The sequence below is a fragment of the Dipteris shenzhenensis genome, chromosome 28 (genome assembly GCF_047967505.1).
Source record: "Dipteris shenzhenensis isolate YYH24624 ecotype China chromosome 28, Dip_SZ_1.0, whole genome shotgun sequence".
Taxonomy (NCBI): Eukaryota; Viridiplantae; Streptophyta; class Polypodiopsida; order Gleicheniales; family Dipteridaceae; genus Dipteris; species Dipteris shenzhenensis.
Window position 1 is genome coordinate 14,171,593 of NC_141623.1, and position 72,089 is coordinate 14,243,681.

Sequence of the window (72,089 nt, forward strand, 5' to 3'; positions counted from 1 at the left end):
ATTTTCTACTTCAATACTTTGCATAATATTTTTGTATTTTCTTGAATTGTCTCACTTGTTGGTGCTTCATGAACTATTGAGTTGGTCCTTAATGAGCCATCATAAATTGATCTCATTAGTTGTAGGCATTCATATGAAACCTGGAGAAATGATTCTAAAGGTCTTCAGAGTGGTACTTGAACCATTGTTGGTTGATCATAATAGCGACTATTTTCATCCACAATGATATCATAAGGAATAATGAACTACCCTTTTAGATGGATTCCATAATTGATTTCATCATTGTATCCTGTAAGCACACATTTTTGTCAAATAGCCTCAAGATTTCTTGTGTGGTCAAGCATGCTGAAGGAGGCATGGGATACTTTGACAAAAATGTATAGCACAAATACACAAGCCAAGAAAATGCAACTCAAGCAAGAGTTGCATAATGTGCAAAGAGAAAATATATGCATCAATGACTACCACATGAAGGTGAAGATTGCAGATGCACTTGCTTCTATTGGGTCGCCAGTGGAAGATGATGATTTAGTTTCTGTGACCTTGAATGGTCTAGGAAAGGATTATGCACAGTTTCGAACATCCATTGCCATCCGTGAGAATTTTCTTGATTTTGGGGAGTTGATTGCTCTTCTAATTTTTGAAGAGTAGAGAAATGGTGGTGCATCTTCTTCAGGAGGAACTTCAAAAGAAACTATCTTCTACTCAAATGCTAGAAGAGGTAGAGGTAGAGGTAGAGCAAGTCGATCCGGAGGCCATGGCAAAAATCAGAATATGCAGCAAATTCAAGAAAACCAGTTCTATGGAGGAGGACGTGGTAACTTTAGAGGCAGGGGGAGCCAAGAGGTCATGGTGGATGGTAGAGAGGCCAAAATGCAAACAACAATGTTGAATGCTACTACTGTCGTAAAATGCATCATATGGTTAAAGAATATGGTTAAAGACTGCTATAAAAAGCAAAATGACATCATCACTAAAAAATTGCAGCAAGGCAATTATGCATCCTCTAGTAGACAAGGTGATGACAGAAATGAGCATTTGTTTATGGTGCAGCACATGACCAATTCTATGACAAGTGCAGAAGAAAGCAATGATGTGTGGTATGTTGACTTAGGTGCGTCAAACCACATGACAGGTCATGCAGAATGGATGCAAGATGCAAGGAAAATGGAAAGACTAGGATTTGTGGAGATTGTTGATGATACTGCACATCCTATTGTGTAGATTCGTAAAATTCCTTTGTCTATGCAAGATGGGAAAAAGAAATACCTGTTTGATGTATTTCATGTCCCAAATATCACCAAGAACCTAGTTTCTGTTCATCAAATGGTTGAGCAGGGCTTGCAGGTCAAATTTAATGCTCATGGATGCTTTGTTGAGGATATGAAAAATAAAGGTCATTTGATAGAAAAAGGGAAGAAGAAGGGCAGGATGTTTACGTTGGATGCGGACATGCCTGAATTGAGTGCAGCAATGTTTGCACATGGGACCGGTGTAGTTGCAAATATTGATAAATGGCATAAACGCATTGGTCATGTTAATGTACAATGACTTAAATTAATGCAAGCCCAAAATATTATTGCAGGATTGCCTAAGTTCAAGGTTGCAAAAATGTATAAGGTATGTGAAGCCTGTCAATTTGGAAAACAGGCAAGGAAACCATTTCCTATACATGTTCAAGAGAGTAAGAGGCCATTGGAATTAATCCATTCTGATGTGTGGACTACTAAAGCTGCATCTATTGGAGGATGTCATTATTTTGTCACTTTTATTGATGACTACAGCAGAAAAGTTTGGGTGTATTTTATGAAACAGAAAAGTGAAGTGTTTGGGCATTTCAAAGCTTTTAAAGCTATGGCTGGAAAAGAAACAGGCTTATAAATAAAATGCCTAAGGTCAGATGGAGGGGGAGAGTACCTCTCAAATGAGTTTGCAAGGTTCCTACAGGAGCATGGCATAAAGCAGCAATATTCATGCAGTCATACCCCATGGCAAAATGGACTTGCAGAAAGGAAAAACAGGCATATTGGAGAGGTATCTTGTGCCATGCTCAATGAAAAAGATCTGCCAAATTATTATTGGGCTGAAGCAGTTGCTATAGATGTCTACATAATGAACAGGACTCCCACTGCAGCAATACATGGCATGACGCTAGAGGAGAGGTATACTGGTAGGAAAACATATATTTCTCATTTAAAAGTTTTTGGTTGCATTGCCTATGCTCATGTGCCAGATGAGTTGAGATCCAAGTTGGATCCAAAAGCTAAGAAGTGCATCTTTATTGGTTATTCTCTACAGCAGAAAGGGTATAGATGCTATAACCCTTCTACTCGTAAGTTTACAATGAGCAGAGATGTTTTTTATGAGATGAGCAGCTGGTATAAACCAGTAAATGTGATTGATGATGTAGATGCACAAAATGGTAATGCTGCACAAAATTCATACCAGCAATTACAAAATATTAGTGGACCTGTAGTGTCCTCTAGCAGTGGTTTGTAAGAAAACAATACGTCTGTACTCAACAGATAACAGGATCTCGTATGCAAGAGAGAAAAGCAGATAGTATGGAGAATCAAAAATTTGATTACTGTAAAACTGATACAATAGATGGCGCTACCTCTTAGCCGTGTGCTCCTGTGTGAGAAGCTTCGATGGCATGCTGGAAACAATAGAGGACGGAGGCTGGATGCTAAGGAATTAGCATTGCTGTAGCTAGTGATGATAATGGGCTTCACGGGCTTGCTCTTATATAGCCACCAGTCATAGTCAGTTAGACCCAATTGGAAGACCGACCCAATTAGCCCAAAATGGCCGACTAGAGGTTGGTCCTAAAATAGGCCACCGACCACATGTTAGAACCGTGGCGCAGAGTAGAGCAACTATCCTATGGTCATTGTTTGGCCTAGAGCCATCCGGGATATCTGGGGCTCTAAACGGGCCTCGCAACCTGAGAGTGGGCTGCCTTGGGAAATGCTCCATCTACCCTCAGTGCGGTCAGTCATGGGATGCCTTCTTGCACTTGCATGTAGCCTAGTTGGTAGTGTGCCAACTCTATTTGAAGCCGTCCACCCATCAAGCCATACATGGCCCCCATTTGGTGTCCAAACCAGGACCTATTGGATAACCGAGCTACTCAAATGCCTTCTCCTCATATAGGGGGCTTACAAGTAGAGTTACCTGGTTCCTGCGTAGTTACATGAGAGTGGAGCATTGATATCTAACACCCCCCCTCAATGTCCACCCATAATTAAACTACTTTTTCGGCCCAATGCCAAGTCGATGAAGATGCCTCTCCAGCAAGTCTCTTCCAAGAGACTTCGTGAAGATGCCCGCAGCATTCTCTATAGTCGGACAGTACACCAAGTCGACCTCTCCATCCATGATGAGCTCGTGTACAAAGTGATATTGAATCTCCATATGTTTTGTGTGAGCGTGGTACATAGGGTTCTTGGCAATTGCCATGCAACTGTGATTGTCACATGATAACTGCGTAGGCTTGTTTCACAGTGCACCCATGTCCCCTAAAATCCTCCTCAACCACACTGCCTCACAAGAAGCAAAACATGTTGATTTTTGTACTCAGCCTCGGTAGAAGAAAGAGCAACTATACGTTGCTTCTTGCTGACCCATGACACAGCTCTAGATCGAAGTGATAAACAGTAACTTGTCACTAATCTCCTGATGTCCACGTCTCCTGGCCAATTTGAGTCACAGAATCTGATCAAGATGTTGCCCTTGGTATAGGTGATGCCATAATCAAGTGTGCCTTTGATGTATTTCAACACCCGCATCCCTGCCCTCCAATGGTTCTCCCAGGGCTTATTGGAGAACCTGCTTAGTACACCAATCACAAAACTGATGTCCGTGACCGTGTGTTGCACAAGTAAATCAAACTGCCCACAAGCCTTCTGTACTTCACTTTGTCCACTAGTGGTGATGAATCCTCATTTGAGAGCTTCACGTCAACCTCCATAGGGGTGCCAACTATATTGCACTCAGCCATGCCAAATGCCTTCAGTATCTCTCCAGCGCATACTTCAGCTATGAGATGAAGATCTATTTTGGCTCTTGCCAAACTTCAATCCCCAAACAGAAATGCATCAGTCCGAGGTCTGTCATTTCAAACTCTCTTCCTAGCAACCACTTTGTCTATGAGATCTTCTCTTCATGGTTCCCTGTTATGATAAGGTCGTCCACGTAAAGAACCATGATCATACACCTGCCTCCTTCTCTGTAAGCACTGAAAGCTGAGAGTTTGTAGATGTTGCGCCGTGTACCTTTACCAACGACCTTCCCTTGAAGATCCAAAATCTATGCACCATTCTTATCGAATTGAACTTTGAGGTCCATAATAGGATTTCGTATGCAAGAGAGGCAAATAGTATGGAGAATCAAAAATTTGATTACTGTAAAATTGATATAATAGATGGCGCTGCCTCCCAACCGTGTGCTCCTGTGTGAGAAGCTTCGATGGCATGCTGGAAACATTAGAGGACGGAGGCTGGATGCTAAGGAATCAGGGTTGCTATAGCTAGTCATGATAATGGGCTTCACGGGCTTGCTCTTATATAGCCACTAGTCGACCCAATTGGGAGACCGACCTAGTTGGCCCAAAATGGCCGACTAGAGGTTGATCCCAAAATAGGCCACTGACCACATGTTAGAACCGTGGCACAAAATAGAGCAACTAACCTACTGTCTCCATTCAGCCCAGAGCCATCCGGGATCATCTAGGGCTCCAAACAGGCCCTGCAACCCAAGAGTGGGCTGCCTCGAGAAATGCTCGGTCTACCCTCAGTGCAGTTAGTCATGGGATGCCTTCCTGCACTTGCATGTAGCTTAGTTTGCAGTGTGCCAACTCTATTTGAAGCCATCCAGCCATTAGGCCACACATGGCCCCCATCTGGTGTCCAAACCAGGACCTATCGGATAACCGAGCTACTCAAATGCCTTCTCCTCATATGGGGGGCTTACAAGTAGAGTTAGTTGGTTCCTACATAGTTACACAAGAGTGGAGCATTGATATCTAACATGGTTCACATACTTCGCCATGGATAGGCAGATTGAGATTAGGAGGATCTCCTCAAAGCAATGCAGATAGTGGTATGAAAGTATCATGAAAAGGAAAAGAGAGAGTAGATCAACCCATCGTTGATGTGAATGCAGGTCACTCTTATGTGGATGGTGAATCCAGTGGCTCAAAACAGAGCCTTGATGATGAGTTGGGTATTCCTTCTATTGTTACACCTGGAGTAAGGAAGATAAGGGATGTTTTGAGAGCACATGGTAGTGAGCCTATTTTGCGCAGGTCTACCAGAGCTAGGTATCCTATGGATAGGCCGAAATATGATGGATTTACAACCACTCACTATGCCTATATGGTCAAAGTGATACAGGATCCAAAACCCACTTCTTTTGAGCAAACTATGGGAAAAGAAAAATGGGAGAAAGCCATGGATGAAGAAATGGATGCCTTGGAAGCAAATGCTACATGGGAATTGGTGCCTTTGCCTAAAGACAAGAATACAATTGACTGCAAGTGGGTTTATAAGATGAAGCACAATGCAGATGGTTTTGTGAACAGATACAAGGCAAGATTAGTTGTCAAGGGGTATGTGCAGACATATGGCATTGATTATGAAGAAACATTCAGTCCGGTTGCAAGGATGGCAACCGTAAGAGCATTCATTGCTATGGTTGCATCAAAGGGAAGGTCTTTACATCAGATGGATGTAAAGAATGCTTTCTTGCATGGTGCAAGAAGAGGTCTATATGGAGCAACCACCAGGTTATGTTCATGCTATTCATCCTGAGTTTGTTTGTAGGTTGAAGAAAGCCTTGTATGGCTTGAAGCAAGCACCCAGAGCACTGACAACCATAAGAGCATTCATTGCTATGGTTGCATCAAAGGGAAGGTCTTTACATCAGATGGATGTAAAGAATGCTTTCTTGCATGGTGCAAGAAGAGGTCTATATGGAGCAACCACCAGGTTATGTTCATGCTATTCATCCTGAGTTTGTTTGTAGGTTGAAGAAAGCCTTGTATGGCTTGAAGCAAGCACCCAGAGCACTGACAAGATAGGATAGTATCTTGTCACTATTGGCTTTCAGATTTCCAAGGCAGATTTCTCACTTTATGTGAGGAAAACAGAGAAAGGTTTTATGCTACTTGTCATTTATGTTGATGATTTGATCATCACAGGTCATAGTGATGAAGATATCCTTCATGTGAAAATGCTATTAAAGCAGAAGTTTGAGATGAAGGATTTGGGAGAGCTGTGTTACTTCTTGGGCATTGAGGTGATTAGATCCACAAGTGGGATATGGCTCTTGCAGAGGCAGTATGGATTGGACATGCTATCCAAATATGGGATGACAGGCTGTAAGCCTATTTCAGTTCCTTTGGAGTAGAATGTGAAGCTGAGCGCAGATGCAGGTGAGCTTCTGGAAGACCCTACTATGTATAGACGCATAGCAGGAAGTTTAATTTATATGACTATTACCAGGCCAGATTTGAGCTATGATGTTGGGTTGGTAAGTCAGTTTATGCAGGCTCCAAGGAAACCGCATTTGGATGTGGCTAGATGCATACTAAGGTATGTGAAGTCCACATTGCAGTATGGACTACTTTATGAGACTGGGGTTCAGATACAGTTGCATGGATACACTGATGCTGATTGGGTTGGTAGTATTTCTGATAGACGATCTACCAATGGACATATGTTCTCTTTTGGGAGTGGTGCAGTCACTTGGAGCAGTAAGAAACAACCTACAGTTGCCTTGTCGAGCACAAGAGGCTGAGTACAAGGGTGCAGCAACTTGAACAGTCTAGATCTTGGTGGTGGGTACCCCCCTCATTGATTAGGAATGCTCATGTAGTTTTGTTGCATAATCTGAATCCTCGCCAAGGACTGTGCAATGGGATGTGGTTGATATGCAAAGAGTTTCACATGAAAGTGTTAGAAGCTAAAATCATTACTAGTACCAATGCTAGAGATAGACCATTCATTCCAACCAACCTAAAACTTTTCATTTGACATGCGGAGAAGGCAATTTCTATGTGATTGGCATTCGACATGACAATCAACAAGTCACAGGGCCAAATGTTGTCTATTTTGGGATTGTACTTGGCGACATCGGTGTTCAATCATGGGTGGCTATACATGGCATTCTCGCATGTCCAAACATCGAATGTTGTTAAGGTATTCATTCCAGACAATGTGTGTGATGACAAGGATGCAAAAATGACTTCTACCACAAATATTGTATAGAGAGAAGTTTTGCAACTGGCAACAGCAAAAGCCTAGGAGTATGCCATTGTATAGCTTTTTTAAAGTTCATTCAATATTCCATCCAAGAAGTGCCATATGTCTTGGGGAATGCCAACTATATATACAAATATTAAGTGAGATGTAATATTTCATGACCTGGTCCTTGACAATGTATGGCTTTTATGAGTTTTCTATGTACTCTGTGAAAATTTATTTTAAGTTGTGGTTTGCAATATACTACAGACTATTTTCTTTGGATATTGTGGTTTAGAAAGTCTATTGCTTTCTGCTATATGTATAGATTGACACATACATTTCTTTTTTGGAATGCGATAGGATGTCTAGAAAATTTGCTTTTCTTACTGAAACAAGAGCACAGGTGGCAGGTACGTAATTTCTTGATAGCCAAGTTCTATGTCAACCTATTTAATAGTAGAGTCATTGACTTTTAAAAATATGTAGATCCTATGGGCTGGAGGTCTCTGGAGAGCACATAGCTACTATTGGATGTGCTTGGAGAGCTACTTTGGGTAGAAAACCTATATACTATTTGTTGCTTTATTTTTGTAATTGGATTATATATGAGTAGGTAAACATGCTATTGTTTTTCTTTTAGGTCTGTTCCAAATTCAAGGTTTGTAATGAATCTTCACGTCGACCACTCTTTGGCGTGATGAGTCCACTTGGGATATTATGGTGTTGTTGCTCATTTGCTTCATGGGGATGATGGACCACAGACCGTCGCTATCTGTTGGTTGGGATACTATGCACAATGTGTGAGAACACGGATTTTCAATTGAGAGAAAAATTTAGACTATACGTACACCTTTGTTCGGATTATCTGCAGCCCTTTGCATCAAAGTAACTACTCTAACGGACTTAGTTAGGTTTTATCAACATATAGTTATAAAAGTTTTATGGCTCAGTAATTATAGTCCTTAAATTGTCTTTTTGTCTAAGCTCCAATTGTTCGTAGTCTGCGGTACATTCATTCATCGACACATATGTGGCGAACATGGAGTACATGGCCACAAGCTTTTCCCTTAGGGATGTTTGTGTGTCTATTGTAGATTTTGTATGTTTAGTTATGACTTTGTTCACGGATGTGTATTTGGACATACCACTCAATTCTTAGATGTAGATATTCCATGTTCGAACATGTGACTTCAGCTCTGTAATACTTTGAAATACTCTATTGCAGAGAATTTTTTGTTAGAGTATATTACTTGAATTTAAATGTTTGTTGTGTTTATAAAAATTGTTTTGTTATATTATTGGTATAAGAGATCAGCATACAAGCCTTGCCAACACTACTAGCTCTGACCATGACACACTTAAGAATTGGTGATGTTAGGAGTCTAATTTCAACCCTTTCCCTCAGGCATAACAAACATCCCTCTCTCCTATCAAACAATCTATCCTACTAAACTAATGGACTAGTTTCCAATGTCAAAGTAAGCCAAATGCAAACATACGCCATTTCCCTTTTTAAAAAACACCTAGTGAAAGTAGTCCGTTAATATCTAACCTCTTAATACTACATATCATACCGTTCTTTTGCAAAGTTTCAAAGTGGGGGTCAATTTTCATAATCACATTCATGTCAGTACATTGCAAAAAATACAATAATACTAATGTGACTAGTCTCCAATAGAAAGTCCAATCTTATTTATTATTACTTAGAGATAATCTGCTATAGAGTATTCCTTGAAGTTGCCAACAACATATCTTCATGCCTTAGATTTTTCAATGCAAACCTAATGGAGAGGTATGCTGACTCACCTAGCACCATCACAACCAAATGAAAGTTAAAACAATTAATTCAAGTTGTGGTAGCCAAGCTTCAATGTCGAAAAAATAGTTGTTATCCATGTCACTCTGTCTAGACTAGCATAATCAAATCTTGGCATTCTAGTATTCGAAAATAAACAGAGATTGGCATTTAGACAGTTTAATAAAATGATCATCAAATGTTAGAGCAATTCCCAAGGGAGTATATAGACTAATCAAAGGTCCCATTGTCCCTTGATCAATTTTCAACCAGTCATGATGGTGAATCATGTTAGGTCTGCAAACAAGAACCCCAAAAAAATGCATAGAAACCTGCATATAGATCAAAGGGTAAAATATGTCTTAGTTCATCTCATATCAAGGAGGGGTCCTCCTCCAACATCCTATAATTCTTGTGTGAGAAGGCCAAGCAACAAAAACTCTCCAAGAGGGTTAGACCATTTCATGCCATAATTTCATGTCCAAAGTATATTATCCATGACATATTCCAAGGTAAATAGTCAAAGGCCATCCCAAGTGTAAAGTCATGTATCCAAGATTGTAAAGGCCAATTTAGAAGTTTTAAAGAAAAGTAAGGACATCCCAAGTGAATCCCCATCAAGAATTACCCTTGACCATTGGTCCATTGGTCCACTACAACAAAATCCTCTACTTGAAAAGGATCTAGTGTAAAAAATCATTCTCAACTTTGTGCATATTAGTCATAATCATTCTCAACTTCTCATCTATGTATAATAAAATCATACTCTTCCAAAAATTCCCATATCAGTTCATGGCATTCCAATCTATCAAAAGTAATCAAAGGTTAGTAATTAAAAAGGTAAAGGAATACTTATAAAGTGTTAGACACATTCCCAATGGGATATAAGGAGACTCCAATGGTAGGGGACCTTCAATGATTCTTCGAAGAAATCCTTTTGAACTTTTCCATCAATGAAAGTAAATTTTTTTAAAAAACACTCTCTTGTTCGTAGCTTTTCCATCAATGAAAGTAAGTTCAGTAAACTATAGTAATTAACAAGGGACGCCGTCAACAGTAGAACCTTCAATGGGAGACTCCCTTGGATAAACCGTTTCCAAAAAGGAAACTCTCTCAATCCATCCCACCAAGTCTTCGTTAGACCAGTCATTTTTATTCCAACCAGAAATACATATGGATATCCCAATTAAACAGAGATAATCGTTGGTAGTGGGAGCTCGTACCTTGTCTTGAGAACCTCACTCTCATAAGTTCCTTGCAATGGGCTCTCAGAGGAGCGTAGAATACTAGTCATCACAAAGAAGAGTCGTCTAACTGGCTATTCTCTGCCTTGCCAGTTTTGGCTACCAGCCATTTCAAGTTTCGAGGAAACAAGCCTAAAAATGACAGTCATTTGTCACTACAAAGAGAATGGGCTCATCCACTCACGCTACTACTACTCGGTAGACTCCCCCAGACAGCTATGCTCTCAAAGCAATAATAGGTAATCCCTGTGATCCAAAGTTGCTAGGTCGCATGAATCAAAGAGTTCGTGAAAGAATAGTGGAAGTTCATTTCAACCTATTCCTATTCGACAGCCAGTGGAATGCTCCCAGTACCATGAAACAGAGATTTACGAGGTCTCCCACCTCATAAATCATAAAAAGGGACTGCATTTTTCCTCTTCCTTCCAAGGCTTCCTGGGTGAAGGAAAAAGCAAAGTCCTCAGGGAAAAATGAAAGCAAAACTCTAATGCAGCGTCGGTATTCTATCTCTTTATTTGGTCTCACATCAACGAGTAGGCTTACAGTAGTTGGGATGCAAGACTAATTTGAAATGATAAGGATCTCTATAGAATGGAGGTAGAGAGTGAGGATGGTCATGGTGGACCTGAAGCAATGCATAACAGGTAAGAGCTTTCCAACAAACTGTAAAGAGGCAAGTAAGAGGAAGTTTGATGGAGCTTTAATGAAGCTCCGTAGCCAAGAAGGCAAGTACGACTCAAGACTTTGAGATGAAGCATTCACAAACCCTGCCAAATATTCTGTAGATGTAGTACCATATAAAATTGTAATGAGCAATATATCCCACAAATCCGAATGCTCTCTACCCTTCTCGTAGTTACAGAAGCATAGTGGATGATCCACTCACATGCTGTGAGTCCCAAACAAAGTATACGGCCTTTTTTTTTTCCCGGATATCAAACGACTTGTGTCCCAAACACGTAAAGGAGGTATCACGTAAGGAAAATTATCACGTAAAGAAAATTATCACGGGAAGCAAACGGAGAGATCCCTTAGCTATTATAAGCTCTTGATGCGTAGTTAAAACGATGCTGGTCCCTGAGTCCATCTCCTATGCAAAATTAGATCAGCTTTTGGCAGCCAAACACACTAGAGTTTTCGAAGCTGTGATAACTCGCAAAGTAACCATGTAATAGAAAATTGACAATAGCAGTGTCAATGTGAAGAGCAACAGCTCGCACAATGAGCTTCGTGATGCTACACTAGATAAGGTCACAGCATGTTATTCACAAAGCCAGTCGGGTCTCGTAGAAAATTACAGTCGACCAAGGATTGAATCAGCAGCACATTCTTTGTTGAGGCGGATGAAGCCAGGGTGCTTGGACTGTGAAAGACAATGTTCACTAACCTTTTCAAGCGTTTGAGTTTGCGACAGTGGAATTCGATGGTAGGGAAATGAGAGAGCTGAGGTTCCTCTAGTGGGCTTCGCTTCAGCATGCCATGCATCTGCTAGTAAGGAAACAAGAGAGTCTAGGTCAGGGCTATTCGATCCCTGTGTTAATCTCTCCAATGGTGCCCTCCCTTTTGTTTTCAGATCTTGAGTTGACTATCACTAAGTGGTATAGAATAGAGACATTCACCGAGGCCTTTGTCCAAGTACAAAGTCTTTACTTGTGTGAGAGGGCAGGAGTAAATGTATCTGCCAAGTTTTTGGTACGCTTTTTATGGATACACCCAGACCATTAATGCGGTATCCTCATCCATATCTCACAAGAATAAAGTGTCAATGTTCGTATCTCGAGTCCTAAGAATGTGTCCACCCGAACTAGGGGAAGGGGAAGATGTACCGGTCAATGCACTTAGCAAGCAATTATGCTAGTGGTTGTAGTGGGATTATCACGCATGATACGAGGCAAAATCCATAGGGTCAAATCATCCCATCTCCTCCTCCATGATCTCCCATCTTCTAATACACAAACTATACTACGTTACTATATAGCAAAAGAGTGTGTGATTATATTCCCGGGGTTACATCATCATACCTAGTCATATACCCATGCTTAATTTATATCACGGTGTAACAAGAGTAATACAAGAATGTGTGTGTAGAAGTAATAGAGGGAAAAGGTGCCTTATCAATCCCAGTTAGGTGGAAAATGGAAAGACCAATCCAAGTTATGGAGATCTTCTCTAGGAAAGTGTGAATGCTCTTAGTTAGGTGGAAAATGGAAAGACCAATCCAAGTTATGGAGATCTTCTCTAGGAAAGTGTGAATGCTCTTACTTCGAGAGGAAAATGAAACAAAGCAAGTGAACAATTCTCAATGCTTCCAAATACTCTCCCCCAAGCTCTTCTCAAGTCCATGTGAAGCCATTAAAGTGTTAAAACTACATGCACACCCATTGATCACAAGCATCCCCAAGGCTCTATGTGTGTGTGTGTGTGTGTGTGTGTGTGTGTATCTGTGTGTGTATGTGTGTGTGCGTGTGCGTGCATGCGTGCGTGCATGTGTGTGTGTGTGTGTGTGCATGCGTGCATGCCTGCATGCATGCGTGCGTGCGTGCATGTGTGTGTGCATGTGTGTGTGTGTGTGCGCGTGCGCGTGTGTGTCTTCACCTTCTCCTCGACACCTCGATCAAAATTTCATGTCATAAAAAAATCCCATTAATTGAAACACAAATTGCATGCATATGTGGAAAGCGTAGCTTTTTAATTTGGAGATTTGCCATCTATGCTTCGCCTTTACTATCCTACAACCAACCTACGTGGTGCCTTTATTTGATATTCTATTTTTTAAAATTAATTACATTTTAGCACAAGCACCTTGAGACCCAACGGAGCAAGTCTCTAACCCGTCGTAGATGGTTCAAGCTACTCGTATAATGAACAATGTCTAATTATAGCCACTTACCATTAACAAGAGTGAGATGCGCCAACATCGCAGCAGCCACCCTTCAACATATCCCATAGGGGGGCAGAGTCACAAAAATGGATCCAAATTTTGTGGGTATTGGTGTGTGAAGGCCCTCTTCCATTCGTACTCCAATTACTTATGTTCAATTCAGGATCCTCTTCCCACTTATAAGCTCATGCAAACAAAGGAACATCATAGAAAGAAGATAAGTGAAGAAAAGTCCAATTACTTATGTTCAAGTCAAGATCCACTTCCCACTTATCAGCTCATGCAAACAAAGGAACATCATAGAAAGAAGACAAGTGAAGAAAACTCTCAAATTTCTAAAAGCGATAACTCTCTCTTCATAGATTGGAATGACCATATTTTTTAGAAAAATCAAAGGCAATTGAAAGCTACATGAACTTGCAAGAGAGAAATACAAATGCTTTTTAATTCAATTTTTTTGCATGGAGCACTTTTTGTTTGCACTCTAGCATAAGGGGTTATCATTAATAGTAGTCAAAGAAAAGCAATCATCCATTCTTTTTTTTCCTTTTGGTGTCATAGTAAGACACATAAAGGAAATCATAGATGAAGTGAATGCAAAGGACTAAAAGGCATATATACAAATTCCTTCACTACATAAAAATGAAGAAGAGATTGAGGATTGTAAGTTTTCTAATGTAATTTGCAAAATAAATCAATGATGCTTAAATGTTCTAGCATGAATAAATTTAAAACTTATTTGGTTGCACAAACTGCATGCTCGTTGTGAAAATTGCATGTCAGTGTCATATTTTGGTTAGACTATTATAAACTAGTTGAAGATGTTATGCACATGCTATATCAGTGTCACTATTGTATTTCGGGTAGGCTTTATATAAACTAGCTAAAGATGTTATATTAGTGTTAGTTCAGTTAATCATGAATATGGAGCTTAGCACATTCAACTCTGTGAAAGGGGATAAAAGGATGGGCCTTTTGAATGTTTGACTTGCCGATTCATTTTCAAAAAGTAGAAGGGATGGCAAAAGGAAAGAGACTTATATGTCCATTTAGCATCCAAAAGGCTATATGAAAAGTCCATTTTTTGGAAAGAGACTTATATTTAGCATCCAAAAGGCTAGATGAAAAGTTCTTTCCCTTTTTTGGATGGTCCAGTCTTGCCCTTTGTAGACCAAACTTGGCAGCAATGCAAGCTCATGGGGTTGGAAAGATTCTCCATCCCATAGGAGAGGAATTGCACCACGCTCTTCCACAAAATAATCTTGTATTAATGCTATTTCTAATTTCCAAACAAACTCAGGGAGATCTCCAATATATAGCAAGATATTATTGTCTCAGCATCTTAGTTCTTTGCTTTTCTAGTGCTTGCATTATAAAAGCACTCCTTTTTCTCTATAAGAGTGAACTCCCTTTAATTGCACCAACATCCTATATTTATGTAATTAAGAGTGGCTTTCTCAAATATGCAAGGAATAAAAAATCAATAATAATTGCGGCCTCCTAGTTCCCCTCAAAAATTTAATCCAAAGCCAGAAGTGTACAACATGTTTTTTCCTAAAGGTACCAATAAAACTTCATGAATAGGAACAAAAATAAGAATATATTTTAATGGACTTTAATGAGTCTCCACGTAAGGTTTCAATATCCAATGTTCTTAGTAGGTAAGATAAAATAATTAGGAACATAAAGAACATGATACCAACATAAAATATACTCATGTGTACCTAATCTATATTGATTATTTCATTAAAATGATCTTTTTATGATGGCCTTTCTTAATGGAAATTTTCATGATTTTTCAACTCTTAAGGTAAGCTAGATTTACTTTAATAAGAAATTATTTACACATGTAGGAATTAGAAGGGAAGATGGAAAAAAACAAAGGAAGGGTAAATTGAAAACCTTGAATGATAATGTTGTGTTCCTATGAATGCTCTTAGTGATAGTAAGCCTTGAATTCATTGTCATGCTCTTTAGGTTTGGTCTTGTTTTTGTGTGAATTTAGTAGAATATTGTGAATTAGAATAATAAAAGGATACTATGTTTGTGCGATGAGATGAGAGCTTGATTGATTTGATGTTTGAATGCACATTACCAAGGTCATAATCAAATCTAGATCATTACACGACACATGTAAATGAATAACTAGGACTATTAGACAAGAAGAAAAGGGATTGAAATGGATATGTGTGGCATCAAGTTCTATGGATTTTACCTACATCAAAACAATAATGATCAACAAATAGGCAATATGAAAATTAGCATAGAAAGAATTACACAACCTATAGAGTGATAATGAAGCATGTGAAAGCTTTGAATATAAGATTTTGAGTGAAAGAAAAGGTGTGTGTAGTTACACCCAAATGTGTACACACTAGACCTATGCAAGTTGATTCTCTGCCATTTTTAAACTGATTAGGATGGCCATTGAAAAGCATGGAAAATGATGGTGTGGAGGTTGCACATGGTAGGACTTAGGAATCCACCAAAGGTGTTCTTATTCTATTAGCATTATCTTTTAGGAGTGTCATACATACTTCAAATATTCATATAGAAATCCAAACCTCAAAATGTTAGTGTGAAGGTTTGTCTTAGGAATCCACCAAAGGTGTTCTTATTCTATTAGCATTATCTTTTAGGAGTGTCATACATACTTCAAATATTCATATAGAAATCCAAACCTCAAAATGTTGTGAGAACACTAGACATTCTAGGACATAGGAAACCACCAAAGGGGTAGACATACTAAATTTATGACGAAGGCATAAATGTTTAAAGAATAGTATGAAAAAACATTTGAAATAAATTGGGACAAATTGTTGAAAATCAAACACATATTAGCCAAAAATATTTTGACAAATAACTATATCCAAAAGTTGCTCAAGCCCAACTCTAACATGACCAATGCACAAAGGTTGAGGCTTTCTAACCAAGCCCCTACCCTTATTCTCTCTCTATCTATCACACACACACACACGCACACACACACACACACACACACACACACGCACTCATCGAGAGAGTCTCACTACATAATAGTGCATATAGTAGGTGCAAGCAAGCATATATACAAAATACCCCTCTACTCAAAAATGTTTATTAACCCCCCTTTTATAACTATACATGTTTTTAATGTTGAATTTGAATATCCTTTGTACCTTCACATAAAGTAATCATATTTGATCAGTATCTATTTGAACTTAAAACTCCTCCAGCATTAATACGACATGTACAAGTCAATTAAAATAATCATCTTCTTTGCTCAAGCATATATGTTACACATTTGAATAGTGATCTTCTTAGAGGGGGGGCTCAGGGGCACACACACACACATGCAATGAAAGAGGCAAGGATACATTAATTAACTGAAATAGAATCAGGTGCATTAACTAATTGCAATAATAAGAAAACTAAGTGCATTAATCTTATAATGTTGGTGGTGAAGAGGTGGCCCATGGGAGCTAGTTATAAAGTTAAGGCAGAGAAACGGTAGAGGGGGAGAGGGACACTTCCTTTTTGGGTTTTCATAGGGTGTAAAATTAGCAAGCGATTTGCAAGCTTTTTAATTTTTTCATGTGGTGCTTCTAGAAACTTTTCATATAAGCATTCTTTCACCTCCCTCTCTTCTTGATCTCCAATTAGTAGAATAGGCTCTACACTACCTTGTTTGTTGGCTTCTAAGAATACGAGTGTGTGCATAAGCATTCATATTGGAGTCTATGAAAGTGCACCTCAGCCTAAATCATCCTCAAAGACTCATGAATGATACTTGTTGCTCTCTCTTTCTCTCTCTCTCTCTCTTTGGAGCTTGGCCCCCTTTCTCTCACTTTCTTTTTTGGTGAAGAAAGCACCCACCCACCCATCGTTTTGAAAAAGCATTTACCTACCCTTTTCACCTTTAATGGAGTATTTTGAGCACCAACATGTGTCCAATGAGTCACCACCTTTTTGTTAAGAAAATAGGACCATAGTACAAAGCTTGCAAGCTTCATATATAAGCAATCGAATGGACTTTGACTACCTTTAAGGTGAGAAGAAAGATTCGGACACCAAAAGGGAGGAGGGGTGGGTGGGAGACTCACGACCTAATCACGGGGATGAAGGGGATGAAAGTTAAGGCAAGACCACCAAATGTAGAATAGATAAAGGGGGGACTCCAGGAATAGTAAGAAAAAGTTTGTAAAAGGAGTCGAAAATAATAATAAGGCACGAGCACAGGATTCCTAGTGATTTCGGATCACGGGGATGAAGGGGATGAAAGTTAAGGCAAGACCACCAAATGTAGAATAGATAAAGGGGGGACTCGAGGAATGGTAAGAAAAAGTTTATAAAAGGGGTCGAAAATAATAATAAGGCATGAGCACATGATTCCCACTGATTTCGGTCTCTGCTTTACACTTTTAGTGTAAATATTTCCTAACACCTCCACGCGTTTCTTGCAACTGTAAGCGCTATGCCACTCTACCATCATCTCGCATTTTAGTTATTATTATTACGAAATCTATCCCCCCACAATTTTTTTGCCTCCACCATCCCTTTCTTTGCTGGTTGCCCGCGTCCATCCTTCCATCAACCCATATACATTAGCACCCAAAACACAACAATATTTGCTTGTCATGAAGAACGCGAATAGGGAGGGCTCTAGAGAAAGATTTGCCCAATAAGTAGGAGGGAAAAGCCCACGCTTGGGCTTTTCTCGTACATCGAGGGCCCTACGGGAGGCCATGAAAGTGATAGGCGGATGTACCTCCGCAATCTTCCAAGGTGATGGAGACAGGCGAATGTACCTCCAGCAGCCAACGTACCCTGATGTTGACTGACGTTGATGTTGACGTGCGAGTGCAGGCATGGCGACTTCCTCGTAGGAAGTGCCAACAATCGGATGGCTGGAATTAAATTCCAGCCGACCGCGGACCTTGACGAAAGCAAAGAGAAGCCGAGGGCTAAAGCGAGAATGCCCCAAAAGGAAAGATCCTCCCAAAAAAATAGCTGAATAAGCCTCCGAATAAGAAGACACACATACCGCCAATTTTCTCTCTTGTGAAATGGGAATCATTCTTGGGGCAAGCCAACAAAACCATCCAAGGTTTTTTGCAGCACGAGGGAATGCTTACTCGATCACTGTTGTTGCACGGGCTGCCCTAGTGGGTTGGAAGAGAGAGAATGCGTATTGAACTCATTGCAGTGTGGTGCCCCAGCATGTCACTTTCAACTTCCAAGGTGCAAGTTAGACATATGCTACGACTCTACCACGTTGAGCAAGTATAATTCATATGGATGAGTCACATGAATGATTCTACCACACCACTTCAACATGTGAAAGGGTCCTTGATGGGACCAATTTTTTGGGTCCTTGATGGAACAATCCTGATTGCGTGCTCTAATAAACTTCTCAAGCATCTCTTAAATCATCGAAAGAGCTCACACAACCAATTGGAGAGTCAACCCAACACCCACCTTAGTCCCACCTGCACAACCCCCCCCCACACGCACATAGTGAGTGTACCTACCTCGTTCATCTACCTCATCCTCAGCTCATCCCACTTTTTACTCACACACCAAATCCGTTCCTTTCACTGCCCATTTCTAGCTTTACTCTCTCCTGGGCTCTTTTGCAAGCAACCATCTGTCCTTCCATTGATTACTTTAAGCCCCCCCCGCACCTATCTCTTCATTGTTTTGCTTTCTCATTTCTTTTAGTAACTCTTTCTTTGTCATTTCTGCTCCTGCTCAGTGCTCCCTCTCATTTCTTTCGAAAATTTCCCCACTACTCCTTGTCTGCTCTTCGGAATTAAGTAATACGAAATTTCCCTTGCTCTTCGGCATCGTCAGCTCGGTCCTACGCGTAAATACCCTTGGTTGGCAGACTACTGTTAACGTAGGTGCTGAACTTGCGCTGTGAGCACTATCAGTGCCTACGGCTTGATGAATTTTCAGCGCACGCTGTCGATTATCAACATGCTTTGTGGCAGTATCTATGAAACATGTGAATGCACAAAATAATGTCTAATAAACTTTGAGATCTGCCTTGGAGTCATGGTTGTGCGTGGACTTTCGGAGTTCACCATCAAGGATGTCACAGCTTGAAAGTCGAAGCTCTTTATAGAGAATAAATTATACCTCGTGGTTTCTGTGGCTTAAACGCAAGCGTTTTTTGTAATGCTGATTGTTAGTTACCTTCTGGGCTTCAGTCTATAGGTATACAGAGGGCGCTCGCTGCTTTTGTGCAGGATTGATACGAGAAACTAACAGACATGAACGTAACTTGGCGCTGTGCCACTTTGGTGCCTCCATCCGAAGAAACACCGAAAAGAGTGTTGTGGAATTCGAATGTTGATTTGGTTATTCCCAGGATACACACTCCTAGCGTCTACTTCTACAGATCAGATGGCAGCGACAACTTCTTTTCCTGGAAGATCATGAAAGCAGCTCTTGCCAAAGCGTTGGTGCCGTTCTACCCGATGGCGGGAAGGCTTCAGGAAGACGAAAATGGACGCATAGAGATCAATTGCAACGGGGAGGGCGTTCTCCTAGTGGAAGCAGAAGTCGATGCTCTCATTGACGACTTTGGTGACTTCGCTCCCACTCTTACGCTCAAACAGCTTGTGCCGAAAGTCACCTATACAGAAGATATCGGTGCCTATCCCCTCCTCGTTCTTCAGGTGCGATTCTTTATAGGGGAAAGAACTGCCCTTTCTTCAACGGAGTCGAACTAAGATCGTCCGTCACCGCTTCGGTTGGGTGATTTTCTGCTTAAAGCGTAGCAATTGCTCGTGCATTACCGGTAGATGAGTGTATGTTCACGTTGGGGAGGTGCATTCAAATCTTGGTGCTGTGGATTGTGACTGTATTTTGGCGTCACAATGATCAAGCTTGGTAATCTGCAGGTGACATTCTTCAGATGCGGTGGTGTGTCGTTGGGCGTTGGTATGCAGCACCATGCAGCTGATGGAATGTCTGGCTTGCAATTTATCAACACTTGGGCAGCCATGGCCAGAGGTTTGGACCTCGAAGAGCCGGCGCCCTTCATCGATAGGACCTTGCTCGCAGCAAGAAAGCCACCGACTCCAAAATTTCCTCACATCGAATATCAACCCCCGCCCCCATTGATGTCCAAGCCCAAATTGCAGGATGGCATGGCCAACGGGGAAGCGTATCCAGGTGAGCAAGTCACTCCAGGCATCTTCCATCTCACGCACGAGCAGGTAGAGAAGCTTAAAAGCAATGCATATGATCCGGAAACTAAGTCCACATTCAGCAGCTACGAGACAGTGTCTTCGCATATCTGGAGGTGCATCTCCAAGGCACGGAAGCTGTGCGACGATCAAGACACAAAGCTCTACATTGCGACTGACGGCAGGTCTCGGTTGATCCCTCCACTGCCGAAGGGTTACTTTGGCAATGTGATCTTCACTTCAACGCCCATGGCAGTGGCGGGGGATCTGCTGAAGAAGCCACTGAGCTACGGAGCGAATCAGATCAGGCAGGCGCTGGCAAGGATGGACAACAAATATCTGCGCTCAGCGTTGGATTATTTGGAGCTGCAACCAGATCTGAGTGCGCTAGTGCGAGGTGCTCACACCTTCAGGTCGCCAAATTTGGGCATAACGAGCTGGGTGCGCTTGCCAATTCACGATGCGGATTTCGGTTGGGGGAGACCGATCTTCATGGGTCCGGCGGGCATTCCATTCGAAGGTCTGGCCTATGTCTTGCCGAGCCCCTCAGGCTATGGGGGCCTGAGCGTCTCGCTTGCTCTCACAGCTGAGCACATGGATAGCTTCGAGGAGCTCTTCTATGATTTCTAGGCTTCTTCTGCCCGCGTAATTGCAAGCTCCTTCCATCAAACGAATTCCGGTGGTCATCGATTTCAGTTCGACAAGAATTAGAAGCTCAAAAGGATTGAACAACAGAAGTCGCACAAATCGACGATATCAAATCTCCTTCGCCCGAAACAACCGAAAAGAAAACGAGTCGTATCGATATTCTGCAAAACTCTACAGACTTTGCATCTCTTTTTTTTGTTCCTGTCTTCGTCGAGATGGCGATCAGCCAGCTGCGATAAGTAGAGTGTTAAGCTCCACAAATCAAACTAGTCTGCCAATAATTTGATATAACTGTCATGCTCTTCATTTCATAGAAATATAGTATGTTACGCACATCATTTCACAAATCAAACTAGTCTGCCAATAATTTGATAACTATGTTATGCACATCATTTCATAGAAATATAGTATAAACAGGCTTTTTGCAGGGCTCGTTTGAAGAATTAAGGAGGTAAACCTTCTAACGAGAGGTATGCTTGCCCTCTCTTGGAGTCATACACAGGTTGAATGTGGGTGCTTCGGATTTGAGCAATAGTGTGGTATCTTGAACTAGAAAAGCGTTTGGTTTGTGGAATGTGGGTGTTTCAGATTTGAGCAATAGTGTGGTATCTTGAGCTAGAAAAGACTCTGGTTTGAATGCTTCTCTTCATTACGTAAATGACAAGCTTCATTTTCTCGAAGATGAGTTTTGGCCTCCTCTTGGTTTCATCTATCATAGTTTTTAGGCATGTAGCATTGTGGGATAAAAAGAAATTCTCTCCTCTCGTTGAGCCACGTGTAAATTCAGAATTCAAAATTATATTATTAAATTTGATTTTTAGGGAATGACAAGAAGATGCTTAACCGTCAAAATGTCAACTCTGCGATTCAAAACGTCTCCTGAGTCCTCTATACATGTCTTGCATTTCATCTCGCTAGAGCTAGTCTCCATCCATCTCCATCTTGCTTTGTACTTCTTTAGATCTTGGATTCAAACTCATAGAGAAATCATAGGAGTAAAGGAAATTCCCTTCCAACAATTACGAGTGGCTACTAAAAATCTTGTATACATCTTCTTGTCAAAAACACTGTAATCCTTTGTTGATAAACATGGCGTGAGAAGACCTTTATTCGTATTCTAGGTTCATCAACAGAGGCATCATAATCTATTGCATCGTAATCTTCAGGAGACACACGTGGCATGAGAAGACATTTATTCGTATTCCAGGTTCGACAGAGGCATGATGAGAACTCATAAATGAGTAGAGATTGGAGGCTGAAATTCAAGTTGTAGAAGCAAGAATTGAAGGGGCTTTTGCACCGGAATGAAAGCTCTTTTACCAAAGAGGAGCCCCTAGAGACGAGTTGCGCAATGTTGCATCAGGTCGCTTGAGAGAGATGCGGCTTTTTTGACTGGTTTTTTCTTGTTTTCTCCTCAAGTACTGGACCATTGTTGCTCATACTTCATTCAGCAGCTAGCTCATAAGGTCACCCAGCCTCCCCTAAGAGGGTTTCGCAAATGGTTGAATCTACAGGCGGAATTTCACAAAGTATCACCGGATGAAGAAGCTGTCGGCATGGGCAGCAGGAGCAGAATCTTGTAAAATGCTTCTAGTTGGAAGTGCGCCCCTGCGAGATGGTTCTACAGCTCAGAGGGCTCGAGGAATAGTCACATGTGGAGGGAGAACAAGCTTAAGGAAAAAATGTGGGAAGGGAGGGAAAACTCCATGGAAGAGAGAAAGAAGCTTGGTAGGGTTGACCACGAGGCAAAAAGTCAAGGCTCAAGGAGGACATGGTGGCTCAGATACCACATGATGGAGCAACATGAAGGATTCAGCAAATGGAACAAAAGAGAGATAGTTCTTTATTCAAGAGAGGAGAGGCCCTTATAAGGGCAACTGATACAATGCATGTGCCCCAAAGGAGAGCATCTCAAGATCCACAAATTACTCCACTGATTTCTCAATCGGCCCCATTAATCTCTCAATCACACCTAATAGAACCTTCTACAACCAAACCTGGTCACACTAACCAACACACAACCCTTGTACCCCTAGGTACACCCCATTACATCAATTTGTCCTTTAGTGCTGATGGAAGCCCATTGCGGGATTTCGGGTGGTCATTTTGAGGGGGAAATAACCACACAGAAAATTCTACAAGCAGGCTTATGGTGGCCAACCATGCAAAAGGATGCTAGGTGGTTTGCAAAGAGTTGTGACCTCTGCCAACAGATGGGCCAGCAGATGGGCCAACCCACAGATCGCGATCTCAAAGAGTTGTGACCTCTGCTAGTGGATGGACCAACCCACAGCTCACGATCGAATGCCGCTCAATGCCATCTTACCACCACTAGAGCCATTTCAGAAGTGGAGTTTGGACTTCATGGGTCCATTTAGGCCAATGGCAACTATCCGCACATAGAATTGTTACATGTTGGTAGCAACTGATTACTATACCAAATGGGTGGAAGCCTAGGCTTTGCGAGGGATAACACCACAAATTCAATTGCAAAGTGCCTATACCGAGATGTGTTCACCCAGCTTGGTTGCCCAATTGAAATTGTCAGCGAGACAAGGGTACCCACTTTGTCAACAAAGTCATAAAGCGAATGAATTCTTTCTATATGGTGATTCACAAGAAGTCTTCTCCCTACTATCCGCAAGCTAATGGGTTGGCTGAATCAACAAATCATACATTCAAGCAGATTATTTCGCTGTTAGTAGTGAATGAGCCCTGCACAGATTGGGATGAAAAGTTGTTGGCCGCATTATGGGCTTACCGCACATGTTTCAAGGTGGCAACTGGGTTGAGTCCTTTCAAGTTGGCATTTGGGATAAAAGCAATTACGCCAATCGAGCATATAGTCCCTAGTTTGTTGATTGCGGTTGAAGATAGGCTTCTTCCGAAGGAGTCCATGGTGTTCCAGTTGGATGTCCTTGATCACTTGGATGATATGCAGCTGAAGAGCTACTATCTAACTCTGGAGGTTCAAGCAATGTGGAAGCGGAGGGTGGATTTGGCTTCGAAGAAAAAATTGTTTGAGCACAGGCAATTGGTGCTACTATTCAACACTCGTCTTAGGCGTATGCTAGGAAAGCTGAAGTTGTGATGGTCGGTCCATTCTGGATTTTTCATGACTGCGAGTCTACATCATTCTATCTTGCAAACTTGCAAGGGCACGTACTTCCACATCTAGTTATGGTTTTTGGCTGCATCCATATCATCATGGCAGTAGTCTTCAGTGCCCCTTTCCAATATCTAATGAGGTGCAGCTTCCTGGGTTGAGGTGGAGGCGCCAAAGCAATCACAAGAGGACATGTGGCAAGAGGGTAGGTTGCTCGTAGGTTGCATGATGATAGCAACCTTTTGTGAGGTCTTATCTCAACCGCCATTCAACAACCTGTTGTTAAGGCGTGGTATTGGCAATCTGGATTGCAATCCTTGGTCATTTGCTTGCATGTACTAGTTGCGTGCTTAGTGTTCGTCATGGCACTCTTAGTTCTCCTTGTCTCCTTCGTCTTCCGGCCTTTCCCTACATTCAGCATTCTTTGTTTTCCTCTGCTTCGCATAGCTATGGTGATGGCACATGCACAGTTTCACCCCTTCATTCTATTGGTTTACATTGATTCTCAGTCCATCGATGCATGTCTTCAATGTCTGCAAGTCCAGAGCTTCAGCAACATCGATTGGCAGGGGGTGAACATTCACCCAGTAGCTTTAGCGCTTTGCCAATAGCTGGCGATGGGATCAGCTATGGAGTTTTTGGGTGAGCATCGGGATCTGACCATTCAGTTGATTTATCAGCAACTGTATTTTTTGCTTATGGATGGAGGCTTGTTTGTGCAACCGATGTGTTCAGCGGAGCGATGATGTGGCTGAGTTTGGAAATCCTTCTCAAGGTGAGTACAACTCAGTGCATGCAAGGATGTTCAAATTTGGGACCTCTATCACTAGATACTTGAGTCAATTTGTTTGCAAGCGAAGACCTACATGATCACTCCCAGGTCTTGAGGGATGATTGCGGTAGTAGAGCAACGAGCAATGCCTTGGACACGTGTGTTGAAGGAGCGCATCCATGCAGAGGCTCAAAGGGTGGCAACAACGGTGGATAAGAAGCAAGTTGTTAACTCAAAGATTGGCCAGATTTTGGAGATTTTATTCCCTACACAGCTTGAGTCTACTATGCCTCGATGGAATATTGCATTGATTCTTACTCTTGAGCCCAAAGGACCTCTACAGGATGAGGCTAAAGGCTCATCTAGTTGAGCGCCCAAGAAGCAGAAACGATAAGGCCCTCGTATCACGTAAGGAGTAGTTTCTTCTCTTGCTCCCCTTACTCCTTCTCATGTAGGTGTGGCAGAGAGTTTGTTCCATAGTGGAGTGTCTTCAACTCAACTCAGCGTGATGCATCCACCTCCCCCACCGGTAATGGCAGAGCGGGTGACAGTGTCGGTGGCACCTGTGTCCATCAAGATGGGTGTTTTCGGAGGAAGTATGTTGATTGGTGTCTCACTCACTCAGAGATGGAGCAACTTCAGCGTAGCTACCACAACGGCAACTTCCACTATGGTGGTAGCAATGACCAAGGCGGTTCGGGTGTCAATAGCAACAAAAGATCTTGCGGCGGTCTCTGAGCCTGAGCCTGGGGTGGTCTCTCTGACACCCTCAGCTGGATTGTCCTTAACATTACAACCTACACATGTGCAGCTGCTTGCAGCTCTATGCATAGATTCTCGCTCGCCTTGCGACACAGTGTTCTATGGGGACCGATTCCTCAAGAGTTGCGAGTTTGGAGTCTGAAGTCATTTAGTTGCGGAATGAGAATGAAGCCCTATGGAGTTAGCAGAGGCACGGATGCAGCAACTGGAAGAGCAGGTTGCGGTCCTGGATGCACAGGTTCAAGTTGCAAAAGCACATTTGGAGGCCACCCAAACAGTTACATTCGGAGTATGTTTTTGGCATTCAGGAGGAATTGTTACGTCGACATACTATTGATGGACTGGCTGAGTATTTGCGAGCTTTTCCTGGCGCAGTCAATGTCAATATGGAGTAGATGGGTTCGCTCCTTGATGCTCTCCAAGGGGATTTCTGTGCGGAGTGGGATAGGCAATTTGCATGTTGGTGTGATGCAATGGTTCCGCAAACATGTCGGGAGAGAGTTCCACAGCAACATCGACCCAAAACTGATGGTGATGCGGGCACTGTTGGTGCAGGGTCCGAACCACAAAATGGTCCTCAGACGCAAATAGTTTCTGAGCCGATGGGTTCCAGTAATTCCGTAGGTGGGAGAGGTAGTGCGGATAAGGGTAAAGGAGTCATTGCGGAGTTAGTACCTACCGAGGAGGATTGGCATGCAAAATATGAAGATTTGGCTAAAGGCATTGTAGAAGCTATTGTTCGCTTGGGCAAAAGAGTTTAGATGCTGAAGTGGCAAAGCCGTTATCTTTGTTTTTGGTTGAAGCTATGTGCCCATTCTTTTCGTCTTTCTTGGCCTCCTTGTCCTCCTTGGTGGAATGAAGTGGATCAATTTTTAGAAAAGTTTTATAATAAGCACACGTCGTTTCCTGGGTTACCTGATCCCCCCTCGTTTGAGCCTTTGGTCATCTAGTGGCTAGCTACACAAGAAGAATGATGGCAACAACAACTGCCATAGGGTGCGTGGATTGAGGAGGTTCTTCCTACTGAACAGTGGCCTGAGCATGAATCGGTGGATTGGTCAAGGCCACGTCCTTTGAAGTGGCTGATGAATATGGAGCAAGATCGGAGGTTGAAGCTCTGGTTGCAGAAGAGGCAGCAAGAGATTGCTGATGCGAGTTCGAGTGGGGCTGAGCCTGCAAAGCACTTGTTTGCGGATGGAGTTTCATGACACCGTGATGCACGACCGAGCAAAGTTGGGGTAACTAGTGCACCTGTACAATGCATTTCCAGTTTGGATGAAGAGTAGAGATCCACCGATGGCTTTTGGGTGGCCTCGTAGGATAAAAATCAACCAGAGTGCAGTGTGTGATTGCACAAGCATGCGATGACATCCTAGGACGTTCAGACATGCATAAACAATTGATGACAGTTTGATGTGTTCTTCTTCAAATTCAGATAGATTCAGAAAGAGATGCTTCTTTTCATATGTACTTAGTGAAGGATTGTGATAACTTTACTGCACCTGGTTCTCTGCTGAGGCTATGCCCAAAATGATTGTTGCACTGATGCACATACACTATTTGATGTCTATCATAGGGGATGGGTATCTATCGTGGATTCACACAGTCCACTGTGAATGCCATGTGTTATTGCATAACCATGCGGGTTAGCAATAGTGACTATGAGGGGGGTGTGCGGGTAGGTTAGCTGCAATAGTTGACGGTTCAGTCCTCCAAGCGGTTTGAGTCTTCAATGGTATCTAACCGAGACAGTCGTTTCTTGTACTCATGCTATTACTAGCATTCTGTCTCTGTTCTTTCCATATATTTCCATATGTTGTAAGAGCTCTTGCTTTGAGAATATAGAGTTACACAGTGTTGGGATCTTCTTATTCATGTTCTCTGTATTCCTTCAGTAGATGTTACGCAGTTGTTTATTCCCATTTTCCCATAGCGTCTATGTAGTGTTATCACGCTACATCAAGGACAGGTAGAAATGTGGATATTGTGGCAAGCTTGCACACAGATAAGAATAATGCTTCAAAATGCGATATGATATCACCCAAAAGAACAAAGGGGAAAGTGCACATGTAGCAGAGGAGTTTTTGGACTATGTGTTGCAAGTCCAAGCGACGAAGATGAATGGGCATTCTAAATTATGTGTTCATGCATAGTCGACAGCATAGATTAGGTTCTTGTTTTGCATGAAAATAATACCTAAGTTTGTCTTGTTCAAAGGCATGATGACCTAAGTTTTTGTTGTCTCTGTGCCAACATGGACTTAGGTAGTATAGAATGTGTGTGTAGAGTAGCGGCAAAGCTCCACTTGTACTTGCATAAGGCTAGGAATAATCTCTCTTAGGAATCCTCAACATGCAAGTTCTACTTTGCGATTCCTACATGCGAGTTCTACATGCAACTCCTACATGCAAGTCCTACATGCATGTTCTACTTGCAACTTCTACTTGTTGCAACTCCTACATGTAATTTCTACATGCAAGTTCTACTTGCGATTCCTACATGCAAGTTCTACGTGCAACTCCTACATGCGAGTTCTACATGCAGCTCCTACATTCAACATGCAACATGTGAGTTCTACATGAAACTCCTACATGCAACTTCTATATGCAAGTTCTATATGTAGAGAGAGAATGTCTTACAATTCCTAAGCAATTCCTACATGCAGAGAGAGAAACTCTCCATAAACTTGGGGCATTGTGTTGAGTTCTACTTTGGTATTCCAAGCAATTGTCTCAAGTGTCCATGCTTCCTTGCATTCCACGTTTAAAAGCATGTCCTAACCTTGTAACTCCTCCTCCCCTCTCCTCTAACCTTGCAACCCATCCTCTCCCTCTCCTCCTCCCTCCTCCTCCTCCTCCCTTCTCCTCCTCCTCCTCCCTCCTCCTCCCTTCTCCTCCTCCTCCCTTCTCCTCCTCCTTCTCCCTCCTCCTCCCTTCTCCTCCTCCCTCCTCCTCCTCCTCCTCCTCCTCCCTCCCCTCTCTTCTTTCTCCCATGCTCTTACACCTTCTTCCTCTCCCACCCCTATGCTCCCCCTAAACCCTTAGTTTCTCAACCCTTAACCTCCATGATCTACGAGGAAGATGAGTTCTCCACCATGTACTCTACCCTGAACCTTGGATCCTCCTTCTAACCCTGGAACCTCTTCTAAACTCTGGAACCTCCTTCTAAACCTTGGAACCTGCTTCTAAACCCTGAACCTCCCTCTAACCCTTAAACTCCTCCTAAACCCTGCAACCCCCAATGAAGGCAAAAGCCTTCATTACCTCAACCATGATGATGCACGTTCCTTTTACACATGCATGCACTATGTTTTCTCACCACACTTAAGCCTACATCTCTCACTGGAATATGACTGGAGGTCCTAAGATACACGTATACTACAAATGACAACCCGGATATATCTGTAGGTGGCAAAAAGCCTCAGAACCCTGCATACTAAGAGAATACCATGCTCTTCCTGTGGAAGCCGTGGGAAAGAGACAACATTTGGCGCCATTTCTGGGGAGACTAGCGTCTCAAGTAACGAGTAAACATACACAGGTATGTGTAAAAAACAAACTACTTCGAACTTTCACGAACATAACACTCAAGGGAAAGGAGAGTAAAAATTTTTCCAACTCTAGGCAAACATATCAACCCCAAGCATCAACCTTGGGTTACTACCTTAAGAAATTTTCTTTATTTCTTAAAAGGAAGCCACTTGATAAACAATCAGGGTAGGTAGTGCACACGAATGTGTATAGCTTGCAATTTTGATCATTTCACCTTTTTGCAGAAGAGCAAACTGAGCTAACCATGAAAAGTTGTGACTCGGGAAGAGTTTAGGGTTTAACCCTAAACCTACACCCATTTCCTATAAAAAGCCACTCCACCCCCTCATTCTTCATCTTTCACATCTTACCTCCATTCTCTTCCCCAGTCCGAGCCCTACGTAAGACACTCCTCCCTCTCCATCAACCACCACCCTACTCCCATCCTCACACGGTGAGTTACTTTGAGCCCATCTTACAGCGACAACGTAGCCATCCACCCACCATCCATTCGTCCTCAACAATCTCGTTACATTGAGAAAGACTTGGAGAGTGTTCAGGTGACCATCTCTTCCTCCCTTTGGATTTCCATCAAAGTTTTTCGTCCGTCAAGTTTTTGTTCTTTTTTTCTTTTTTTTCCCCCTCCCCCTCCACCACCATCCCCCCCTCCATTCCCCCCCCCCCCCCCCCCCTCCTCCATCTCCACCACCACCCACCCCCCCCCCCCCCCTCTCCCCCCCCCCCCCCTCCACCACCACCCCCTCCACCCCCTACCCCCCCCTCCATCACCACCCCCTTTACCCCCCCCCCCCCTCTCGACCCCCCTCTCTCTCTCTCTCTCTTTTTCTTTCCCCCCCCTCCCTCTTTGCTCTCTCTTTCTTCCCCCCCCTCCTCTCTCTCTCTCTCTCTCTCTCTCTCTCTCTCTCTCTCTACCTACCTACCTACCCCCCTCCCTCTTTTCTCTCTCTTTCTTTCCCCCCCTCCCTCTTCTCTCTCTCTCTCTCTCTCTTTCTGTCTTTGCCCCCCCTCTCTCTCTCTTTCTACCCCCCCTTGCCGTTTGCTCCTCTCCCTACATTACCTAAAGGGCTAAATCCCCTTAACTATTAGCAAGTTAGTTACTTACAGTTAGGTTAGTTTGAACTAAAAATACCTCGTTAGGTTAGTAATTGTCCAATTATAATAACTTGATAGTTAGGGTAGTTAGGTTAGTTAGACTAACTGGGCCAGTTAGGTCAACTAAGCTAGGTCAGTTACTATCCCTCAGTTAGATTTAAATCCCATTCACATCAAACCTTAAGACCAAGCCCCCTCCCCCCCCCCAAAAAAAAGGCCAATTTTACCCCTACTTCAACCCTTCATATCTCGCTCGTTTAGGACCCAAATGGACCCCGTTTAAACCAAAATTTCACACACGGAAACACCATGCTACATGGCATTTTTCCAGCCCAATTCACCATTTTGGTATCCCTAGCACTCGCTCATTTCATGCCCCTGTGTGGACCTTATTTCGCACTAATTTGCTCATATCTTTATGTCGTGACCTCTGATTGACGATCCATCTACATCGGCACATTTCCCTACACACGTGGGACAATCTTAGGCACATTATTGACACAAAGGTACCCATAACACTAACACAAATCTAACCCTCCAAACACAACTACATCAACACCCGCACTTGCAACAAAGACACCCTTTGCAACTCGCCCAATCTGCATGCAGCTACGCTCTGGCCAACACCTCTGACTCCAACACTCACCAAATCCGCATACAAATCCACTGCAACCACTGCCTACAACAATCCTCTACCCCGATTCTCCCCTTGAACTTCAAGAAATCCCTTTAACTCCTCCATGCCACAACATGACTGGATGCTGTCGCCCGACGATGATGGGGATATTGACCTCGATGCAGAGGCTGACAATTTCTTTAATTGCAGAAATAATAACACAATCAAGGCAGGCACCCCTTGGGAAAACTGGGACTTCCCAAATATAATGGTAGGGGAGATCAAGCCAGATTCCTCCAACATTTTGATGCCGCATGCCGAGCGGGTGGAGATCAATCCAATGAAACCAAGATGGCCTGCTTTCCCATGGCCTTAACCGATGAAGCATCTGAATGGTACCTAGACCTCCTAGTGGAAGAGCGAGCCACATGGGACTTGCTTCAAACAAAATTCAAAAGGTGCTTTTAAACGGAGAGGCTACAAGATGATCCCGCTCTCCAACTAAGCAAGATCAAACAAGATCGTCGAGAAGATGTATGCACGTACCTGGGCAAGATGAAAAGATTAATCGCCAAATATGACCCATGCCCCGATGCAAACTACCTCACTGCCTGGTTCATTGCGGGAATAAGGAAGAAAATCCAGAAGGATATGAAAAAGATTAGCAGCTATGAAACATTCAATGCTGCTCATGCAGCAGCCACATTGACATCGAGGATGGCATGACCGACTCCGACACCAACAGTGATGATGGAAGATCCAGTGCACGGGATAAGCGCTCTAAAAAGGGCAAATCCAAGTCCACTGCTGAAACATCAAATGAAGATCGCCTAGAGGCCATGACCATGAAGCTGAAAGAAGACATGATGCCGGCCATGGAACAAAAGCTTCACTTATCTTAGTCACCACCTCAAACTTATCCACGGCGAGAAAATGTCTGGTGTCCACACTGCATGGCCAATCATACAGCAAATGAGTGCCCGGTCCTAAGAGCCAAGATCACTGCACAAGCAAATCCACCGCCAAGGTTGTGGTGCCATATTTGCGTCGTCGGCGGCCATGATGAAAACAGTTGCATCTTCAACATGCGCAACAACGCCTCGACCTCAACAATACCAAGCGGCACCCATGCCAATGTACAGGCAACCAGCACTTGCACAAGCACCCCCAACTCTGAGCATAGCTCCTCTCATGCATGCTTGTCAGGCTACTAGTAGATCTTGTTTTTCTTTTGATTCAGATAGCAGTATTATGGCTACCATTGTTGAGCCACTTGTAGCAAACTATTCCGAGAAACGGGTGAGGTCAGAGCATGATGGCGATGGGGATGAAAATAGAGTGGACCCCATCACAAATCCATATGATGATTAGTATGGTAATGAACTTAGATCTTTCTTTAATGACGTTTGGATATTTTTGGACTGTTGTTATTGTGTCTTTAATGTTTTGACTTACTATGGTTTCAAATGTATGTTTGATTGTAGTTTGTTACCATGCTATGTCGAAGAAATGGCAAGATTCATGTCAACTAAAAGAAGATATGATGAGAGGCATTCAGATAGGCCACGAGATCACATTTACTTTGTTGATGATGAGTGTCAAGAGGAGTAGAATATGATTTAAGAGACCATTTTGATGAGAGCTTGGTGATACTTATGAAAAGAAGTCCCATTTTGAATATGGTAATATTGCTCTATGTATTATGAAATCCTATGCTTTCAAATGACACTTGGGTTTCTTGACATATGGGTGAGCTAATAGTAATGTGGTAATATTTCTCTATGTATTATGCATTCCTATGCTTTCAAATGACACTTGGGTTCTTCCACATATGGGTGAAGTGGTATTAATGTTATTAAGTATAATTTCAAGCAATGTGGATGTTTTGATTGTAGGAAAATAAAACCCATTTTGAATGCAGAAGAATTGTTGTGTATGTGATGCAATCCCACGTTTTGAAGTGACACTTCACTTTCTTTTGATTACTAATGACACATATTGGAAGTTACATTATTGAGATAATTCTAATTCATTTTGTATCTTTTCTTGTACTGTTAGTCCAAAACATCACTTTTTGACCTCGGGTTTGTATACAGGTCATTTGACACCCAAATCATGTCAACTACAAGAAACATGTATTTCATAGACACAATGTATTTCACATGCACAATTTAAATGGGATAGGAAGGAGAAATACAATTACCATTTGAGAAAGCAAAATGTACAAGATGTTGTGCTTGGATAGTCAAATACAATGAAAACATTAAAAAAGGCATGAGATATGTTTGCGACTTTATATGAGGCGAATGAATACCTAGGATCTTGATGAAGAGAAAGCAAATCAATAAAAGCTTTTGACATGCGTATATAGTGAGACTCATAGGCTTGAATATACAACTTGCAGCCATATGAGGGACTATGAAATATCAATAAATTGTGCAACTCAATTTAAATGGGATAGGAGAATTGAGTTGTTGGAAAAGTGTTAGTTGCTTTAGTCTCTCCTATGCTACCAAGTCCAAGTTACAATATCAAGATAATTATAATATATTATCAACTTGCTTTACTCTCCCAAATATGGAAAGTAGGTTAAGTTTCATTTTGGAGATTCTTCCCAAATAGTGGATTTCACAGAGCTATGTTGGCTACCTCTATAAGGGATTGTGGAAAAGATCGCTCGCTTTTTTGGGCCCGCTCGCTTTTTCTCACTCGCTCTATTTACTACCCCGAGAACCTATACCTTATAAAAAAGTTGGAAGGTAGACACATAAAGGTGGACAAAATCGTTCTGTAGGAGATGGATCGCTTGAGAACATCATGTCAATGGATGCCAAAGCAAATCAACTTCAACAAATAGCACATAGATCGCTTCACAATACAATCCTTAAATACAAGATCGCTCAACATTCACATGGCGGACATCCTCGCAGATAAAAGTCTACTCAGTGCAACTATTTTGTGCCTCCAAGAGCTACACACAAACAATTCCATCAAACATAAACTTCCAAAATTCAACTCAATAGAAGATATATCTCAGGTTGGAATAACAACATGCTACACAAATAAAATTGTGCTACAAGGCTCCAAATCAATTGTGATCAAAGATGCCAAGCACTTCTCACAACATTCTATGATAAATTCGAAAACACCTTTGCAATAATCAATGTATACAAGCACCCACAAACTCCAACTACAACATTAATTAAAATGTTGAATGTCCTCTTACAAAGATTGGAGACAAATGCAATTACAATTATTCTCGGTGACTTCAATATCTACTACAACGCCAACAATACAAACATTCATAAACTTCACGAGTTCATGAACAATTACAAAATGACACAATTAATAAAGCATCCTACAACTATGCATGGATCTACTCTCGACCATATTTGGGTGAGCAACACCGAAATACACAATATCCACGGAACTAATTACATATACTCGTCTGAGCACTCCATTGTTTACACAACACTAGATCTACCCAATTGGCAAGCTTTTTGAATGAAATTCACCTTGTTTTCCTCACACCCCCCTTCACTCGAAGTAACCGCTAGGGACGCCTAGGTAGCCAACTCAAGTGGGCGAACACCCAATCCATGGCAACTGCTATGGTGATAGACAACGAAGGAGTTTTCCGATGCAGGTAGTCAACTGAGGTGGGCGAATATCCAAACCGCCTGAGGTGCCGGTGCTCGGCACTCTCTGTTTCTCAAGCACTACGGACTCTATTTCTCATGCTAGGCTCTTTGGAATCTATCATTGAGGAAGCTCTTTGGAATCTATGATTGAGGCAGCTATCATGATTCTCTTCAACACAAGAAAAGGCAACAAGCTTCCTCCTTGAGTTCTTCTCGCGATGATGGTGAACATATACAGCCCCGTCGTCGCTCAGATGGGGTTGTTTCGTGTCGAAGATCCATTGTCCGACTGGTTGGCAGCTCATCTGCGCAGACAATCAGGCCCTTACCTGATGACGGGTTCCCTCGAGAACATTGGAGCGGTGGTGGAGGAACGTTCTCTTTCAGGTACTGCTGCCCTTTATCTACTTCTGAATGTTCTCCTTCAGGTACTGCTGCCCTTTAATCAAGTTTGAATCGAGAAAACCCGACTATGATTTTTTCACCGTCTTGACATGGTCTTCGTTGTGATGATACTTCGCAGGTTGGTCAGGGACCGAGCGTTTATGGAAGGAGTACTTCACAGAGCCCTCCCAATGGTGGGACGCTCGAGAAAGCACAGTAAGTGTGAGACTGGCTGCACTAAACGATTGGCACAGGTAAATCCGTAGATTGACTAGTCTAAAGAGTCTCTTGTGAACCTGACCAACAGACGAATCCCAGATCTCCACATTTCAACCACAACATTACCAAGGAGTCGCTAGATGGCTGGTACAATCCAGGTTGGGTCAAAGACATGCTCGAGAGAGATGGCGAAGCATCTACCAGTCGGGTCCAACACTGTGGCTTGGTGGACAAGTGTGGCAAGACTGGGACAAAGGTCAATGCATCTAAAGCACAAGAACTAACCCACAAGGGTTGCTGGGAAACGCTCAGCTTAGAGGAGGCACTCACGTCTATGGAACAGGTGCCCCAGCTGCCTCCAGTTGAGAACCTCACATGCATCTTGCATAAGTGCAGAACAAAGAAAAATCTAGCGTCTACAAAGCGCTTGTACGCCTGCATGTGCAAACGTGGGATGGAAGATCATAGAACTTTTGGTAACTATCTCGTCCCAATGTTGGTCCAAGTTGGAAGCCTTTGTGATGCTCAGCGCGTTTTCAACAAGTTGGTTGAGAGGTACGAGTATTCTTGGACCTCTCTCATCAGGGGTTATATTGAATGTGGGGATTCAAAGAATGCCCTCAATCTCTACCAGAAAATGCAAGAGGAATTTGTACACCCTACCAAGCATACCTTTGTGGCTGTGCTGAAGGCTTGTGCTAGGCTGAAAGACGCAGAAAAAGGCCGCAAGATACATGCTGAGATTGCCAGAAAGGGGTTGGAAAGAGGTCTTTTTGTTGGCAACACATTGGTGGATATGTATGCCAAATGTGGCTCGCTTGCAGAAGCACGGGAAGCGTTTGACAAGCTTCCAGTTCGAGACGTAGTCTCATGGACGGCACTAATCGCAGGATATGCCGAGCAGGGGCTTGGTGAAGAAGCACTGAACTGTTTCCACCAGTTGCAGCTGGAGGGTCTCTCTCCAAATGCACTCACATTTGTTTGCAGCTTGAAAGCATGTGGCAGCATAGGAGCCATAGAAAAGGGTCGGGTTTTACATGTGGAGATTTCCAGAAAGGGGCTGGAAAGAAATATTGCTATTGGCAGCACCTTGGTGGATATGTATGCCAAATGTGGCTCACTTGCGGAAGCACAGGGAGCTTTTGACAAGCTGCCAGCTCGAAACGAGGTCTCGTGGAATGTACTGATTGCAGGATACGCCAAGAATGGGCTTGGTGAGGAAGCACTGAACTGTCTTGAATATATGAAACTAGAGGGTCACTGCCCAGATGCTGTCACATTTGTTGGCAGCTTGAAAGCTTGTGGTAGCATAGGAGCCATAGAAAAGGGCCAACAAATACATACTGAGATTGTCAGGAAGGGGCTAGATAGAGATCTTGTTGTTGGCAACACCTTGGTGGATATGTATGCCAAATGTGGCTCAATTGCAGAAGCACAGGAAGCATTTGACAAGCTGCCAGTTCGAAACAAGGTCTCATGGACTGCACTCACGGCAGGATATGCTGAGCAGGGGCTTGGTGAGGAAGCGCTGAACTGTCTTGAGCAGATGCTATTGGAGGGTCTCTCCCCAAATGCTGTCACATTTGTTTGCAGCTTGAAAGCTTGTGGCATCATAGGAGCTCTAGACAAGGGCCGAGAAATACATGCAGAGATTGCCAAAAAGGGGCTGGAAAGACATCCTGGTGTCGGCAACACCTTGGTGGATATGTATGCCAAATGTAGGTCTGTTGCTGAAGCATGGGAAGCATTTGACAAGCTGCCACTTAGAGACGAGGTCTCGTGGACTGTGCTTATTGCGGGATATGCCGAGCAGGGGCTTGGTGAGGAAGCGCTGAGCTGTCTTGAACAGATGCAATTGGAGGGTCTCTCTCCAGATGCTGTCACATTTGTTTGCAGCTTGAAAGCTTGTAGCAGCATAGGAGCCATAGACAAGGGCCAAGAAATACATGCTGAGGTTTCCAGAAAGGGGCTGGAAAGACATTGTGCTGTTGGCAATGCCTTAGTGGATATGTATGTTAAATGCAGCTTGCTTGCAGAAGCACGGGAAGTTTTTGACAAATTGCCAGTTCGAGACTGTGTCTCCTGGAACGCACTTATGGTAGGATATGCTGAGCAGGGGCTTGGTGAGGAAGTGCTGTACTGTTTCGAACAGATGCAACTGGAGGGTCTTGTTCCAGATGCTGTCACTTTTGTTTGCAGCTTGAAAGCTTGTGGCAGCATAGGATCCATAGACAAGGGCCAAGAAATACACACCAAGATAGCCAGAAAGGGCCTGGAAAGGGATCTTCTTGTTGGCAGCACTGTGGTGGATATGTTTGCCCAATGTGGCTCGCTTGCAGAAGCACGAGAAGCATTTGACAAGCTGTCACTTCGAAATGAGGTCTCATGGACTGCACTCATGGCAGGATATGCCCAGCAAGGAGAAAGTGAAATTGTTTTTGACCTGCTTGAGAAGATGAGAGGAGAAGGGATAAAGCCAGATGGAGTCACATTCTCTGTTATTCTTAGTGTATGCAGTCACACGGGTCTAGTGGCTAAGGGCCAGAAATACTTCGAGGCAATGAGCAAAGACTATGGGATCATTCCAACCATTGAGCACCACATTAGCATGGTTGATGTCCTGAGCCGTGCTGGCCAATTAGATGAGGCAGTAGCGATGGTGCGGAAGATGCCTTTCTATCCTAATCTTGTGGTGTGGCATACTGTGTTGGGTGCTTGTCAGAAATGGGGTAATGTGGAGCTTGGAAGACTGGCCTTTGAACATGCAGTGCAATTGGATGAAAAGGCTGGTGCATCTTATGTCTTGATGTCTAATATCTGTGCAGATGCTCACATACAAGAGAGAGAAGAAGCTTGAGGCAATGAGAGTGAAAACACAAGCATGGAATAAGCCACGACATGGTTGGTGGACTGATAATAGTGTGATTGTGCATTCGTTTTTGGTTAGGAATACACACTTCGAATAAGCAAAATTTTATATGCAAAGCTGGATCTTTCCCTTAAAATAAGGAAGGGTATGCCCCAAAGTTGCATTTGGTGTCACGAGACATCCATCCATGCAAAGAAAGATGGGTTATGTGGCTGTCAGAGTCTGCAGTACAGCATCATGGGCAAATGATTTACAATACTTCCCGAAGTCAATCATTCAAAATCACAATATAATTTGATATTCCACAAAATCAGAGATCTTGTTCACTCGTTCAATGGTCAATCCTCACGTATTCATACCTTAAGGACAAAGTAGATACAAGACACAATACCCTTGAATAAGAGGACCCTATCTCCAATGAAGGAATCATTCAAAAATATAAATGATCCGCCTACCCTTGATTTATTGCAAGATCAACCCAAAGAGAAAGTGTCTTGAAGAAACCCTTGAAGCCTCCAACGGATTAAAGAGAACAATCTAGCTAGTGAAAAGCTAGAAAGTGAAGATTGTATGTGAGTCGAATCTAACTAATGGCAATTCCACACCAAAATCCATAAAAGTCATACCTCTTGCACTTTGTGTGTAACAGAATTTGATGGGATAGGATTTTATGGACTTGGTTGTGGGCATCAAAATTTGTGAAAAGTTTGATAAAAGTTTCATTGATTGTGGGAATTTTGCTAATATTGAAATTTTGTTGATATTTGTTAATTCCAATGATTATGAAAAACGTTAGTGGTTGTGAAACCTTTCATTGGGTATAACAATCGGAGCACAACATTTGTGTCAAGTTTGAAAATGATGTATTTGGTGGTGTTAATAAACACCATTTGGGGACAACATGGATATTTTACTTCAGGTGTTAATAAACACTAGTTGGTGGTGTTAACAAACATCGTGCAAAGTGAACCACTAGAAACAAAGTAGTTGGTGGTGAAAGAGAGGCTGTGAAAATTGTCATATTAATAATAATATGGATTGATAAGATCACAACAATTGAGAAACATCACATGAGAGAACATATTAGATTGGAAGTTTGGGAGATCAAGGTGGAGAAAGTCATCACCATTTTCTATGCTTCGATACCAAGCAAGATCTCTTGTGATTTGATACATACACTTTGTGGAACCTTAATCTTCTTGGGTCTATTTATGGCTTTTGATGTCCACAACTAGACCACCGCATGAATATACTCCCATACTAGCAATTCCACATCAAAACCTGTACAAGTCAATACAAGTTTATACAGCATGGCACTTGCAAGTCTTCAACAATAACTTAGGAAAGAGGTAAATCAAAATAAAGTTGATGATGAAGGAAACTAAAAGGCTTTGGGACAAATCACAATAGAGGATAGGGACTCTAGGGACATGTTGAGGCATGAAGTTGCAATAGTATCACTTTGGAGTTTTATCTAACAACACTTAGGGATGCATTGAAGCTAACATAATTGAAAAATGATGAATAGGTAAGAAGAGAAGGCTAAGAAAGAGGAAGTAAATCGCTATTTACCTATAAAATCATTCAAATACTACCCTATTTATGGCTCTATTGATTTTAATTGAAAGTAGAAGGGTTGATGATTATAATTCATTAGCCTTAAGTGTTTATGATAGTCAAACTAATTGTAGAGGGGTTTGACCAAAGTTCCATGCTAACTTTAGTTGTGGAGGCCACTATGACTACTAGGATATCTAATTGGCCTCTAGTCTTGCCTCATTATAACCTGGCATCTCCCCAAACACAAGGCTCACCCGCAAAGTGTGAACGCTTTGGTTAAAGTAACCAAGTACATAGAAAGTCCCAAGAACACTAGTGTTTGTTGTTTTGAAAAGGTGCTGGGCATGTCCCATGGTTCCAAATTTGGAATTGCACCACATGCATCGTATCGAACCTATGTACCATGATCATGGGATGATGCACACTGTCACCATAGAAACATGAGCACTGCGGAAAGGTGAAATCAACAATGAGATAATGGTAACTAATCATTCCATCAAATGATATGTATGCATATATATCAAGTTTGTATGAGGATCTAAGCAAGTCTTGTCATACACAAGAGCTCTCACCCACATGATTTAGTACATGTATTCAAGAAGATAATTAATAAATGGAATGGGATTCAATTCCCATAAAGAAAGATGCTCAACTACACTAGACGATTGCATCAAGGGACAATTGATAAAAGGCTCTCAACTAGAGGCTTGTGTCAAAGGACAATTAATAGAAGGTCCTCAACTACAGTGCTTTCTTATTCTGCTCAAAATGCTTTATCTACCCGCTTCAAATCCGTGGTAGGATAATGTCAAAACTTAAGTACAAACTTCTTTATCTTGCCTACTGCCACATCTAATCTAGGCAACTTATTGCCACAAATCCTATTATGGAACCACTTTTTCCTCCTAGTCCTCTGAGTTGAAGATCATCACTAGGAACAGTAAGCGCATGTCCCACATAACACTTAAGAAGACTAATATGGAAAGCATTATCGAGATCCAAGGGCAACAATGATCCTTTGTCTCAGTCTCTTGCATATCACATAAAGTGCATATCTATCTGCGATTTCCTCCTTCAGCTTTCTTGTGGGATCTTCTACTTGTTATTCAACTTTGGAGGTTCAATTTTTGGGAGCTCTCTCTAAAGGACTAGGCCAACTCTCGTATATGCAAATACTTCTTTCAAAGTTCCTATAGGTCATGCACATAACTCCATAAATGTCTTTATAAAGTCGTGTGGGTATCCTCACCTTGTCCATTAGTTTGCAAATGATATGAAGAAAAGAACTCTAGTTTTTTCCCCAGGTTATTGAATAAAACTCTCCAAATCATGCCCTTATGTCCATGTTGATACTGTGGAAAAAAGATGATATTTACATTCTCCCACAAAGCTTGGTGGATCAATAAGTGGTGAGTATATTTCTTGTAAGACAAATGCTTTAGTAACAAATCATAAACATCTCAATACATGTAAGGCCAATAAAATCGCCTTTCAAGCTATGACAAGGTGAGCAACAATCCTTTGTGTGTTAGATAAGATGGATTATGACCCTCTTCAATCGCCTTCTCCCTCATACCTAACACACATATAGTTGCATCCAATGCAAATGTAAAGCTACCTATGGCCTTCACTATTACACAATGTTACCCATATCTTAGATAAATAGAGGTAAGATGGATTATGATTCTTTTCAAGCACCTTCTAGTGACACAAACAACATATTGCAATCATAGGACTCCAAATATAGATATAAAATTGCTTAGAACCTTCACCATTTTTTAAACATTCTCCATACCTTTGAGAAAATTTATGTCATTTATGAAAAGTCTTCTTATCTTCAAGCTCATCATGTAGTGTATGGAATGAACATGTGGTCTTCTGGGCAAACCAAATGCCACACCTTTTCTTTCTTGGAATGTGCCGAATCTACAAAACTAAATGCAGATAGAGAATTTATCCATCATAAATCCCTCTCACAAATTAGGAGTCGGATGGAGGTGAGTGAGATAGAGAGAGGAGAGCACATCACAAGATGACTAATTAATTGTACACTGTTTTCAGTAAAAAATGCATGATAATATTGTTGCTATTTTAAAATTTTGTAAAATGATAGCATCTTGTATGATTTAGAATAAGAGGGCATATGGACAATGGTTGATGTGGCAAGTCCCTCTTTTGCCCAGCGTTCCATGTGCCCTTGAATAGGTGGTTGTGCATAGTCTATGCATATAGTTTTTTATACATGGAAATTATGATCAAGTGGCAAGCATCTTTTTCCCAACTCTCCACTTATTCCCCTAGGTGGCATTTGAGATTTTAGTATGGGGAAAATGTACATGCATAAGCATCACCTGATCCTCACATAGGAGCTTGGATCTTTTATTTAGTTGGAAAATGGAGGCTAAGGGTTGTGTCACACCAAATGAGGGTGTTTGCCTTAATCTCCCACCTTTCATGTACATGTGGGATGCCAATATATTGAGGGAGAGTTGACTATCACTTGAAGCCTAATGCAAGGACGTCTTCCACCAACCACCATAATAGTAAGATCATGTACTCTTTGCTACTCATTTGTGTTGGCTCCGAAGTGCCACACTTTGCTTCATTTGTTCAGACATGCATTCAAGTTTCCCTTACTCCCGGCTCCACAAGGCAAGTATATCTATTGTTAGATGGCTTAACAAAAGTTGATGCTCATCGCAGGATGGATCCATAGTTCCCATAGAAGATAAATTAATTCAATTATGAATGCACATCGTATACATCGCCAATAGACTTATATTGAATTCAAAAAGGATGAGAAATTTATCCATAGCTTAACCCTTAGTTGAGCACAATACAAGAAGGCACCAATGCACTCGACACATCCGTATCTTTTACTTCCTCCCATGTACATATGTATCCTTCTACATCTATCCATGCACACTTGCTCCTGGACAATACTGCAACCCCACATGACAACTGATATTGCTACCCAACATGGCCAGAACTCTCTACCACGACACACAACAAATCTCTCTTTAGTTCAACTATTGCTAAATTCTAGATATTTTCCCTCAATTAGGCTTGGTGTATTCCCCCTCTCCGAAATCGCTGCCAGGGAATGTCGCCGAGACTCTTGTGTGAAGACTCCACCAAAATTATTTGGGAGAATCTTGCTATTAAATTCGAGCACTCACCTTTGTGGCTGCTTGGCATAGCCCTTTCATGGCTCCTTTGGTCTTGGGACCTACTGGGACATAGCAATGTTTGAGCTCTAATCCTAGTCATTATTAGTTGGAAAGGTGGGGCTCGGACCATGTGCTCGTCATCATATAGCTGAGTCCATGTGCTCGTCATCATATAGCTTAGTGAGGTCAATGGACTTCTCCATTTAGAGAGCTTCCCAACGTATGCTAGTGGGGCTATCGCACTAGCAGGCAAGTTTCACAGCCCCATGCAATGCCAGGGCTGGCTGAGCATGCTAGGCCCGCATTGCAGCCCCAACCCTCAATGGTGACTTGGGGCTGTTGCATAATCTAGGATTTGTTCAAGGTTGACTCGGGGCTCTTGCACAATTTGCTCTACTAGTGTGGTTTTTCTGGCTACCTTTGATCTGGTTCTTTTGTTGTAGAGGTTATAGCTGATGCGACGTCTCCTTTCCTTAGTTTGCTCTTGCAACTCTCAAATTGCATCCTTCTTCTTTGGGTTGATTATTGTCGATGCCTCCATCTTCATCAATGGCATTAGTAGATCCTTGCTATGATTCCATCGTCGCATGCCTTAAAAGATATTTGAAGCTTATTCCTTGAGCTTGGTTTTGGAGACAACAGGTACTTGATCTGCTGTCAGATTCACTTGCACCTCCTTGAGCTTCGTCCTAGAGATGGGTAGCTGATCTACTGCCGAATTGACTTGGAGCCCATAGGAGTTCCACTCTTTCTTTCAGCTTAATATTTTCCTTGTTTACTTCTTCTAATTTACCCATCGTTTCATTCACTTGGTGTTTCCCTTTCTAGTGACTTACTTAGACTTTGCCAAAAATTTTTCATTAAATCGATCCTCGATTCACCTCCTCCTCTCTTTGTTGTGCTCTTGTAGCTTCTTCCGCTTCCTCTTGGCTCTTTCCCACTGTTTCGTCTTGGCTTGCAATTAGATTTCTCTATTCCCCTCTCCTCTGTCTGTTGTGACCTTGTAGCTTCCTCCTTGTCTCCTATCTAAGCTCCTATTGTTCCCTCTTTGTTAGGTACGAATTGTGTGCTGCTAACACATAGGTTTTATTCGCTTGGGTGTGCATTCAGCTTGAAATGCTCTAGGCTGTCTGCATTCAGCTTGAAAGGTATTATGCCTGTTTCTAGACTAACCATTCACTCAGCTCATTTTCATAAACGGATGAATGCAAATTGGAATGCATTAGTTGCCCATGCTTAACAACTTTTGGAGAAATGGGTGTCCCATCCATTCTTTCATTTCTACAATGTAATACAAATGGCATAGTCTAAAATCTACACCCTCATATTCTCTACATCCAACATCTACTAAGCACAAAGCCTATCTCCATGGCAATGCCACATTCACACTTTTGGTACTGCAATCGCAATGAGAACACCCATGGAACAGTCCGTGCCCTCAATAACTCACATGACTATCTGCAATAGCAACAACAACGCCCATCCATAACCTCCACAATGCAACACTCTACAATTGAGACTTCCTCTTGAATACATTCTTGATTACTGCTATGGAGTGCTCTTGAGACTTGAGCCAAACTTTCGGTAAAAAATTTAGGCATGATTTCTTCATGGCATCTAGCATTCAGCTAAAACTGCAAGAGGCTAGTCATTAGATTCACCCATTGCCTTTACTTACTGACTACTAACAAGCAGAATCGCCTACACCAGATACACTGGATTGGAAAAACGAATCCCACAATCCCTCCCTTAATACAGGCTGGAGAGTAAATAGGAAAGTAGTGGGGGGTCGCACAGAGACCAATACCATGTTGAAGAAGTTCGAATTTGCCAAAGTCTCCAGCGGTTTGCGCATAAATTGGACGGCCTTGGCAGGTGACTGAGCGGGTTTTTAGGGTGGGGTGGCGGGAGGGCTTTCCCCCCCCCCAAAAAAAAGAGGTCTACCAACATATTGGTGGTGGAGCAATAATCCAATGTTAGTTCCTCACACTGCACGAGATCACAAATGAAGGGATATTGTAACTCCACGTGTTTACTTTATTTCTGGTGGCATCCATTTTTATTGAGGCTTTTGTCATTGAACATGATCGAACTCGAGAATTGGATGCCAATCTCTTTGCTCAAGCTCTGCAGCCAGACATCTTTCTTGGAAGCATTGGCAGACGGAGATGTGCTTTGCCTCGATACACGAGAGCGCAATGGACCGCTGTTTGGAACAAGCCCATGAGATGGGGCCGCCTGAAAGCATAGATACATAGCCATTGGTGGAGTGGTGATCATCCAAGCCTCCCGCCGAGTTAGAATCAGCATATCCGAGGAGTACCATGCTGCTAGCGGTGTAGGAAATGCCGAGGGTTTGAGTGCCTTTGAGATATCGGAGAGCTTGCTTGGCCGCATTCCAATGCAAAAGTATTATGAGTTGCGCGAGTAAATGTTGACAGTAAACAGTGGATCCATTCGGCAGGGTATAGACGATAGCGTACATGAGGGAGCCGACCAAGTTCCGGTAGGGGATGGAATGCATCTGATCTCTTTTAGCATCCATTGGGAAGGGCACATCTGAGTAGAGAGATTGACATTCCGATCAAGGGGTGTTGAGACGGGTGTGCATTCATGCATGTTATACTTTTCCATCATATGTTGGTTGTATCGTTGTTGATGGCAACAGGTATGTTCGGTTCGGGGATCGTGATGCACTTGGTAATAGTGCATGGAACCAGAATCAGTCATGGGGAAAGTTTGTTAGAGTTCCCGTTTGAAGAGCTCGAGGTGGGGTAAAATCATCACAATAGTAATTAAATCATCAACATACAAGGAACAAAGCGCCGAAGTTGCAAGCATACAAGTTGGTGTCACAATGAGTGAGAAAATAGTGATCAATTTTGAAATACCAGGATCCAGGATCGAGAGGCTTGCTTAAAGCCATAGAGAGCTTGCAAGGTGACAAACCATCCCTGGGAGGGGTGCAAATTTCGATGGGGCTGCAGGTAAATGTCCTTGTCGAGGCTTCTATGAGAAAATTCCGTTTGGCCATCAAGTTGATGGATGTGCATGCAATTTAGTGTTGCCCAAGCCATGAGTAAGCGTATAGAAGCGATTCCCACAACCGGGGTGAAGATATCAGTGTAGTATATGCCTTCGATCTCCATAAACCCTTGCGTGATGAATCGGGCCTTGTAACGCAAGATGGACCCATCCAAGTTGTATTTGAGTTTGAACACCCACTTGCTAGTGATGGGGTGACGTCCTAGAGGGAGCGGAACAAGATCCAACTGTGGTTCTTTTGAATGAATAGAAGTTTGTTGCTCATTGCGGCCTCCCATTGAGGACATTTTGTTAAGGCTTGGGCTTCGCGGAGTGAATGGATGATGTCATCAATGACAACGACATAGCTATCATCAAATCAATAGGGAATAATTAAAGATGGGGATGCATTCAAAGGGGCCAGGGGGTTTAGATGGGGCACGTGGGGCTCGAGGGAGTGACTTGCAACAACAACAAGGTCAATGTTGTTGTCGGCCCCAATGTCAAAGGGGGAGTCGAGTTCATTGGCTTGGGGGCATGTAGTGAGGACACTTTGTCTGCACAATAAGCAAGAAGAGAGCCCATGTTAGGGGAAAAAGAGAGATGTGGCAGGGATGGTTGGCTAGGGTTAGAGAAGGAAGTGGGGTTGGCGATGACATGTGGGGGACTGATGGTGGGAGAGCAATGTTGGCAACGGGGTGGGTTGTCGGTGTGTCAAGGGACATGGCGGCAAGGGGTTGATGTGGTGGGGTGGCATGGGACATGGAGGGAAATGAGGTGCTAGTGGTGGGGATATAAGTTAGTAGTGGCTGAAGGAGACGCACATAAGGGTCAACAAGTGGGTCAAGGGATGAGAGTTGATGCGTGGAGGCACATCAACTAACATAGGGCACAACATGGTATTGCCTTCTACAAACAATACAGTGCAAGAAAAGGAGAGCTGTCAAGTCTAGGGGTTGTATACCTTGTAGCCCCGCGATGGTTGCTAGTGTAATCGACAACGATGCCGGTGATGCCATGTGGGTCAATCTTCTGTTCTTAATCGTTCGGGACATGAGTGAAGACACAGCACCCAAATACATAGAGATGTTGAATGTCCAACTTGCAGTTGTGCTAGAGTTGTAAAGGGTGGTAGAGTCAATGGGGGTGATAGGTGCTCGGTTTAGAAGATAGATGGCTATGGACATTGATTCTGCCAAGAGCAATTGGGGTAAACTTTCATGATGGATCACGCAACATGACATTTCAAGAAATTCTCTATTTTTTCCTTCAAAGATGCAATTTTGTTTAGGCATCTGGGGGATGGTGAGCTCATGGTGAATGCCATCAGTTTTGCACAATGCGCGAAAGGCGTCTCCATGGGGATTACCAGAATTCAAGCGACTGCATTCGAGCAATCCTACACAATCAAATTTAGCACTAGATTTCTTTTGTCAATGTTGCAAAAGTAGCAATCATTGATGTCAAACCCTTTGCTCTTGGGCAAAAATTATAGCCGTGTTTACACCTGCCCAAGAAGGACCTCGCTTTCATTATTGATGGATCGTAGTTTGGTGCAAAGCAACTATAACTTTTTATATCTATCTTGCTTCATTATAAAAAATGTTTGCTTAGAAAACTTGACCATCTCCGAAAATTTTCTATGAATTTGCAACCTTGGAGGTAGATAGCAATAGTTCCTTGCCTTACCTATACCTATTAGTAATAACATATATACCAATCTTTGCTCTCAAACAAAAAGAACCATACTTGAACTAGAAGCTGATCAAAGGGATTTGCACATGTACAAGCAAATAAAAAAGATAACGTTATCTCACATCTTCATTGGAATGGCAACATCTTTCAAAAATTACATAGTGGGTATATCAGAACTATAATATGGCTTTTGTGAAGTAGTCTCCAAAAATTTGCTAGTACACCCACATACATATTTCAAATACCTACCACCAACCAAAATGTCTCCTCTGTGGTCTCCAAATTTAACCAAGTCCATTGCTAATACTTGGTTGGTTTTGACGAGAAGCCAAGGCCTAGAACAATTCAACAACAATTCAACCTTTGTAAGTGCAACCTAGTGCATGAACTCATGCACTTTGTCACTCAATCCCAAAACACCCATGAAGACAAAGTAGATGTGTTTACATGGAATGTACATCCCCATCTTTGCCTCTCGTTACATGAAGTGCTTGCAAGAGCATCGTGGAAACTCTGATATTTTCACTGTGTATGCAAGGCCTTTAGCTAAATAACTCTCCGTACACACATGAAATAGATGCATTTCATTTGGAATAATTATTTTCTCTTGCAAACTTTAGCATTCAAACACTGAGCCTTCTAAATCCTCTCCTGAAAATCTTTACTCAACTTTGATTGCCACTTTACTATTCTATTATCCCTTCGGCCTGCACGAACTCATTGCTGCAGCACTCCTTGGCACATGTGCTCCAACCATATGTAGACTTTCATCCTCCTCAAGCACAAAACCTACTTGTTGCAACTGCTCCTTTTCATGTGTTTGAATGGAAGTCCCAATTGCAACCTTCCACACCCCCAGTGAATGACCAAGCACACCTGGGATAGACTGATCAACACACCAAGTATGGGCCACATAGATACTGCGAAACCACACAAACTACTCTTTAATACCATTAGGATTTTGTCTTCTACCCTTGAAGCAAGGTCCATGGACACCCACACTTGCACTTTGACCCATTACATTTATGAGTGCTCCACACCTAGTCTTTGTTTTAGCAATAAATCCAAAGGATCTGACCACACTACGTGGCTCTGTTCTCCTGAGTTCCCAATTGGCATCATGCACATCACTCTCTTTGCAAAGATTGTTATGTTCTTTTGCACTTGACGAGCCTTCTCTCCTCCCACCAATTGGCTACTGGCTGGTAACATAAATATACTCCATCCTATGACTATCATGCTCCATCATTGCAGCAGGAGTGGTAGACCCTCTTCTCCTTCTAACCTGGGTTTGCTCCATAGATGGCCGTTGCATTTCTGGTTTTTGCAAGCCAGCTTCTTCTATGACATTGTGAGCCACATTTTGTAGATACATTGCTAGAAGCACCTATCATCATCCTCTCCCTTAATTTATCTATACTAGGACTTGTCCCTAAATGTTTGACAGTCATGTAAGCATTGTAGTGTGCACTTTGTAGTACACACAATGCTAAGTCTATAGCACTAGCCTCATACAAGCTTATATACTTAGCATACCCCATGAGCAGCTCACATGCTGGAGTGCTTGGTCTCTGGCAAATTCACTGCATTGACAAATCCACTGTCCTTATGTTATTCAAGAAATGACTCCCCCCATTGGGAAACCTGAACATCCCACCATGCCAGCCAATTCTCAAGGTCAAGAAACTCACCATCTTTCACGTGCAAGTTGATGGATCTTGGCTCGTATAATACTATTGCATGCAGTGAAAAAACAAAGATCACTACCTATTCCAAAAGCTGAGCATCTAGTGCATGAAATAATAGTGAAAGAGATGCAAAATAGAATCATTTATTCATAGGTGACACGTTCATTATTCATCTCCTTAGCTCAATGGAGCTTGTTGGAGTTACAATACACACACACTTAGCTACAACCATCCATAGACAAAGGCATCGAGCCATGAAATATAAAAGAGAATTCATAGAAGATGGCACGCTCATCACGATTGGCTTCCAGGGCATAACATGTGCACCAATTTCAGAGATGATTGCAATAATAGCAACCCGTGATCACATGAGAGACCTCGGCCACCACTGAATGAGCTCTCAAAGTACTCCATGCAACTAGCCATGCATGTGCCAAGTGGCAGATCCAATCAAGCCCCCCTTCTGATCTTGCCCCCAACCTAGAGTTTGCTTTATCACCAACACCCCCCTCAAATAAAAGGGAGGGCAATGTACATCAGAGAATGCTTCCCGACATAGCAAGTCAGGGATAGCACAAAGACTCTTCATGCACATAGAAAGTGAATGAAAAAAAAACAATTTTTTCAAAGCAAGAGAGAATTGAAAACTATTGGCTCTTTCCCACGGCTTCTGCAAGAAGAGCAGGGTATTCTTAGTATATGCAGGGTTCCAAGGCTTTTTGTCACCTACAGATATATCCGGGTTGTCGTTTGTAGTATATGTGTAGCTTAGTACCTCGAGTCGTATTCCGGTGAGAGACATAGGCTTAAGTGTGGTAAGCAAACATAGTGCATGTATGTGTAAAAGGAACGTGCATCATCATGGTTGAGGTAATGAAGGCTCCGCCTTCATTGGGGGTTGCAGGGTTTAGGAGGATTTTAAGGGCTAGAGGGAGGTTCAGGGTTTAGAAGGAGGTTCCAAGGTTTAGAAGGAGGTTCCAGAGTTTAGAAGAGGTTCCAGAGTTTAGAAGAGGTTCCAGGGTTAGGAGGATCCAAGGTTCAGGGTAGAGTACATGGTGGAGAACTCGTCTCCCTCGTAGATCATGAAGGTTAAGGGTTGAGAAACTAAGGGTTTAGGGGGAGCATAGGGGTGGGAGAGGAAGAAGGTGTAAGAGCATGGGGAAAGAAGAGAGAGGAGGGAGGAGGAGGAGGAGGAGGAGGAGGAGGAGGAGGGAGGAGGAGAAGGGAGGAGGAGGAGGGAGGAGGAGGGAGGAGGAGGAGGAGAAGGGAGGAGGAGGAGGGAGGAGGAGAGAGAGGATGGGTTGCAAGGTTGGCAGAGAGGGGAGGAGGAGTTACAAGGTTAAGACATGCTTTTGGACATGGAGTGCAAGGAAGCATGGACACTTGAGACAATTGCTTGGAATACCAAAGTAGAACTCAACATAATGCCCCAAAGAGTGTGGGCTTCATTCCATTATGGGGCATTTATACAAGTTGGAGAGCTTTTCTCTCTGCATGTAGGAATTGTAAGACATTCTCTCTCTACATGTAGAACTTGCATATAGAAGTTGCATGTAGGAGTTGCATGTTGAACTCGCATGTTGCATGTTGCATGTAGGAGTTGCATGTAGAACTCGCATGTAGGAATTGCAAGTAGAACTTGCATGTAGGAGTTGCAAGTAGAACTCGAGTTATGGCTTATTTGTGAGCACGTACATAGCTGGGTTGCCATGCTTTTAGTCCAGTGGCTGTGGAACTTATGTCGTGCCAGCCGATCCTGATGTAAAGCCTCGGCACCATACAATTTTTGCTTAGTTTCCGAGTAGCCTGTATCCACCACTTGTTCGAACAGAGATATGTGGCGTGCTTCTAAGAAGATCACTCTTTGATAGAGTCAGCTTGTAATCTGAGCATCGACCCGTTCATTGGGATTGAAACTGAGTGGAGGCAAATGGCCATTGAGGTAACATGGGACCTTCAGAATGTATTCCAATGTTTTGCAGAAGATAGCACTTAGGCGAAGGAAGCGATCAATGTTGCCGCACATTATTTGTTCATGCTGCTGAAGTGCTCGGATTATTGTGCCTTGGGATATTCCATTCTAACCAGAGTATGGTTTGATCATTGGCCAATTAATGGTGCGACCTTCATCCAAAGTGTGTATGATGGCTTCCCATTTTTTATGCCGTGGAACTGCATAGAACTTGGGATGGGTTCTAAGACATGGAGGTGCATGTAGGTACTCTTTCAAGAAGATTACATCAAAGAGCTTGGGATGGCGCCAATCAGGTTGTGGATCCAACTTGCTTATCCAATCTTCACTAATTTGACGCTGACGAAGGTTGGTAGGGAAGTTGTCCAGGGTCCATCCACCTCGAGTTTTCATATCAAGATATTTGCTCCAAAACTCCTTGATGGGGTTACTGGGAAGTGGAATCTCATCAAAATCATACCCATCATTGGAACTTGGCATGGGAGTATGAATTGGATTATTCGGATCCTGATATTCAAAATCAAATACTGTGTCATTTTCTGCTGATGGAAGCACAAGTAGTGTCGGAGGTGATGACAGGGCAGGGAGAGAATCTGGGGACATGGGGGAGAAATATGGAAGAGTATTAGTTGTGGAAGGGGGAGTAGAGGGAAGGGGGGGAAGAACTGGGCAAATGGTTTGAGCAGCTTGGTAATCCTCGAGGGTAGGATTAGCAAGGGAAGGAAAGAAGCTAGGTGTGAGATGCTCGTAAGTTTGTGACTATTGGGTTAGTTGAAAATGGAGAGAGGCATGAGCAAAGAGACGAGTCAAATTCTCCTCCATATTCTTCCTTGGCCAAGCTAGTGAATAGTTTCGGACATTTGGACCATTTGGCTAGCTTGATGTTGGAGAATGACAGACGGTGATGAGGACTGGCGATCCTGCTACTACTGATACAAGTGGTGCCCATGTAGCCATTCCGATGATTCTGTAGTACTTGTGGAGGTTGTTCCAATGGTATTTCAGTCACGTGTATAATAGTCATACTATTGATCTAGCACTAGCTCCCCTTGTGGCTCATCGACTAGCATGGCGTCGATGGGCAATTCTAGTGCTGATGAAGCCTCAGGCTCTGGTGCCAATGTGATATATATATCGGTTGTGCACTGGCTGCTGTTGTTGGAGATATATCGGTTGCAGTTGTGCACCGAGTTGTAGCATCTCGTGGGGCAATTCCTCAATTCTGACCTCCAGAATAGGTATTTCTTCTGAGGCATTTGCACTTGCCAATGCAATAGTAGGAGAAGTTGGTGACGGCTCCCATACTGGTGAGAAGGGAATGTCCAACTCCTCAATTGGTTTTGGTGACTGGGGCATAGTCATTTCTCGTTCCTGTAGCTCTTTTTTTATGATTATAGCCAATAAGTGTGGAATTTTACATTTTTGGCTTGATGAACCATCTAGTTTTACTCAGCAAAACAAATGTGCGGAGTGGAAGGGATCGATTCTTGTCGCACTTAACCCCCAGGATTGTGGATAGGAATTGTGCTGCTTCCCTAAGGCGATGGTTAAGGATAGTGCGAAGTAATATGCCATCCCTATCGATCATTGTGCCTTGGTGATGAGGAGAGGCTGTACTTCGAGAAATTTAGCATCGGTAGGCCATGTAGGGTATTTGGCACCTTGTGTTGGGAGTGAGAAAGCCCTTTAAATGACTATACTGTTGAGGATAATGCAGAGTGGGCTCTGATGTACAGTGATGGTACCGTACTTGCCAACCTATGCATTGTTGGAGTGGTAAGAATGGAGAAAGTCCCTGATGTATGTGGTCATTGTAGGATTGTCCAAGAAGAATTTTAGGCTCTCATGCAAACTGCCTAGACCCCTTTGCTCTAAGTAAGATGTTGCTTCCTTGGAAAGAGCATAAGTCGATGTAGGTGGCTAAACAAGTTCCAGTGAGTGGGCCCCATCAATGGTTGTGTAGGCCGGTGGTGACTGGGGTGGCATTTGTTCTTCTTGGTCATGTACTGAATCCTCCTCGGAGCTATCGCTCTAGACCACAAATGCTTGTGGTCGCCGTGGTTGAGAGGATGTAGATGGCTGCGAACTCTAGAGGGGGTCTCATGGTTGAGGCGGGGGGCTCTTTCTGCACATCCTCTTTAGTGGTGGCATTTTTTCTGAACCTGCATCCATGTGCATGTGGTGTACCATTGATCATTAGATTAGTTGGCATGCAGGTATGACCTTTCTGTGTGTTTGTGAGAGATCTTATTTTTATACATGCTTTGAGAGTGTGGAATGAAAGTGTGTGGCACAATTATTCATGCAATCATCTATGTGTCTAAGCAAAAGCATGTGAGTGCACGTGACCTAGTAGCTAGGTAGGAACTAACTATATGCTTTTTTTTGTTGCTGGGATTTCATAGGGTAGCTAGAACTCAAGCATCACTTTTGAGCCCTAGGTTAAAATCGATTAATGCTACCTATATGTGCAAAAATGTACATATGCAAGTGAGTGCTTGTGATACAATCTAATCCTAACTAAGGAAGACTTGGGTTTCCAAAATCTTTATTTTTGTCAAGGATGGCTTGCGTGTTGAAGTAGTAGCACTTTAGTCGACTCCCGTTTGTTGTTGTGTTGAATTGACTCCATCCAATGTTTCTAGCAGCACAACTCCAATGGGATTCATCTTTCTTACTCGGTAGGGTCCTTGACCTAGATACTTTAGTCTTCGCTTGTGTACTTTGGCATTGTATAACAAGACCAAGTCACCTTCCTTGATGTCTTTAGCTTTAAGATTTCTATCAAACCATGCCTTTCTTCTGCGTTTTTCTGTTGTCATGGCATGGTAGGCGACTAGTCTTGTCTCCGTATGCTTCTACAACTGATAGAGTCTTTCTTTCAAGGATTCATGGTCTCCCATGTGTTCTTGTACTGCTATGCATAGGCTTGGCATTATAAATTCTAATGGGACCACAGCTTCAAGGCTGTACACCAATTGAAAAGGTGTGTTCTCTGTACTAACCTTGAGTGTGGTTCTGTATGCCCATAAGGCTACATTCAGTTTCTCTGCCCAATCAGAACGTTGTGGCTCTACTACCTCGGTGAGGATAATGCATAATATTTTGCTGGTGGATTTGCCCTGTCCATTCCCTTGAGGGTAGTAGGGTGTGCTTTTTCTAAGGATTACCATAAAGCCAAACAAGAGTTCTTGGATTACCTCATTGTGACAAAATGTGTGCCTCTATCCGACACAATTTCAATGGGGCATCCGAATCAGGTGATCACATTCTCATATAAGAAGCTTGCTATGCTTCTGGCATCTGTCTTGACTGCTTTATAGCTTCAGCCCATTTTGTAAAGTAATCACTGGCCACAATGATGTAGCGTGCCTGTGTTCCCTTTGCTGCTATTGCTGGATGGATGGGACCCTCATAGTCAATCCCCCATTTTTCAAATGGTTTTTGTGCAACAATTGTTGTTAGGGGATTGAAGTCTTTGTGTTGTGGTTTAGTAGTCTATTGGCATACATCACAACCCTTTACATATTCATAGGCATCTACCCATAGTGTTGGCCACTAGTAGCCTACGAGGAGGACTTTTCTTGCAGTGGCTTCCCCTTGGAAGTGTCCTCTTGCAATGCCTTCATGGACTTCACTCAGGATTGGCATGATCTCATGAGGCATTACACATGTTCTTAATACCTGGTCTTTGCCCATCTTGTACAGTTATCCTGCAATGAGTTGATAGAGTGCAGCCTTTGGAATTAGTTTTCTGGCATCTACTGCTTTCATTTCAGGGGGTGGTCTTCTTGCCATTAAGTATCCAATGATATCTCCACACCACTCTGGAACATCATCTATTTCAAATAGTGTGGCATTTGGTAAGTCGTCTTCTACTCCAGTGGCTTCTTCTCCTGATTTGACACGAGACATGTGATCAGAAATGTAGTGTTGGGCACCTTTGTGGACCACTATTTTGAAGTTGAATTCTTGAAGCAAGAGGAGCCATCTGGTTATTCTTCCTATTGTACATAGACGGTTCACAAGATAAAGCAATGCTTGATGGTCAGTGTAGAAGACAAAATCATTTGCTAGTAGATAGTGCCAAAATTTTTTAACACTATACACCATTGCTAGGGCTTCTCTTTCTGTGGTGGTATAGTTGATCTCTGCATCATTGAGTTGTCTACTGGCGAAGTAGAATGGGTAGTCTTTCTTATGTTCACCAGGTTGACAAAGCACACTTCCAATTGCAAATTTGGATCCATCAATATGAACATAAAAATCAATATCCCAATTGGGAGATATAAGGATGGGTGTTGTGATTAGGCACCACTTTAAAAGCTCAAAGGCTTGGTCACAACCTTTTGTCCATAAGAATTCCAATAATTATTTGTAAAGTGGTCTAGCTATCACGGCATACTGCAATATAAATCTTCTATAATAGTCGGCATGTCCCATAAAGACCTATACACCTTTGGAATTTGTAGGAGGAGGTAATTCCATGATGATTTTGATTTTGTCCATGTCAGTTGCAATCCCATGTTGAGAAATGATGTGTCCCAAAACAACTTCGTGGGTGACCATGAACTGAAATTTTGTTGAAATGACTTGAAAGCTATGAACATGACTCGCTGGAATGTGGCCAGGGCATTACAAAGGCCGAATGGCATGACTCTATATGCAAAAATACCCCATTCTGTAGTAAATGCTATTTTTGATTGGTCTTTAGGAGCAATTTGCACTTGGTTATAGCCACTAAAGCCATCCAAGAAGCTATATATTCGAAACCTGCCACCTTTTCCAACACTGTTTCTGTTAAGGGTAGGGGATAGTGATTCCTAATTGTGGCGGCATTTACATGCTTTAAGTTTACGCATATTCTAAGCTTCTTGTTGCATTTAGGCACAATGACGATGGGTGAAACCCAATCAGTGTGCTCTATCTTGTAGATGAATCTGGCATCTAGGAGTTTTTCTAGCTCGTCACTCATAAACCATGGTGCCATACTTAGGATTTGTGCAATAAGGTCCACATACCTTAGGGTGAGCACCTTCCCTTATAGGTATCGTCGTGTGTATTGCCACGTCTGGTGAAATTCCTTCCATATCTTTGTATGACCATGCTAGGCAGTCACGGTTTTCCATTAGAAGTGCTTTGAGTTTGGTTTCATCTTCTTGTCGAAGTTGTTTCCTATTAAAAACCAGTTTTTCTTCCTCCCCTTCAAGGGCGAGGTTTATTGTGCATGTTTTTGCCGGTCCCTCATAGATTAAAGTTTCTCCAATGCTATCGGCTTCTTGAACTTTAGATTCTCTTAGTGGTCTTGGCATTGCTATTGGGCACTGCCACTTGCATAATTCTTGAAGTACTTCGGCACTTCTCAAAGATCGACCATTGATGGTGTTGAAATAGCCTGACATGTGCCATGTTTACTGGGTGGCATAGTTTTATTAACCAATTTGTTAGGCTCTTTTTTACTTTATTTTTCTGAAGTGTCTTGATTGAGCTTCATCTGCACATGTGGCTTACACTTTCGAAACTTCTTACGTTGGTAATTGTGGGTTAACTTTTCCACTAGTAAGGTGTTCCCAAGTAAGGGTTCATTTGCTACGCATACTCCTTCTAGTCCCTCAGCAGGGGACCATTCAAGAGGTGGTGGTTCTGATTTTGAGGGAGATGACTTTGCGAGATATAATTCAATGATCCTTGTTTGGACTCGTTCGAATTCATTGAAGTGTTTAGCCTTGGCTTTTCTGCAATTTCCTCCAACTTTCTTGCGAGATCTTCTACTTGTTATTCAACTTTGGAGGTTCAATTTTTGGGAGCTTGATTGCCAGCATTAGGGCATGAAGAATGGCTAGGTCATTGTCAAAGATTTAATCTTCAATTTCAGCATTCTCAACCTCAGTTTCAAGGTCCCAAGGAAAATTTGAGTCATCATTGGTATGGGTACCTTCTTCAAGTTCATTATCCCACTTGAGGTCAGCCATAAAAAATGGCACCTCTAGATCAATTGGTTCTTCATGTGTGAGTGGAGGATCTACCTGTAGCACCTTAACATCTATCTATGAGAAGATGGGATCTAACGAATGGCAGTTGTCGATAGTTGCCAATGTTTGTATCCAGTTATTGACATTGCTTTGTGAATCGCCTGCTATGGCATGCTATTGCAAGGGAGCTGATTTGCTTAATATTGTCATTGAAGATGTGTCATCCAATGCTCTAGACACAATTGGTTTTATAGCTCCTATCGCCACATTCACCCTGACTGTGGTGTCACGATTCTGGATTGTCAGTCTATCAGTTCCCCAGTCATGGAGGACTGATGCTTCCCGTAACCAAGGACGTCCCAATAAGATTTGATAGGATTTTTTGGGAAGATCCAATATTGCGAATTGAAGGGAAAAGCGGACTCCTACGACCTTTGTGGACACGCCATTCACTATTCCCAAGGGTTGAGCCCATGAATCATCGGAAAGGTGTATGTTGAAATTAGCATTTTGCATTGGTGGGAGACCCCATTCATCATAGAGCTCCTTTGATAAGACATTTACACCTGCTCCACCATCCACTATGGCTTGGAGTCCATTATATGCCTTGTGGATCGAAGGCACAATAATTTTGCGTATGTCATCTCTCTCACCCATCCGCACAGGGATATCTTCGATGTCATCCATAGGTGGAGGGGGATTTGCGAGTTCAATCCATCCTTTGAAACTCTCCCAGAGATTGGGACAATTTCATAGGAGGATTCCGATGGGAATTAACACAGCGCAACTTAGGATGCTAGAGAGTGCGGCTCATTCAAGTTGACATGGCGGTACATTATGTTGTGGAGTCTGTTGTTGGAATAGAGGCTCGAGTACAGTATCAATACTTTGTGGGGCCAAGTCATGGATTGGGTCTTGAGCTTGTTTCTTAGCCTCAAATTGAGCTTGTTCATTTTGTACCCATTGTTGAAGTGCCTTAAAACGAGCCTTCTCCACTTCTGCATTTGGGTATCGAGCTTCTTTTATTTGAGGTTCGAGAGCTGATGTGGATGAGCTTGGCTACTCATTGCTTGGTGGAGGTGGAGGCACTTGTGCTTTCTTTTTAAGAAGTCGCTTTGGTTGGATTGGAATGTTAGGGTCCTTGGTGGCCTCTTTCTGTTGGTGTGTAATTACATTCACAGGTTGTTATATTATGCTTGCTGGCCCCAGGCTTTGATGGTCCACCCCAATGATGCCGATTGGGACGTCAGGCTTAACCTTTGTTTGTTGTGGGACCTTATTTTTCATGGGACAATCCATACATGCATGTCCTATGCCACAATCTCTACAAAGTGGTTGGAAAGTAGTGGGGCTACCACGATGAGGGCACTCTACGATCCGGTGATTTTCTCCACAACCGTAGCACTTGATTGGCGCTCGATATGTGTTGGGACGTACTTGATTTACATAGACTGGTATTAGTCCCTCTGTGCCTTCCACATAATATAGTGGGTACTCTGCTTCATACTCAAATGGCGAGTCTACTTCCTCATCTTGTAATTGATGTATTGGAACTGCCTGAGGAGCTGGATTTGGCGCTCTTGGATATGGTTATGGATTTGGATTCCTGAGTAATTGTGGGACTTGTGTTCGAACAGGAACAGGATTTAGCCAACCCATCTCCAAAACCAATCCTCTTGGAACACATAAGAGAGACAAAAGGCACCCAACAAAGTAGCAACATCGCTCAAGTCCACCTCGAGCCATTTGAGAAGATATAGGCACTATTGTCCTCTCACTGAGAGGCACATAGTGAGTCCATAAATCAGATAGCGGATTAATGGAAAGGTTTTGAAATAGTGGAACACTCTCTTCCAAATAAATTGATGGAGTTTTCTTAGCTCTATGTACTAGAGCCAACATAGATGACTGCATCTGTGAATCATGCATAGAGAACCACATACCAAAGAATGACCTTAGCCAACAAGTATCATAGCATGAAAGACTACATGTGACCACACATATGGAACGCAAATGAAATATATGATTTTACCATCAAAACCTAGCATGCATACTACATGTAACACTTATGTAACATGGCATCTATCAATCCCACATAAAGTAACACATTAAAAAGTTCATGAATGTAGCAATACAACACACCATGCATGGAATTGTAGCATACGTTAAGAGTTATACCATGGTATTTACAGTATCCATGTGAAAGCTTGTCATGAATGACTACACGTCTGACAACTTCCAAGCCTTGAACAAATGTAAAGTGCTCCATCCATGAAATACAGTGTCCTACAATCAAATGACACTATCTCATACAAGAAAAATGGGAATAGAGGACATATAACAACAACAGTGCTAGATATTGAACCTTACCTACCATAGGACATATAACTGCCACTATCTGATAATGAAGCTACTACAACAGCAAGCCCATAACGCACATGGTCCTCCAATAAGAGGTTCCAAATTGGGATGGGCTCTCTCTCATCAAGTGGAAATCCAGTGGGAAAGTCAACCAATATAAAATCCACAGCCCATTTAATCTTCTTACCCTGCAGTCGATCAAGGCTAACTACATTCATGAAAAACTCATGCAAAATAGTATACTTTTCATTTTTCTTGGACTGTGAAAAGTTCATGCCCATGGTTATGTAATCACCCACCATACAAGCATATAATGGAGTGATACCACGAGTCGATAGACTATCCGGTGACTGTGCCTTATGAAATACATAATGTTGTACTAACTTTGTGATAGATTGTGAACCTACATGGAAAATTTATATCAAACACAACCAAAGGAAATTTTGAAACACCGATAGTAAGAACAAAAAATAACTAGAACCTTACTTGCATGCTCCATTTGATCCTTATCTTGCCTTGGTGGACTAGATGGCTCCTCATCTAAATGGATAGGAAAGAATAACATTAGTATACTATTCCAAGCCCTCATCATAAACAACATTAGAAACTCAACATGTATGTATATTTCTTACCTTTCTTTTGAGCTTGTTCTTGTTTTTGTGCTTGTGTTTTTGTTTTTCTAGAGCTTCCCCCCATTTTATCCTTACTTTCTTCAATGTCCTTAGATGAAGCATATTTCTTGTGAAAGTCTCTCTCACGAACCAAGACTTGTCCCTTGGGGAAGTCTATCCACCAAGGACAATTTGCAAGTTCCCATTGGGAGTGATTGTGCATGCCAGGAGGATACATACAAGTAGCATGACCAATTTCCACCCAACTCTTGCACAAATTTGGAATCTCTAAGATCTTTCTCTATCTTACCAAATGAGCAAGATACCTACAAATCAACAATCACTAATTATTTGGACCTCCTATATAAAGAAAGGTTCACAAAAAAATTGAGACAAATAAAAATGATTGACAAGTTCAATGTTGTTATAAGCTTCACAAAACAAATAGAAAAGCACCATCATGAAAACTAAAAGGGACCAACCTGTAGACAACCTTGTGAGCAGCCATGTCCAACTCAAAGAGACCGTCTGCTTTCTTTCCTCCCTTACTCTCAATCTTTGAATCCTTTGATTGTAGAGCTAAGAACAAATGCTTTGTTCCTTCTAATTTTATGTCCTCCATGTACTGTTGCATTGTGTAATCTTTTGGTGTCTCTAAAGGAACGCCCATGGTTGTTACAATCCTCAAGTCATCAAGAACTTTCAAAGCCTGGGTCTCTACTTTCTCAAAGAAGTATCTCTCTATTAATCCATCTACACAAGTGAAAAACAAAGTATTCACACAACTAAGACTTATGGCACTTCTATAATACATACAAACACTGCAAAATAAGTTTATTTATGAAAGGAACAACTCACCCTCTACACTCCACATCCCCCACAGGCATGAAATACATATCCCTCATTGCTTTGGTAGCCTCCAACAAGGAAAGAAAAATGATTTTTTTCTCCAATCTCAAATTAGACTTTGCTATGAGTTGCAGCTTCTCCAAAGTTACACAAGAGTCCAGACCATCAAATCGCAAGGCAGATAACTTTTCCAACCAGGCCTCACCCAAGCCTGGATCTATGCAATTCAAAACCTATCCAAGCATTGCATGTTAGATGCATAAAATGATTAAAAAATGTAACAACAAGAAGAATTAATCTCTCACCTTTCCCATCCTGTCAGCAATTCTCTTTTGAATCAGGACGCGTTGCTTTCCTTCAGCTTCTATTCTTTGGCCTATAGGCATCTTTGTGGATATCTTATTAATTGCTTTTTTAAGCTCTGTATTGTACTCAACCTACACAAAAGATTTCCTTTTATAGAAAGAAAAGGAATGAACACCAAGAGAAGTGTAGCATTAAACCTAAAAGACCAATCTTGCAAGATAGCCTCTTATCAATGGAAACCAGGGCCTTTTTCCTTTACTCTCATGAGCCCTCCAGTTCTCTATGGATTTCACTTCATTAGGAGACAATGATTTCATAAATATCATAGGATCACACTCACAAATGTTGTGTGCATTTATGAGTGTGTCTCGGAGGCTAGGTTTGATAATGGCATGCTCATTCATACTACAAGATACATCAAAAGATTAGTTCGTTTGTACAAAATAAAAATAATGAAGGTAAAGAATTATACAACACAAAATAATGAAAGAAAAAAAGTTATCAAAGTACTTACGAATTCATGCACTGTAGGCCAACCAATAGAGCAATCTCACTTATTTTTCTAGGATCAATTATTGTACAAACCACTCTTATATGTCATTTTTTGTTTGTAGGAAAGATATCCTTTATAACACTCATCCAAGCAGTACTCCTATGATTTCCCTCCCAAACAAAAAAACACCCTTCTTGACATAAATTTAAATTCATGACTTGATAACAAGTCATTCTCAAACTCTTCATCAACATCTCTCCAAGTGGGAGACCACCTCTCCATCATATCATCTATCACTACTACCTCCTCTCCATCACTTTTGCAAACAGACACTATGAAAGATCCTTTCTCTGGAAGGTAGCCCTCCACTTGGAATGCGCTTTTTAGTGAAGACACATCATCACGTAGTCCTCGTACTCGTGCATAGGGGATTAATCTACATGATGGAATGCGAGGACAATGATCTGAATCAAGCATCCTACATTTTCCAATCACATCACCTCCTCCTTCCACTTGCACTTCAGTGTCATCCAATTCAACCTCCTCCAATCTTGGTCCTTCATCTCTTGGAGCAGAGGATGTATCAAGCTCAGAACCTACTGCACTCCCTGGTTCTTTTGTCCCACCTACTGATGATTGGGCAGGGGGATCTATTTTCTTTCCTCTTGCTAACTTTGGAGGCAGAGCCTCTTGAGGCTTTTTACCTTTCCTTCCAGTCATCCTGAAATGAAATACAAAAATAACACCTTTTCATACACTGGTCACATATGAAATGAGATTGCACGACAATGAAAATCTAATCCAAGAGCAAATATAGCATAGCAAACTATAGAAAAAATCTATTGTTCACGCCACTGCTATTCTTCTCCAAAACATTCAATGAAGATCAAGAGTTCAATGTGAGTACAACTGTTAAATTTTTCAAACACTAACCAGAGACATGTTTACACTATCATTTTGAACACATGCATTTAGGGTCTAGTTTATCTTAGAGCCAATAGTCAAACTCCTATACTATTAAAGATACATAGAGCTAACAGTCAAACTAATATACTATTATTGATACATAGAGCTAACATTCAAACTCCTATACATAGATGTGTATAAAGGAATATCTAAACATATTTATTTATCTTTATACACATGTCTTTATTTATCTTTAAACACATCTGTTTTCACATATTTATGCATATGTATGCATATCCTTTTCTATGTACAAATAAAAAAACACATGTAAATAGTTTTATATATGCATGTATAAACTTATCTATGTATGAATTTATATCTACATATACATACATAACCTCTCAAACTCTCAACCCCATATAGCACTCATTTGCTAATGGAAGAGACCGCATCTTCCATGCATATGTTCACATTTACAACAGACTTCCATATATACATCTTGACATTTTCATACGTGACATATGGACACAAATAAATGTACAAAAAATGTATAACACACATACATGTCTATGAATACTTAAGCATGTCTATTTATATACATGTATTGTGTAATACATGTACATGTGGCGATCTTTTGGGGGATTTCTCCGATATTCCACAAACTCTCATCCCCTTCCATAGAGGACTTTCCTCAATCAAGGAGTTCCTCCTTTAACTTGAGGCATGATTCAAGAATGTAGATTAAAAGCAAAAGCATACAATGTGTTGGCAAAATCATCCTTGTGGTCAAAATAACTTGCAGAATTGAAAGCTACATAGATGACATTTATGTCGACCTTATATCTACTTAACTCTTTGTCTTTGAGATCTAATGTCCAAAGAGCATTCATATATAATAAAAATCTTAAAATGTATAGGTCGAATGTAATTGTGAAAGCACACATTAGTAGTGTGCATTTTAGTGCTATTTCTACCCAAATGGACAGCGCATCAACATGTTGTCCATTTCGATGAAAAGGGCATATAAAATGCTACCCCAATACAAGGCCACTATTGAGCAAGACTTGACACAAGATGGCTTGACATAGTAACTCTAGGATCTGGAAGCTAACTTTATTATCAAGTCACCATGCAGGTCAAGTGTGGGAGCATTCTTGATCCGAACAACCAATCTTATTGTAGGAAGACTGTTGCAAGCGTGGGAGCATGTCAATGTCCTAAACTGTGAAGCTCTTTCTACCAAAAAAGACAGCGCGTCCATTTTGAAGCAAAAGACATCTAAATGCCACCCCAGTGAAAGCCTATTATGAAGCCTACAAGAGGCTAATTTTGATGCTTGGGATACCGAAATGGATAGCACGTTGATGCACTGCCCATTTTGGTGTCACAAGCATCAAAATTTCCTTCTTTACTCAAATATGAAGGTGGTACATGAAAGATACAATGGAGGATTTTAGATGCCCTTTTCCATTGAAATGGATAGCACGTTAACACGCTGTCCATTTCAATGGAAAGGGTATCCAAAATGCTCCTACAAATGCTTAACACCATGGCTCTTCCAAATGCTTAAGGACTCATTAGAGAGGTCTTGGAAGATTGAAAAAGAGGATGCGGATGTGAGGAGAAGAAGGATTCACAATTTCGAAATCAATTTGAGGTGCATAGACAAAAATCGATGAAAGTTTTTTAAGTTTTTAGTATACCCCCGATGCTTTTTAGGATAACTCCTTTGACATGATTCTGATCTACTTTCCATGAGAAAGGACGCACTGCCCTTTCTCATGGAAAGTAGATAAAAATTGGTGCACTGCCGTTTCTCATGGAAAGTAGATTAAGATGTGTGTAGCTTGGCTAATTTTTTATACGAAGCATGATTGTTGTGAAGCTTGGAATTCCTGAAAACAAAAGCATGGGCAAGGAGCGTGTACCTTGGCAAGAGAGAACTCAGCAAAGTCTAGCGGGGCAGAGGGGTGAAAGTGGCAAGTAGGCAAAGGAGAGCAAGTAGGGGGAGGCGATGAAAGAGGAGGGGGAAGGAGGTGAGGTGGAGATGAAAGAGGTTGGAGAAGAGGAGGTGAGGAGAGGCAAGGAAGGGAGGAGGGGGAAGTGTAAGCGAAAGCGGAGGAGGAGCTAAATAGAAGGAGAAGAAGAAGATGATGAGGAGGCAGCATTGGTGTATTTGATGATAAAGGAGAGGGAGAGGTGGGCGACGAAGCTGAGGGTGGAGTTGGAGTATATGTTGAGCAGGTATTGGGAGCTGATGGATGGGTCGAGGCAACTGAGGAGATGGAGAAGATGGGAGTGCACGAGACCTTTCATGAGGGAGGTGGAGGCGATGTTGGGAGAAGGCAGCATGGGAGGAGCATGGAGCATGGGAGGAGAAGGCAGCATGGGAGGAAGGTGGAGCATGGGAGGAAGGTGGAGCGTGGAAGGAGAAGGCAATGGGAGACGCAAGGGAAGATCAAAAGGCCAACGACGACTACTCCAACGATAATTGCCAAGAACGACTGCAGTGGGGGATGCAATGCTCAATGCCATAGCCTTGCAAGCATGATGCCTCGCACTTTTCAGTGAACAACATTGGTGGCCCATAAGTCTCGTCGCCTAGGCCAAACAGCAGCTTTTTGTTGGAGAAATTCTTTGCAGCTTAGTACTCGATGGAGAGCTTGTGCTAGGCGAGGGGCATGAAACTGGCAAAGTCGACGAGGAAGCAAGGAGGCGAGCGAAGCAACGAAGGCAGAGGCAAGGAGGAAACAAAGGAGGCGAGCGAAGCAATGGAGGAAGCAAGGAGGCGAGCGAAGCAACGAAGGCCAAGGAAACTGGCGAAGTCGACAAGGAAGCAACGAAGGTAGAGAAAATGAAGAGGAGGGCGAAGCGAAAGTGCAGGGAGGGAGGGAGAAGAGGAGCGAGGAGAGAGTAAGCGAGATCGAGGGAGTCAAGTAAGCGAGGTCGAGGGAGTCAAGTAAGCGAGCGAGGTTGAGGAAGGATCTTGCATGCGATGCCGAAGCATATCTCTTCAAAGTAAGCTAAGGTCTAGACGTTGGTTGCCCGCGAACCTCTCCTTCATCTTCGATTTCGTAAACAAGGTGAGAGATGGCTTCCCTCCTTTCTCTTATCTTACGCCCGATTTCAAACAGGATCAGATACTACATGGACACCACATCCAAGCAAGTGACCACAATGGAGAGCGCCAGTCAGTTTGCTGCGGCTTGCATGTTCTTCCGAAAACCTCGAACTTCTTGGCTGCTTGCATGGATCAGGCGCACTACTCGCATGTTGATCTTGATGTATGTAGATCAAGATGTAGGTGGTGAGACCGAGGAGGAGATGAAGAAGAGGAGGAGGAGAAGCTATGGAGGAACACAAGTGAATGGCCTATGGAGAGAGCTTGCAATGTCAGTCAAGTTCAAAATCCCAAAATGGCCAGCGCTATTGCGTAGAGCTGTAACGTTACAAAAGTGGTAGAGCTGTAACGTTAAGAGCATTTGTTAAGAGCTATTTCCATGCCAATGTATCCTCCAAGTTACAATTGGTTCCTCTACTAAATCTTAACTATACTTGATTCTGTTCATATTGACAGAAGGTAACAGTTCATATTGATTCGGTTCCTTTCTTGTTGATCCAACTAAGCTTTTGGAAGAACTAGGCAAGCTAGTTGTCGATCACGGGTTTCTTGCAAGTTCACGAGTAGAGAGGCTATTGCTTGGGCGTTGGAGCTCGCATTCCTGTTGTTACCTCGGATTCTTTCGGGAGATATATGACAATCATATCTCTTACAACAAATTGAACACTTCATAGCATCAGAGCAATTCACCTACATCATGGAAAATGAGTACAAGGGAAAGAAGAACTAGCTAGATGGGAAATAAGTACTTGGAAAAGAAGACCTAGTAATCTTTCATGGCCTACTTGTCTCCTGGCATTTTAATGAATGTGAGAGCCTAGTACACTATACATCTTTGCAGTGCAATGTACATTGAGCATACTGAATTGCACTATGTACAGTGCAGTGTACACTGCATATATTGTACACTAGTGTAGTGTCCATTATAGCCCATCTTTGCAACCTGTCTTTAATAACTGTGATCACAACCAACCTTGCATGACTAACCCATGTGTTACTAACTAATGCTATCATTACTAAAATTAACATTCTTACATGACTAGCATTTCATGCATAAATGTATGCATTAATTAACATTCTAGCATTAAAGTTACAACGTTCTAGTTTTGTAGGCAAGGATATTAAATTTTTCCTCTTACCAGATTCGTGTTTCCAAGTTATGGAGCCTTTATTCAGATTACCATCTTGTGAAATGATTACCATTTTCATGGAAAAGAAATAGCATATTATGAACCATGTCATGGAGCCTTTATGAAGATAATTGTGACGGCGTCATCTAACTCGCCACCTTTCAAAGACATAATTTCTTCATGTCTTCTCTTCTTTTGTCATGTCTTCCTTCTATCAACATCTTCTCTTCTGTTGCCATGTCCTCTTCTATCAACCTCTTTTCTTCTATTTCCATCTCTTGTGCTTCCATTTGCTCTTCTAATGCCACCTCTTCTCTAGCAATGTCATTTTTTATCACACTCTTCTTCTGGCTACATCTTCTTTTGTAAATGAAGAGCCACTAGCTATTCTAGAGCTCCGTCTTCTTTTGCGCTTGCAAATTGATGAAATTGTTCTCGTAGTGGGTGGCACCAATCCTTTAGTATTCATTTGTGCATCTAAAACATGCCTGCATTTGTGTTGATTCGCTTTGGAGAATTAGAAACATTGTCCATTTGTTATGACACTCCTTTATTGGAGGTCTCCCTAGTAGATCTCAAGGAACACTTTCACCTTACGGATGAGGAGATTAGTCTACATCAAGAAATTGGAGTGGATGACATTGCCATAGTACTTCCCTTGGTGGACTTGGAGGATGGTCAAAAAGGGTACAAGATCAATGGAAAACAACATTCAACCTTCAGAGTTGAGGTGATAAAAAGGAAAGATTCTCATAGTGACTTTCAAAATGCTGAAGTGAATAGTGTTATTTCACTTATAGAGAAGATGCCTTTAAATAGTTCTTTGCATGTTGCATTAACTTCTGCAGTTAGAGTTGAGAAGGTTGTTGAACTGCCTAAAACTTATGATGAGTATGTTGTCTTTGAACTCCCCTCTATGCTTGATGGATCTCCAATGTCTAGAATGGAACAAAATGCTGATGGTCATGTATGGACAAAATATTCAACATGTTCACAAGACTTTTTCAATGGAATTGTAAGGATGAGTAGATGTTCTGGATACTTGAGATGCTATAATGTTCATTGTCCTTACCTTGAACAAATGGGAGTTCTGAATGATACACAATGGAAGCGAAAGCTTAGGAAGCCACCTGTGCCTGGTCCAATTGATCCAACCTTGGGATCAATTGTCTGCAACCATTGTTTGGAAATCCCAGAGTGTGTTTATCAATGTAGTGCTATCATATATTATTGCTTACCTCATGACAAAGAGAAGACGACAAGATGTGCTGTGCATGTTGGGTTCCATGACCATCCTGTTGAGAAAGGAAAAAGTCGTGCAAAGGAATTGCAAGTGGATGATCTTGTTTCAATGCGTGCTAGGCTAAATGCAAATTCATCTTGCAAAAACATTGAGGTCTCAGTTACACAAGACCTTATGATGGATATGTTGCTTGCAAAGGAGGGGGTTGCTATGGAACCTCTAGATTACCAACAATTTGAAGAGGTTTTGGATACAATCACACCAATGACACAAAGGAGAAGGCTTCAGAGAATAGTGCAGAGTGCAAGATGTGATGCTAGAGGAGGAGATGGTGAGATGGATTCAATACAGGGTTTGAAAAAGAGATGTAGATATCCATATGTGCAAAGTATCTTGTTTCCTGGGTAGTTGCAAGATGAACAACAACCACATATTTTCAAAATGTTGACCATTGGTCCAAGATCAGGGGTTGATTTGGTGAATCGAATGCAGCCAGGAGGTAGCCTTGGATCACAATGGGTGCATTTTGACCACATCCATTGACTAACAGGATGGTCAACTATGGGTGCTCATGTGTATGACCCTTACATAAGGGAACTCTTAACAATAGCTATATGTGAATTCAAGGTGGAAGATACCCATGCACAAGTGCAATTCTTGAATCTTTTGAATAGTCACATGGAGAAGAATGGTTTTGAACCACTTGAATTCCGAGGATTCATGGCAGATGGATCAGGAGCAAATTGGCTTGCTATCCGCACAGTTTACAATGGTGGGCCTGAAAATGTAATGGAGGGTAAAGAAAGGACTTGTGGTTTTCACTGGGAGATGAGCATGGTTGAGCATACCAAAAGATGTATTAAGCCACAATTTCAGGAGGAGCATAAGGTTCTATGTAGGAAATGGAGGGAGGCAATGACAACTGCTTCTGTAGATCAATGCAAGAGAACATTGACCTTGTATTGGTCTCCATTGCATGTGAAAGAGGGTGAGTTGCCAGCACTCCACACATGGTTGGCTTGGTGGGATGTTAGAGTCAACCAATGGGGGGGAATGTTTTTGCAGCAAGAGAAAAATTCTGGGTTTGTTCCTACAATAAATCTTTCAGAGACAAAACACTCTAGCATGAGAGCAGCACATGGGTATGCAAGACACATAACATTGTATGAAGCTTGTGCTATAGATCTTGCAATGAGTGTCCTTCAGAGTGCTCACTATAATGCCTTTTTGAATGGAAAACACTTGGGTATAGGTCCGAATTCAGATGTTCTACGACAAAGAATACTTGATGGTGGTGGATCTAGTAAAGGAGATAGAAATAGGCTTGTTGATTTGTCACAAACTATGATTGAAGAGGCTGGGTTACACTCTCCAGAGATGGATAGACCGATGACAGAACCGATAAGTATGAGAAGAAAGAGGAGTTTTACATGTTCAACTGTGGTCCATGCACTTGATAGTCATCGCCCTGAATACATCACTGTCACTACAAAGAGAGTGATTGGAAAAAGACGACAACTTGATTTTTTAAATCCTACAAACTAGGTAAATTGTAGAGAGGCAAACATTCATGATGCCAATTGGGCAATTAGGAGAACTGAAGCACATAGTGTTGTCACATGCTTTGGTTACTTGACAGAAAGTCAGAGACGTGGTGTGGGGCAATGATCAATGCGCTTGGTAGAAGTGCAAGCAATGGTGTGCCAGCGCCTTGCTTTAAGGGAAGAAGGCAACATTCCAATGGATTGAAGAACAATTTGTTTGGTTTTGCAATAGTACTATGACCCATACATGGAAGGTGGATAATTCCATTAAGGGTGTTCCTAGAAACTCTCTAGGTGTGTGGAAGGTTGCATGTGGGACATCAATTACTGTGGATGAGAGGGAGACCCATGAGCTATTGGTGTTATGAGCTTCCCATCTCGTACGCAAAAAATCCGTATGCCAAACCATGTGCACCCATTTCGTCGTGATGGAAAGCTTATGTCATGGAGAACTAGGTTGAATAAAGAATTCAAAGAAAGGATAAGCAAGGCAGTTGCAGAGAATGGGGAGGTTGTAAGAGAGAGCACTATTATTCCAAATGAGGTGCATCTTTTCCACATTCTTACATTAGGTTCAATTTCCAAGGGGCTAACATACTATGTCTCAATTTTAGAATTCCCACATTGTACATGCCTTGATTTCACTCAAAGGGAGACAAGTAAAACTCCTTATATGCCTTGCAAGCACATATACTTTGTGTTCATTGTAGTGCTGGGATGGAGTGATACAGTGCATCAGTTTATGCATCAAGTAGCATTGACTAAGATTGAGTTGTTTCAAGCACTGGCTGGAAAAAGAAATCCATCTTCCATAGACTAGATGATGTGAAATACATTCTATTGTTCTTTGCTGTGAACATGCAGATTATAGAGGTAGGGATCCTTCTATGTTTTTGTAATGGAAGTAAGGATATACTTCTGCAAGCATTAGAGGCAGGATATGTCAGCCTTTAATGTGAATAGTAGAAGATGCAATAGATGTAATGTGCTTTTTTGCTCTACATGCCTTCCATTTTTTGGATCAGATGTTTGGAAGATGTACTTTTGCAAACATGGAAGGCATGATATGTACATGTAGAGTATGAGCACATTTTGGCTATATTCTACGTGCTCCTATGTTGTTGTCTCTCCATAAGGATTTTAGTGTGAAAGTAAGGAGAGAAAGGTATTTAATATGATGTGTAGGCTACTCCTTTTCTTTGGATGGGTGTATGGAGAAAGATTCCAAGTATGGGTAGGAAGGATATGTGTAGCCTGATATTTGTCTCCATGATGCATGTATGGAATATGTAATCATATAAGCATGGCAGGCATGATAGGTATTGTAAAACTTGTGTGCAATGTAGTTCTTTTTCAAATCTCATATTCAATACCACTATGTGCTTGTTTGCCAAATTAATTATAATGTAAATATATGAGAAGGAAGGAGATGTGCAATTCGAACAATGTGCCCTCTAAGCAGTCTTTGTTTTTGTGAATCATATATTTTATATACTATTGAATCTCTCTCCATAATGAGTCTAATGTGATAGCATGAGAAGGAAGGAGGGAAGCAATATCATTGGGGGGCATGACTCCTCTCTCCAATGAAATTTGATTAATCATATAGTGGATCAAGGGCTGCTCACTTGCCTGTTGTTTAGTCACGCCCGCTTAATTGGGCTCGCTCGCTTTTCCTTGCTCGCTCTTTGGTAATCCTTTAGGTTCTCTAGATCTCTCACTCGTGATAGTGCTGTGTAGACAAGGCCATGGGATTTGATGTTGGAGGGGTCAAACACTAGTGCATCCATTGTTAGCCCTTGAGAACGATGTATTGTTCTTGCAACACCAGGTTGAATTGGAAATTGTACTCGTGTAATAGTGTTGAGTTTGTTTTTCCCGACTTGGAATTCTCTTGTGATTTGGTGAATTGGAGTCCAATTGGATGGGATGTTGTTCTTGTAAAGTTTTATGTTTTCAAGTCAAGTTTGTTTTCCTGTGTTAGGACTATTGAAAAGGATCCACACACAAGGTGGGGACTCTTGAATATTTGCATAAAGATTCCATCTGCACCATTTACTAGGCCATCCAATATGTCCAAGTTACCCGAGCAAAGCTCGACTATCATATCTTTTTTCAAGTGCAATGCTTTGTGCAATCCAACTGTGTTTTTAGCGTTGTTCGGAATAGTTAATGTTTTACTGGATGTTCTGTGTCTCTTGTCTATTGCAAGGAGAACATGTTCATCACCTTGCAACAAATAAAAAATTTCTTCATTGTGAATATATTTTGCATTGTTAGTGTAGAATAAGTGTGGTATTGTTTTTTTGTCCAATGGAGTTCTGAAGTACGTATTGTTCAAGTATAAGATATCATTTTCTGTGTGTTCAGAAAATCTAATTTTCTTGAGGACGTCGAGATATTGAAGGTTGGTTTGTCGCATTGGAGGATGCAATTCATATT

General features: G+C 42.1%; 3 protein-coding genes and 1 long non-coding RNA gene across 4 annotated transcripts; 3 read left to right on the plus strand and 1 right to left on the minus strand.

The window, feature by feature from the left end:
• The first annotated feature begins 18,853 nt into the window (after positions 1-18,853).
• Positions 18,854-21,261, plus strand: LOC147883217 (shikimate O-hydroxycinnamoyltransferase-like). Its single transcript, XM_087399318.1, has 2 exons — positions 18,854-19,829; positions 20,055-21,261. Exons 1-2 carry the CDS (start codon positions 19,422-19,424, stop codon positions 20,970-20,972), a joined length of 1,326 nt encoding a protein of 441 aa, XP_087255444.1. The 5' UTR covers positions 18,854-19,421; the 3' UTR covers positions 20,973-21,261.
• Positions 21,262-23,595: 2,334 nt separating this feature from the next.
• On the plus strand, positions 23,596-24,081 carry LOC147883218 (uncharacterized). The gene has a single exon (XM_087399269.1). The coding sequence runs from the start codon at positions 23,596-23,598 to the stop codon at positions 24,079-24,081; it is 486 nt and encodes a 161-aa protein (XP_087255395.1).
• A 10,378-nt stretch (positions 24,082-34,459) lies between these two features.
• LOC147883219 (pentatricopeptide repeat-containing protein At2g39620-like) lies at positions 34,460-38,596 on the plus strand. Its single transcript, XM_087400028.1, has 3 exons — positions 34,460-34,917; positions 35,054-35,130; positions 35,222-38,596. The coding sequence occupies exons 1-3, from the start codon at positions 34,749-34,751 to the stop codon at positions 37,988-37,990; spliced, it is 3,015 nt and encodes a 1,004-aa protein (XP_087256154.1). The 5' UTR covers positions 34,460-34,748; the 3' UTR covers positions 37,991-38,596.
• Positions 38,597-59,787: 21,191 nt separating this feature from the next.
• Positions 59,788-60,132, minus strand: LOC147883220 (uncharacterized). The gene is made up of 3 exons (XR_015543785.1): positions 60,077-60,132; positions 59,931-59,984; positions 59,788-59,847 (listed from the first exon to the last, which is right to left on the minus strand). It is a non-coding gene; the product is annotated as an uncharacterized LOC147883220 (long non-coding RNA).
• Positions 60,133-72,089: the final 11,957 nt, after the last annotated feature.

What these genes read in the sequence shown, in the direction of transcription:
- LOC147883217 (XM_087399318.1), top strand. Translation starts at nt 19,422, where the DNA reads ATGAACGTAACTTGGCGCTGTGCCACTTTGGTGCCTCCATCCGAAGAA. An exon ending in ATCCCCTCCTCGTTCTTCAG is followed by an intron (nt 19,830 to 20,054) that starts GTGCGATTCTTT and finishes GGTAATCTGCAG; the next exon opens with GTGACATTCTTCAGATGCGG.
- LOC147883218 (XM_087399269.1), top strand. Translation starts at nt 23,596, where the DNA reads ATGGTGATTCACAAGAAGTCTTCTCCCTACTATCCGCAAGCTAATGGG.
- LOC147883219 (XM_087400028.1), top strand. Translation starts at nt 34,749, where the DNA reads ATGATGGTGAACATATACAGCCCCGTCGTCGCTCAGATGGGGTTGTTT. An exon ending in GGAGGAACGTTCTCTTTCAG is followed by an intron (nt 34,918 to 35,053) that starts GTACTGCTGCCC and finishes GATACTTCGCAG; the next exon opens with GTTGGTCAGGGACCGAGCGT. An exon ending in GGGACGCTCGAGAAAGCACA is followed by an intron (nt 35,131 to 35,221) that starts GTAAGTGTGAGA and finishes CCTGACCAACAG; the next exon opens with ACGAATCCCAGATCTCCACA.